Source organism: Ictidomys tridecemlineatus, chromosome 11, assembly GCF_052094955.1.
Source record: "Ictidomys tridecemlineatus isolate mIctTri1 chromosome 11, mIctTri1.hap1, whole genome shotgun sequence".
Taxonomy (NCBI): Eukaryota; Metazoa; Chordata; class Mammalia; order Rodentia; family Sciuridae; genus Ictidomys; species Ictidomys tridecemlineatus.
The window spans coordinates 95,389,106-95,450,053 of record NC_135487.1 but is presented as its reverse complement, the minus strand read 5'-3'; the positions used below and the strand labels follow the sequence as shown (position 1 = coordinate 95,450,053).

The 60,948-nt window shown below is 37.9% G+C and overlaps 1 pseudogene; it reads left to right on the top strand.

The window, feature by feature from the left end:
- Positions 1-688: 688 nt before the first annotated feature.
- Positions 689-53,995, top strand: LOC101954624 (protein FAM50A pseudogene; annotated as a pseudogene).
- The last annotated feature ends 6,953 nt before the right edge of the window (positions 53,996-60,948 follow it).

The following is a 60,948-nucleotide window of genomic DNA, read 5'->3' as shown; positions in this document are numbered from 1 at the left end:
TTTGAGATAAAGTGGGGGCAAAGTGTTTTTGGTAAAAGAATTAGGAAAAATAAAGACTCAGAAACAGAGTGTAAACTGTGAGAATGGATAAAACATGTTGCCTATCAGGACAAAGGGGGAAAAACATTGGAAACAGTTGGGGGACTTTGAAGTTTGTCACTTGGACAACTGGGTAGACTGAGTACTGGAAGCAGAAGTAGGACAGGTTGGGAATGGAGAAATAATGAGACTTTATCTGAACTGCTTGAAGGGAGAGAAGGCCACCCTTAGCTCATGTGAAAGGTTAAGATTGAAAATATGCTTTGGGGGATTGTGGTATTTACTGATGGCTGAAGTGCAAAAGGCAGATAAGAATGAGCTGCTCTGAAGAATAGTTAATGGGTAGACAGAGGAGGAGTTGATTGTGAAGGCTTCCAAGAACAAAGAAAGAGGAAAGCCAGAGAAAGAGAAAAATCAAGAATCAGAGATTACCTAGAAGCCAAGAGAGAGTTTTAACCATTCAACATTTGTAGTTACTAAGACCTACTGTGTGCCAGGCTATTATGCTGGGATCTAAATACAAATGAATGGAATAAAACAGAAAAGCCACAGATCAATGGGAGACAGAAAGAGAGACAGAGACGCACAGAGAGAGGGAAAGACTCATTCCCTGTCCTAGGAGTCTTTCCTTGTTCTAGATCTTACAGTCATGGAGGACACAGGTAAGTAGGCAGTCGCAGAACAATGTAACAGTGAATACTCTCTGTGTATAATGGTACTTAAAGACTGCAGAGGGAGAGTATTTGCCGCAGTCTGGCTGGGCACTAATAACCGAGCTGCTACAAAGCACTTGTATGTTCAAACAGGAAACTTTATTGCCCGAACTCCACCAGCACTCCAGGCACCCTCCCAGGAACTCTCTCCCACTCCACCAAACTGAGCACACTCACTCTTGATCAACAGGTTATTGAACTCAGGACATTCAGGGCACTCGACCACTAAGCCACATCCCCACCCCTATTTTGTAATTTATTTAGAGACAGGGTCTCAGTTAGTTGCTAAGCACCTCACAATTGCTGAGGCTAGCTTTGAAGTCACAATTCTCCTGTCTCAGCCTCCCAAACTGCTGGGATTAGAGGCATGCAGCACCATGCCCAGCTGGTGTTAAGTTTCTTGAGTTATTTATATATCCTGGAGATTACTGCTCTATCTGAGGTGCAGGTAGCAAAGATTTTCCCCCCATTCTGTAGGCTTTCTCTTCACATTCTTGCTTCCTTTTGTGTGACTCATTTACTTCCAAATATGGAAGCTTACGCTTCTAGGTCCACATGTAGATAGGACCATGTGAATAATTGTAGCCAATTATACCTGAGAGAAAGTAATGTGTCACTTCCAGGATGACACCATCACAAGCTGTGAGCACTCTCTAGACTATCTCTTCTGTGCCACAAAAGTCATGAAAGAGACCTGGGGTAACCTAGTAGCTACAAAGTTGAAGCATCTTAGATTGTAAGAACATGGAGAGCAACTGTCTACATCTGCATTAAACATTTTGGTGTGAGAAAGAAACTTTTACTGCATTAGGCATATCCTGCCTGAAGGAGCGTGTCCGCTCTACCCTGGCTAAGGCAGTATAGGAATTACCACCATTCCCTGGTGGCAGGTGTCTCTCGAGTGGAGGTGCTAGTTGCCTCTACCCTGGCTGCTGGTGTATATGAGCTCCACTTGAAACCCAGGTGGGAGGGGACTTTTGCCTGGAGGAAGGAGTCTTCTCTAACCTGGCTACAGATGTTAAGGAGCTCTACATAACACAGACTTTGGAGAGGTCTCCAGCCTAGAAGAGTGACTTCCCCCTACCCTGGCTGCAGGGGTTTACCAGCTTTCCCAGAGAACCAGACTAGAGGGGTATCCTGCTTGGAGGGACGAGTCTCCTCTATTCTAGCTGCTGTGGTATAGGAGCTGCCCCCCCCAACCAAGATGGGATGTGTCTCCCACTGAAAGGGGTGAGTTTCCTTCACTTTTGCTCTGTAGATACATAACCTCCCCCACACTCCCAAGGGAGAGTGATCTTTTGCCTTGAGGGGCAATTTTATTCTACAATGGCTGCAGCAGGATAAGAGATACCCCTGGCAACCTGATGAAAGTGTTCTCCTGCCTGGAGTGGTGAGTCCCAGCTACCCTGGCTTCAGATGTATACCTGCCCCCCCCAACACCCAGGTGGGAGGGGTCTCCTGCTTGGAGGGGCAAGTCCCCTCTACCCTGGCTAAGGCTGAAAAAAAGCTCGCCCTGGCACCTAGATGAGAGGGGTCTCTCACCTGGAGGAGTGTGTCCACTCTACCCTGGCTGCAGGGGTGTAAGAGCTCCCCCTGACACCCAGGTGGGAGGTGTCTCCTCCTGGAACAATGAGTAGCCCCTCTACCCTGGCTGTGGCCTTATACTAGCTTTCCCAGACACCCTTGTGGGAGGGGTCTTCCATCTGGAGGGACAAGTCTTCACTACCTTGGCTAAGGTGGTATACAAGCGCCCTCCTACAAACAAGTAAAAGTGGTCTTCAGCATGGACAGGTGAGTCCCCTCTACCCTAGCTTTTACATTATACAAACTCCCCTGACACCCAGATGAAAGCAGTCTCCTGTCTGGAGGGGGAGAGTTCTCTCTACCACGCCTGCAGTGGTATAGGAGCTTCCCAGCCCCCCAGCTGGAAGGGGTCTCCCTCCTGAAGGGGAAAGTGCTCTCTACCATGACTGCGGTGGTATAAGATCTCCCCCTGATACCAAGGTGGGAGTGGTCTCCCACCTTGAGGAGCAAGTCCCCACTACTCTGGCTGCAGGGGTATAAAAGCTTCACCCCCACACACATAGGTGGCAGGGATCTCCCACCCGAAGGGGAGAGTCCCCTCTATGCTGGTTGCTGCGTATAAAAGTTCCTCTGACAAGAGGTGTCAAGGGTCTCCATCCTAAAGGGTAGAGTCCCCTGTATCCTGCCTGTGGCTGTATAGGTGCTTCCTCGGACACCCAAGTGGAAGGAGTCTCACGCCTGGAAGGGCGAGTAACCTCTACCCTGGCTGAGGCAGTATAAGAGCTTCCCTGACACTCTTGTGGGAGGTGTCTCCTGCCTGAAGGGACGAGTCCACTCTACTCCTGCTGTGGCAGTGTACAAGCTACCCTGACATACAAGCTACCCTGACATACAGGTAGAAGGGGTCTCTGGCCTTGACAGGGGAGTCCCCTGTATCCTGGCTGCGTGGGTATACAAGCTCACCCCACACACACAGGTAGAAGGGGTCTCCCACCTGGAAGGGTGAGAGTCCACTCTATTTTGGCTGGTGCCATATAAGGGATTCCAGGACACCCAGGTGAAAGAAGTCTCCAGCCTGGTGGGGCCAGTGTACTCTACCCTGGCTGCAGTGGTATATGAGCTCCCCTCATATACCACTGGGGTTGGAGGGGTCTTTGCCTGGAGAGGCAAATCCCCTCTAAACTGGCTGCAGTGGTATACAAGATTCCTGCAACTCAGGTGGGAGAGGTCTCCCCCCTGGGGGCACGCATCCCCTCTACCTTGGTTGGGGCAGTTTATTAGCTCCTCTGACACCCATTTGGGAGGAGTCTCTCACCTGGAGAGGAAAGTCCTCTCTACCCTCATTGCGGAGGTATATGAGTTTCCCCAGACACCCAGGTGAAAGGGGTCTCCCGCTTAGAATGGTGAGTACCTGTTACCCTGGCTGCAGCTCTATAGGAGCCCCCATACAAACCCAGGTGTGAGGGGTCTCTTGCCTAGAGGGGCAAGCCCTGCTACTCTGGCTGCACCTAGATAAGAGCTCCCCATGACACCCAGGTGAAAGGGGTATCCTGCCTGGAGTGGTGAGTGCCTGCTACCCTGGCTGCAGCTGTACACAAGCCCCCTACCACCACCACTGGGCACCCAGGTGGAAGGATTCTCATGACTGTAGGGGTGAGTCCCCTCTACATGGGCTGAAGCAGAATACAAGCTAGCCTGGACACAAAGGTGGAAGGGCATCTCTTGCCTAAAGGAGCAAGTCTGCTCTACCCAAGCTGCAGAGTTATAAGAGCTCCCACAGACAACCCAGCTTTCTCTTTGCTTCATAATCACCTAGGGATCCAGGCTAGTAGAGGCACTGTCCTCCAATATGTGATATCCTATGTTTTCTTTGATGTCAAAATCTGACCAGAAGATGCCAGAAATGAAGAGGATCAAATAAGGGCAGTCTCTATGGACCAGGCCTCATCACGTCTGTTCACATTGCACATTAATTTAAATGATATTTAAATAAAAGAGGAGTGTGCATCTTCTAGGAAGTGTTGTTGAAAGGAGGCAGCATACTTTTCTTCCAACTATCTTGTCGCTGACTAAAATTGAGAAATGATGGCTGGAGCACAAGCAGCTATCTTCAACCATCTGGTCAAAAACACACATTAAAGAGGAAGGCATAACAATGCATGAGTTCCTGAGAGTCAAGGAGAACCCATGGCAGAGCTCCAGGCAATTTACCTACTGTCTTTAAGGAAACAATGAGCTCCTGTCATAATTAAGCCACTGTCTTTTTCGAGTTTTATTTGAAGTTGAATCAACTTAACTTACAAGGTATTCTCTAATTGTTTGGTATTGGTATTTTCTCTTCTGCCCACATCCACCCTCTTTGTACTGGTGCCTTCTGCTTTTTCATTCTCATAGTCCAGAGTACTTTCAGAACTCTCAAACCTTTAGCAGCCAATATTTTTAGCACATATTTTACATCTCTATTATTTCACCTGAGAAAGAAAAAAACTCAAAATTGGTTTATAAATTCAGATTATTTAAAGAAATATTTTTTGACACCCACTAATGTCAGGTTCCAGACTGGATAAAAAACAGATAAACACAATTAGCAGAACTACCCCTGCATTTAAAGAACTTGTATTATGGTACATTACTGGTACGCCTTCTAATTCAACTCCACCTTCCTGTTTGAAAAAATTGAAAAGCTAAAAATGACATTTTTCAGAATCCCTTCCCACTTGAGTTCTAGTTACAAATAAGGTCTGCAAAAGAGATATGGTTAGAAAATAATGTACAAGTAAATGAAGGTTACCTTCCTGCATTTATAGGTCACTTGTGAAGTGTGATGACATGTATGTGACATTCACATTCCCCTTGTGGTCTTCATGGTGTGAGAGTCAGTGCTGACAGCAGCAATAGCAGTGTCTAATCCTAGGTACATTCTAGTCAGAATACGTCAGGCTTATTAGTAACAAATGATGGGGGAGGGGGTTGTGGCTCAGTGGTAGAGCAATCCTCTAGCACTTGCAAAGCCCTGGGTTCAATCCTCAGCACCCCATAATGATAAATAAATAAATAAAATAAATATATTGTGTTTAACTACAATTAAAAATTTAAAATAAAATGTTTTAAAAAATAAGAAATTATTCACAAAATCGCAGGCCTAATGTATCTTTTGACTCTAGGTTAATTTGTGCTGTGACTGAGTACACAACTGTAGGATGTCATAACAAACAGGACCCGATTTGAAAGGGTGGCAGGGTCAGGAAGTGGGGACTGGCTTTCACTCCTTGGCTACTGAAAGATGCAGAGTCCTTTGTGCACCTGTATCCAAAGACTCGACAGCCCCTTCTGGAACACTGTCCAATTTTACCTCCACAATTTAGAAACCCAGAAACCATGCTATTTTAGAGAAATGAGTGAACTTTATCAAATCTAACTCAGAGAGCTGGGGACGTTTCTCAGTGGTGGAGCACTTGCTAGCATGTGGAAGGGCCTGGGTTGCATCCATGGCATCACAGAGATAAGTAAACAAATAAATAAATCCAAAAATGATGTGACAACATTGGGAAGGTTTAATTGGAATAGAGCTGTCTATGTGTTAGAAATATTCAAAAAGAAAGAACCACAACCCACATGAAAACAATGGAATGCATTCTTTAATTGGTCTGGACAGATGGGTCAAATTGATGTCCTGAAAGATTCTCTTCCAAAAACAACTGGAAAAACTGGCTTGGTGGTGCTCAGTTGTAGTTCCAGCAGCTCAGGAGGTGAGGCAGGAGGATGGTGAGTTCAAAGCAAGCCTCAGCAACTAAGTGAGGTTGTAAACAAGTTTGTGAGACCCTGTTTGAAAATTCTACCTGGGGATGGGGCTCACTGCTGTGGCACCCTTGGGGGCACTACCTGGTTTTCAAAACAATAACAAACAAGTATGAAAAGCCAGTTGCAGTGGTATATTCCTGGGATCCCAACTACTCAAAAAGCTTTATGATTTAATTCATTCTCCCAAATTTACTTTCTGGGGAAAGAACCATCCTCATTTTTTTCAGTCCCTTGAGATGCAATATTGTACCATTTATTCGAGATCTATTTTTTTAATGAAGCTATTTCTTGCTGAGGACTTCCCAGTTTGAATTGTTTCTGCTGTATCCCCAGGTTTGAAAATCTTGTGTGGCCCTTTTCATTGGTCTTCAGGCATTTAACACTTTCTTTTTTATTTATTTTTTATTTTTATTTTTTACATACATGACAATGTTTTGATTTCTTCAATGACCCATTGGTTGTTGGGGAACTCCCTGAAGAAGTCCCATGCTTTGTAACTGTCCAGATGTTCCCCCTGCTATGGATTCCATTCTTATTAAATTTATGGAAATTTAATTTGAGAATAAATGGACAATGTGTCGTGTGCTGTTGAGAAGGATGTTTGCTCTTCAGTGGTTGGGTGGGATGGTCGGTAAATGTCTACTGCATACAGAGATGATCTGTCCAGTGCTGAAAAGAGGAGCTGACTGTGCTGGGCATGATGCTCAAAAAGTAGCATGCTTTCCTGGCATGCATATGGACCCGATTCTATTCTTAGCACCACATACAAACAAAGATTGTGTCCGCCAGAAAAACTAAATAATAAATATTAAAATTTTCTCTCTCTCTCTTATCTCTCTTTCTCTTTCTCTCTCTCTCTCTCTCTCAAAAAAAAAGAGGGAGAGTAGAAGACCCCACTATTCTTACTGTGTTGTAGTCGACTTCTTTTACATTCCAGTAATATCTGTTCTCACATGTGGGTGCTCGGGTGTCAGGCACATGTATGTGTACAAGTGCTGTCTCATGTTGCTGAATTGACCCCTTAATCATGGTGTGATCACCTTGTCTCTTTTTATTGTGTTTTAATCCGTAGTCTATTTTATGTGACAGGAGTATAGCTATTCCTGCTCTAGGTTGGTTTTCTTCCTGTGGAATATCTCTTCCATCCCGTCACTGTCACTCTGTGTGTGTCCTGAGGTGAAGTGACTTTCTTGTAGACAGCAGGCGACTGAATCCATTAAAAACAAACAAAAAATAATCCATTAAGTCCCTTTACATTTTAAAATTAGGGAGTTTATTCCCTTTAAATTCAAGGTTTTTTTTATTGAAAAATACAGAATTATTTCTGACTTGTCTTATTTGCTTTTAGTTTCTTTTTCTGATTTTTCTTTAGATCTTTTTTTCTGTTTTCCTCCATTCCTCTCTAGTCTGTTTCTGTGGGTTGCTGATTTTTTCTGGGGTAAGTTTGGATTTCCTTCTTTGTCATTTGTGAACATGCTGTCATTTTTTTTTCCCTTTGGGCTTCTTCTGGGATTTAGCAAATTTTTACAGTTACCAAAGAGCATTTTCAGCTGAACAGAACCTTCCTCTGCTCTGATACCAGTACTGTGGATTCCATCTTTTTTCTTGTAACTTCTGCTTTGCTTGCCTTAGTTTTCTTCTCCTGGTTTCCTGCATTTCTTAAAATCTTTCTGTAGCCATGCTTAACACTCACCATTTTGTTGTTAACTTTCTTATTAGGTATTTGAAAGTTTAAATATCCCTGTTATGTAAGCCAGGCACATTGCTGTATGGATGTAATCCCTCAAGAAACTGAGAAAGGAGGATTGCAAATTGAAAGCTACTCTCAGCAACTTAGCAAGGGGTTAAACAACTTAGTGAGATCTTGTCTCAAAATAAAATATAAAAAGGGCTGACTTCCCATTAGATCCAACACCATCAAGAGCCTGTACTGTTACCTGTGGCCTGCACTGGAAGATATGCTGTGTTCCTTTCCTGCAGAAAGCTGCCTGTGAGATACACCAGGAAACCACATGGCACAGAAACAATTTTGAAATGCAAGGGCAGGCCAGTTCTGAGATCTTAAGAGTTTTGCTTCAACACTGGAAGGAGAGAGTGAGTGTGTGTTTTTATTTTTCTATGGGGGATACACAAAGGCTTTTCCATAGAATATAATTCACCAAATAAAGCAATGAGTAGGCTGTCCCACCCCAAGAGGTAACACCCAAACCCAGAGCTACAGAGCAGTCTCTACATCTCCATCATGTTCCCCTTCTCTGAATTCTCAAGAACTCCGGTGAGGGAGGCCAGCAGGACTTTTTAGGGGTAATAGAATATGTTAGGGATATTGCATACACACATATAAAGATAGGTAATATGTGTTAGTTTTTGCTTGTAGTTGAGGTGTAGTTTAGTTGGCCTCTGAATAAAAGCCCATCTTGTGTCAAGAAATTCCCCACCCAACATGGGAATCTCCAAGTAAGGCAGGGTCCAGCATCAGTAGATAGGAATGAAAAGTCAAATGTATTTTTCTGCCTCCTGATGTGGTTTGGGGTTAATGCCTAAGGTGTTACCTGTGCCTCCAATGTGCTATGTCACCTGGCAGCAAGTCCTAATGAGGATGTCTGTGGGTACTCCCTGATGTGGTCCAGGCTAGCTGTAAGCATGGCCTTAACCTAAAAATGGCTTAAAACTGAGTAATTCCAGTTGAAAATGAACCTGCAGGTCCACTAGGCACAGCCTCCAGAGCCCTCTAGTATAAATCAGGCACAGCCTGATAAAGACAAGTCTCTGTCCACAACCCAGAGGAAACTCAGAGTGTAGTCATGCTCATTTGCCTTCACCCTGATGAAAGTCAGAGGTGACAGGTCAGGGCAGAAATTGTCAAACCAGAGGTCATGACCTGAGAATGTAAGATGTCACTAGGAAACATGGTAATAGCTGATAGGGACTGAAAAGATGAGCAGAGCCTTAACATTTAGTAGAAATGATGGAGCAAGTGAACAGACATTCAGCTAGCTTCACTCATAGCCACATGCTGGAGAGCCTGATGAGGTCCTGCACTAATATCCCAACTCTTGTCATTATTTGCCTGATCATCTGCATTGTCCTCACTGCTCTCAAACTCTACAGCCACATTTTGACACTGGTTAGAATGGTGACTTCTTCTTAAGACTTTCTCTTCAACCAGCTGTCACATCCAGCCAAAAAGAAGCCTCCATTGGTTCTTGACCTGATCTTTTTGATCTGAATGAGTGAGCATCTGCTGGACTTCAACCCTAAGACTTGAGACTCTAAACATGGCACTTGAGCTGAGCATGCAGGGGGAAAGTCTGTAATGAGTCTGGCATGATTAAGTGTTTTCTGTGCTCAGAGTTAACTTGGGATTTTTAGTTTTAAATTGATTATGTGTATTACAGTGCCCAACATTAAGGATTATCATTTTCTTGATTAAGAACCTATACAATGAAGATGTATTGAGTGATTTGAGTGAACAAAGCATTGAAAAATGCATTAGTGTGTGAATATGATTTATTTCTTCTCTCCACTGCAGATGTAACACCTTTGCCCATCCCAATACTAGCCTGGTGCTTTTGGTCCCTGCCCACTTCCACAGCATTTTCTTAACTTTGCCAATAATCTTGTGGGATTTACAACATGCTTACTGTACATTCTCTCTGCTTAAATGTACCTGGTTTAGATTTTAATGCTAAGAACCATGGTTGTCAGTCACAGTGGCACATGCCTGTAATCCTAGTGGTTTAGGAGGCTGAGATAGGAAGATCATGGTTTCAAAAGAGCCTCAGCAATGGCAAGGCACTAAGCTCATCAGGGAGTTTCTGTCCCTAAAATATATTCACAATTGTGCTGGGCATGTGGCTCAGTGGTCGAGTGCCCCTGAGTTATAACCGTGGTGCCCGCCACAAAACCAATGATTATTGATGCTGAAAATAATAGGGTTCAAGTGACCTAGAGAGTAAACACATAATGAAAATTATACTTTCTAGCCCAAGGCCAAGTACAGCCTTCAGTCAGTATCCACAGTGAACTGATTCCAGAACCCCCGCCCCCTTTGTATACCAAATTCTGCATATGTTCAAGGCCCAGGTATAAATGATGCACTGTTTGAATATAACCTATGCACATCCTCTAGTGTGCTTGAAACCATCTTATGGTTCCTTATAACCTTTAATACAATGAGAATATTATATAGCTGTTTAAACTGTGCTGTTTATAGAATAATGACAAGATAAAAGACTCTACACTTTCAGCACAGAGAAACTTATTTTCAACCATGTTCAATCTAAGATTGATTGAGTCCAAAGATGCAGACCCTACAGCCTCAGAGCCCAGATGAGAGATGCAATATCACAGAAGTGTGAACAGAGGCAGAAGGAAACAGAGACATCAGATACAAAAAATTACCAAAAAACCAGGAAGAGCAGCCTTGAGAATTAGAAGCACCACAGCTCTGACATCTACTTGTTGTTGGCATAAAAAGACCTACACCACTAGGGACAACAAGGGCATTTCTGAGAGACAAGTAAGACTAGCAAAATGCACCTGGTAAATTTCATTCAGTGCCTAGGTTTCAATAATGAAAGAAATTTTTGTATCTATTAATTTTTTTTAATGAAACAGTTCAATGTTTCATCTTACCTCAAAGCAATAAGCTTAAGAAATCAAGAACTGAACAAATAGAAAAGGCCTAATTGCCCAATATGTTGTATAATTAAACTATTCATTTCCTATAACTTGTATTTACTGAATTTAAAAAAAATTCTAGAACTGTGGCTCACTGGTTTAGTATCCTTTGGTTCTACCCCTGGTAACAAAGGGGTGGGGGTAGAGGAGAAAATTAAAAAGTGATTTGGGCACCTTGTTCTTTTGCTGAATAAAATTTAGAGGTGGGTAGTTTTAAAAAAGGTGGATTTCAGTGGACACAGTGGCACAACCTCTCATTTCACCAACTCAGAAGCTGAGACAAGAGGATTGCAAGATCACAAACATCCTGAGCAAGTTAGGGATAACCACTCTCAGAATAAAAAAATAATAATAACAAAATGTACTATGGATGTGGCTCAGTGTTAAAGTAGCCCTGGGTTTAATCTCCAGTCCCTCCACAAAAGGGGAAGTTTGGATGCTGTTCACTGTGTAACAGAGGTTTGCTGATGCTTTCATTAAATCCCTTGTGGCTTTAAATCTTACATTTTTTTTTCTTTTCCCAATGGCTTCTCCCTAATTCCTTCTCATTATCTTCTTGTCCCTGATGTTTTTCTTCCTGGTTTCTTATCTCTAATTTTCTCAGAATCACCTCTAAAAAACAACCTGTTCAGCACCAACCTGTAAGGTATATAAAGAACTCTAAAAGCTATGCACCAAAAAAAAAAAAAAGTAATCCAATCAACAAATGGGCCACGGACCTTAACAGGCACTTCTCAGAAGAGGATATGCAATCAATCAACAAACATATGTAAAGATGTTCATTATCTCTAGCAATCAGAGAAAAGCAAGTCAAAACTACTCTAAAATAGCATCTCACTCCTATCAAAATGGCAGCTATTATGATGACAAACAATAGTAAGTGTTGGCAAGGATGTGGAGAAAAAGGCACACTCATATATTGCTGGTGGGACTGCAAATTGGTGCAGCCAATACAGAAAGCAGTATGGAGATTCCTTGGAAATTTGGGAATGGAATTACCATTTGACAAATCTTTTACCCTCCTCAGACTATACTCAAAGGATGTAAAAACAGAATTCTACAAGGACACAGCCACATCAATGTTGATAGCAGCACAATTCACAATAGCTGAACTGTGGAGCCAACTTAGATGTCCTTCATTGGATGAATGGATAAAAAATGTGGCATATATACACAATAAAATTTTACTCTGACTTAAAAGAGAATAAAATCATGGCATTTACAGGTAAATGGATGGCATTGGGGAAGATAATGCTAAGTGAAGTTAGAAAATCTCCCCAAAAAACAAATGCCAAATATTTTCTCAGCTTAAAGAAGGCTGACTCATAGTGGAGGATGGAGGGCGACCATAGGAAGAATAGATGAATTCTAGATAGAGCAGAACGGTGGGAGGTTAAAGAAGGGCACAGGGGATTAGCAAGTATGGTAGAATGGGATCGACATCATTATACAAATACATGTATGAAGACAAGAATTGATGTCAACATACTTTATATACAACCAGAGATATAAAAAAATGTGCTGTATATATGTAATAAAAATTATAATGCATTCTGCTGTCATTTATTTTAAAAAAATCAAGGAAAAGAAAACTAACAAACCTATTTCTCTTATAGGCAGAATTACAGTCTTTGGGAAAGAAGACACTGTTTTTTTTTCTACCAAAATAGTAAACATTTTCTTTCCTTTTTCTCAAAACTGTGTCCTCATTATTACTTTAGTATTAGGTATGAGAACAGAGCATTTTAAAACAAGTGCTTTAGTGGTATAGGGCAACTGAGCTCAAAACAGAACCTTTAGAGGGTCTACACTCAGACAATCTTCCATAGTGACCTACAGCCAAGGAGTTGTAGCACATGCCTGCAAACCCAACAATGCCAGAGGCTGAGGGAGGAGAGGCACAAGCGGGAGGCCAGCTTCATCAAATTAGCAAGATCTTGTTTCAAAATAAAAATAAAAGGAGGTGGAAATGTAGCTCGGTGGTAGAGCACCACTGGGTTCAGTCCCCAATACCAAATAAGAAACACAAAATTGTGGCACATAGTTTGTGATGAAAAGAGAGTATCACATTTCTTTCTCTTCAAATGACCAGAGGTCTGGACTTAGGGTCTCTACATGCAGTTTCCCTTCATCCCAATAGTTTTGATTTCTGCTTTGGATTAGATCATATGAAACTTCTTTCCTTCTGTTTTTCATTTCCTTTTTCTGTTGTATTTTTTGTTTTGGTTTGGTTTTGGTTTAGGTTCTTAAGATTGAACCAGACGCACTACACCACAGAGCTACATCTCCTTTTCATTTATATATTTTCAGTTTGAGACAGGGTCTAATTGAGTGGCTTATGGTCTCATTAAATTGCTGAAGCAATTTAATTCTTGCTTAAACAATTTGATTCTTCTGCCTCAGCCCCAAGTCTTTGGAATTACAGACACGTGCCACCACACTGTGCTAAATTTGTTTATTTCCCCTTTGCAAGTATGTGTGGGTGTGTTTTACCAGGTATTGAAGCCAAGTGATGATCTATTGCAGCTACATTCCAGGCATTTTTATTTTGTATTTTTAGACAGTGTCTTGTTAAATTGCCAAGGGCGTTGCTTGAACTCTGAATCCACCAGCTTCAGCCTCCCAGAAAGCTGGGATTACAGGTGCAGGTCACCAAACCTGAAATGACACAATATTTTTTTATATGCTGGACTCTATTGTGATCTATTTCTTTCTCAGGACTCCACTCCAAAGTGGCACACTGTCACATTTACAAGATACACATGACAATCAAGCCTCATCTCAGAGTTAGCATTTTTCATCTTTTACTTGCAAATGTTCTCAAATACTATATGTGGCTTTTAGCATTGCTTGCATTTAAACGGAGCATGTTGGTAGCTGTCTGTAATCCAGCTATTCAAGAGGCTGGAGCAGGATGATGATGAGTTTCAGATTAGTATGGAGAACAAAGTGAGATCCTGTCTCAGCATAAGACAGGGCTGGGAACCTGATTTGGTGGGTCATGATTGTAATCACAGTGGTTTAGGAGGCTGAGGCCAAAAGGATCAAAAGTTCAAAGCCTGGCTCAGAAACTTAACAAGGCCATTATCAGCTTAGTAAGATCTGGCCTCAATATAAATTGAAAAGAGCTGGGGATGTGTCTCAGTGGTTAAGTACCCTGAGTTCAAACACCAGTACCAAAAAAGAAGATGATGAAGAACGGGGAGGAGAAAGAAGGGTAGAAGGAGACTAAGGAGGAGGAGGAAAAGAGAAAGAAAATAACAACAGCTAAGGGCAAATGGACAACCCTGACCTAAGGCAGAGTCTACCCACAAGCTGCCCATTCCCTCTACTGGGCACAATGACATCTTGCTCTAAAACCCAGCAATAGAATGTCACTTGATTGGAAAGGGGATACACTGGGAAAAGCCTGCCCCCTACTGGCTTTTTTGACACTGATTTTTAGGTGGTTCTTGCTTCAGATTACACTTTTCTGTGATTGGCACTGACTGTGGAGAGTAGCCATGAAAATTAATGCAAAACCAATCTTTCCCACCCCTAAAAGTGATTTTATGTTTGTTTGTTTTTGTTATTGGAAGGTGTGTAGGGGCTGGTGGTGCACCTGGGTAGAGGCAACTTGGAGGGCAATGGGGAGACAAAACTAGAAAACTGGACCAAATTTGTTGCTGAATCTAGCTTTCCTGCTGGGTGTTTTTTCTTCCTGGACTAGAGCTCCTGTTACCCCTGGTGCAGGCAGTGCCTAGCTGCATGTGGCCTCTGGGAACAAAGGGCCTCAAATCCTCAACTCCCCCAAAGGCCAGTCTTATTACACTTGACACTGTAGATTTCTTCCCTGCCCAGAGAAGATTTATTCCTCTTTATTATGTAAAAGAGCAAGCTCTGGTCAAGTTGCGCAGGGTCACCTCCATGGTCTGCCAAGCTGCTCATGGTCACTCAAGTGCAAGCCAGTCTTTTTCACCTTGGTGGCAATGATTCCTCTGATGCTGTCTCTGTTTCTTTTTAATTCCCTCTAGGGAGCATGGTCCTCTCAATAGCCTTCTGGAAATGGAAACAGACCTCAGGCTAAGTTCCAACACTGCCCAAGCCTGCCAATTGCCACTTAGCAAGCCCTGAATGGGGCCACCTCTCCAGCCCCAGCTCTCTGCTCTCCCCTAGTTCCAGGTTATTAGTGGTCTTCTATGTGCCTTCTGTGAGCACCTCCCAGCCAAACATTCTGGTCATCCCCCCACACCTTTGTTCACTCCAGTGGCTTGGGTCATAAGATTATCTGGAGAGTCCTGACAAGGTATCAGACTGAAAGTCTGTAGGACAAAAAGGACAGAACTCTTTGGATTTGGAAAAAGCCTTGGACAAACAAAAGCTTTGGAGAAGATTAAGGAAAACCCCAGAGGAGGAAAGTTGAATTGTGTTCTGGTTTGGATGGCACATACCTGGGTTATGGAAACCCAGCTAAAACCAGTCATTGTCAGAGGAACATAGCAGCCAGAGAGGGCTTCTGAAACTGCCTTTTGTCAATAGATATCTAGGTTTTAAAACATGCTGATTAACAGAGTATATATATATATATATATATATATATATATATATATATACACACACACACACACACACACACACACACACACACTCACACACACAGAAATATATCCATTTGATGGATTAATCCATTGATTGGATTATATTGCTGCTGTCCTGCAATAAAGGCTTAATTGGAATGGCAATGTGTCGTCTGAGAGTTATTTAAGGGTCTTGGTATCCATATAACATTCACTCAGAGGAATTTTGCAGACTGAGGCTATAATTCTCCTATTACTTATGGCACATGCTCCCTGGTGCAATGTAATCTTTTGATTGTTTTAAATGCTCTATGACCAGGTACTGAGGTGCACACTTACAATCCCAGTAACTTGGAAGGCTGAGGCAGAAAGATCACAGATTCCAAGCCAGCCTGGTCAACATAGTCAGACCCTGTCTCTAATAAAAATATAAGTGTTGTGGGTATAGCTTAGTAATAGACTGCCCCAGGTACATAATCCCCGGTACTACATACATACACAAACACACACACACACACACACACAGAGAGAGAGAGAGAGAGAGAGAGAGAGAGAGAGAGAGAGAGAGAGAGTCCAGCAGCCTCATGCATGCCAAGTGATTGCCATAAGATTCGAACAACTCAAGGGAGCCAAGACTGACCATGTAATGGCTTAGAATATTCCGTGGTCACAGTGTCCCAGCTGATGATGCTACTTTGAAAGACTGCAGAATCAAAATGAAATTTATGTACTAAAACCTCACAAAAGTGGAGGGCAGGGGAACATGCAGGTGAAAGTCCTTGAGCTTGATAGTTTGATAATAGACTTTCAAGAGGACTCTGCCAAAACCACAACATTACACCAAAAAATGGCTTCTAAACTCCTAACTTTCCATAGAAGATCACAGGATTTTTATCATTGGCTCTCAAGAGATTAATAAAACACAGAATGGACCTGCAACTTCCAATAAGAAGAGCCTTTCTTCTGCACTGCATTGGAATCTATTATGGTTCATTCTCAGGCAAATTTTGAAACTGGTGGGCAATGATTCCAAAGACAATTGAAAACTGTAATGGCTTCCACGTGGAATGTTCCAATTTAACATCTCTCAAACAGCTGCTCTTTTAAGCCAGGTGAGGTGTAATTCCAGATTCTCAGTAGATTGAGGAAGGAGGATGGCACGATTTAGTGGAGACTTGAACATTTGGCAAGCATGTTTCAAAATAAATCAAAGAGAACTGGCAGTTAGCTCTTGATTCAATGCTCAGTACTGGAGGAGAGGAGAGTAAGTTTTTAGGCTTCAAGTTGGTTTTATCAAGTTCTCTGGTTACACTGGAAAAGCAAAACTAAATCATTTCTGTTAAAAGTTGAAGTATTATTTCATAGGACATAACTTCTGTATTCACTTTAAGTATCTTTAATCACTCTGGTTAAATGACTTATCTTTTATAATGATCTGGGACCCCAGGTTTCATTAAGTGGTTTAAACTTTTTGAGATTATTCACTAACTTCTGTATGATGAAAGTCTGTATTGTCATTTGACCTTGAGCTAACATTGGGATGTTCTAGAGAACTCCATATTTGCTCAAGGGATCTCAAGAAGAGAGACATTAAGGCAAATAGCCTAATTTGATATGATGGGAATTCCTGTAAAATATGACATAACTTTTTCAAGTTATATTTATTTAGATATTTTATTAATATTTGCTTTAAAATGGCAAAAATTCATAAAACATCTGATAAGTTTTTAGACATAATTCTGGACACAATATTAAAAGGTATGCCAATCAAATCACCTTGTTAATAACTGGTCATCATAAATTCAAAACAGATTTTTAACCATGACGATTCTAAATGTTTAGCATCAATAATTATCATTTAGGTGAGGATTTGGCTCAAGTGGTAGCATGCTCACCTGGCTTGCATGTGGCCCTGGGTTTGATCCTCAGCATCATGTATATATAAAGATGTTGTATCTGCCAAAAAATAAACAATAAATATTTAAAAATTCTCTCTCTCACTCTCACTCTATTCCTCTTTCTCTCTCTCTTAAAAAAAAAAGAGTTATCATTTGGATTATTTCCCTGAACATAACTAAAATCAGATTAATAGATTAAAAAGAAAAAACCCACTAACAAGTTTATTTGAACACAGATCTCTCATCTATCAATCTGTCTATCTATATATCTATTTATCTATGTATTTATTTATTCATTTCTTTATTGTTGCTAGGGTTCAAACTCAGGGCATCATGCATGCTAGGCAAATGCTCTATTTTTTAAAAATTGGAATTCAAAACAGGGTGTGGTTATGAACACTTTTAATTCCATCTGCTGTGGTGTGAAGTGATAAATACAATCAATAATTTTGTCAGTTATGGGTTCCAGATTAGTAAAAAATACAAATGATTCATATAAAATCTTGAAAATTGAGATAAGGCAATTATAAAGCAAGACCTCAAATAGGCAGGCCTGAGACTTCATTTTGTTGCCTCCTATGAATGACTGTTATAAGAGCTCTTTCTCAGAAACTGAAATGACAGATGTTTTCTTATTTTTTAAAAAATTGCATTTCTGTACTTTGTACACAACAAATTGTACCTTACTCAGGATGTACTGGTGGTTGTGGAGAGCTATATCCTGGGATTGATGCTATTGTGGGTCTACATGACTTTGAAGTAGATTCTCATCTCCACAACCCCACCCAAATTTAAAATGTGATTGTCTAGCACCTGCTTGAAACCAGGACCGTACTCAACTGAACTGCAAAGCTAATGTGCTGGCTTTCTGACTGGAAAATTTTAATCCTGCCGAGAGCCCAGAGGCCCCACTTATTAATGTTTTAATTTTTATAATTGGCTTGCTTAGATGAAAATAAGCAAGTCACTGAGTTGCAGATTTTGTGCTTATAATGTCTTTGGGTGTATCAGGAAGCTGCTGTCCTATCACAGAACTTCAGACTCTGTGGTGGGTGACAGTCCCTAGTCAAGAAAGTAAAGCTCTATTTTGATTTGAAATTCAAACTTAACATAACACCATCTATTTAGTAGGTTAAGGCAGAATGATCTCAAATTCAACGCCTGTCTCAGTAATTTAGTGAGAACCTGTCTCAAAAAAAAAAAAAATTTTTAAATGGGCTCCAAATGTAGCTCAGTGGTGTAGTTCCCCTGGGTTCAAACCTTGGCACCCAAACTGAATACATTAAAAATTTAATTAACTAAATAATTAATTAATACAATTGAAAAAAAGTTGAGGATGTAGCTCAGTGGTAAAGCTCTCCTGGGTTCAATCCCCAGTGTCAATAAATAAAAAATAAAAATACATAAATTCAGGGCCTAAATATTTTCAAAAAATGATCACCTCTACTCATAAAATTTCTGCAAAAGTCTAACTCTTTATAGAACAGTAAAGGCCAGAGCTTGGAGATGAGATACCCAAGGCTTACTGAAGAGGCAAAATTGAATTTGAAAGTGATTTCCCGGGGGAGGGACTCTGAGAACCACTCCTTCCAAACCCACCTTTTTTTCACATGTGGCTTAGTGAGTTTCAACATTTATTCCTAGTCATCTATTAATTCCCTCCAATGGGAGACTTGAGCAAACAGGAAAAATCTATCCTGACACTGAGATAGAATCAAACCCTAACCACTATGTGATACATCCAGAGAAAAAAAATCTTCATCCCAAGAAGGAAACATAAATGGTGCTTAAATCAACAGGCAGTAACTGTGTCAAATACTGATGAAGGGCAAGCAGGGTGCTGCGAAGGGAAGGTCCCTGGGCAGCCCTGCCTGATGGCAGCAACTATCACAAACCAGTCAGCCCCAACCTCAGCTGTGCATAAAATCCACCCAAACCCTCACCCCTCCATGTTTTCTAACAGGACACCTGGCCAGACACCACCTATTGTTTTTGAACTGAGGCCACTCTTGGTACTGAATCTGTGGAGCCTGTGAAAACTAATTCAAAGCTTCCTTTGACCCCCTGTCTCCCTTTGCCTCCTGGATGGGGCACTGATTCATCTTTCTTTGGGGGTGCTGCATTCCGGCCGTATTTTGTCTGACTACACTTGTTCTTTGGAGAGCCAATTTCTGTTGTGACTTAAGTTGACTGTAATTTTGTCCTGCCTTGTGCACCAAGTCAGGGGTAATAAGAGAAGTCAGGGATGTGGCATGAAGTCACCCTTTGAGCTGGTGACACACAGACAAATTCCAGAGAAACTTAAAATTAAATCAGAGAGTAGATTTCAAATACTGCAGAGCATAAAAACCAGAGACAGTGTTGGATGTAGCCTTAATCCCATATAGCTGCACACACACATGAAATTAAATGTGTTTCATTTGTGGCGAGTTATTACATGAAACAGAAACCAAATATAACCTTAGCCAATTGTAATTATCCAACTAACATATGATTATGTGATGTGAGCAGGGATATTCTCCAACAAGATACCCCAAAAGACCATCACGGTTTAGATGCTGTGTCTCCCAACAGCTCATATGTGACAATATTTTTGGAGGAGAAATGATTGGTTTATAGCCTTGACCTAGCCAGTGAATTAATCCCTGGTGGGATTAACTGGGGATAATGGGGGCAGGTGGGCTGTGGCTGAAGGAAGCTGATCTTTGGGGTGTGAATATGGGTATACAGTTTGTATCTGCAAGTGGCTATCTCTCTCTCTCTCTCTCTCTCTCTCTCTCTCTCTCTCTCTCTCTCTCTCTATCTATCTATCTACTTTCTGGTAATGTGAGCCTCTTCCCTCTGTCACACACTTCTGCCATGAGATTCAGTCTCAACTTGGAGGTGCTGTCTCTGGATTGAGTCCACTGAAACCAAGACAACCAAATAAACATTTCCTCCTCTGTAGTTGTGGTCGTTGGGTCTTTTAGTCACAGCACCATAAACCTGACTAAAACAAAGACAGACAAAAAAAACAGAAATGCAATTGTCTAACCACCACCCATCAAACCATTCCTTCCACATGTTCCCTGGAAGTGCTCACCTCACGTGGCTCATCCAAGCATTCATTCTCGTTCTGTCTCTTCTTCCTCAATTTTAGAATTTCATTTTACTCAGACTCTTGAAATTTCCCTTTGCTTCTGTTCTACTCCCAGGCTAAAGGCCTTGGAAAGTGCCTGTGGCCAAGATTTTTTGAGACATGTGCCCTGGGAAAGTCCCTGATTCTGAAAGAAGGCTCTCTAATTGGTGGCCTTCCTGAAGACAAGGACACCTTCTGTCCAACCCTGTGTCTTTCTCTCCAACATCCAAAGTTTCCCGCCGCTTCCACCCTCAGTGGCTTTCAGACTTTTCCAAGTCTGATGGGGCATGGTGCCTCTTGCCTGTAATCACAGCAACTCAGGAGACTTAGGGAAGGAGGATGGCAAGTTTGAGGCCAGCCTCAGCAACTTAGAGAGGACCTAAGCAACTTAGTGATACTCGGCCTCCAAATAAAAGCAAAAAATAAAAAGGGATGGGGATGGGGCTCGATAGAAGAGAGCCAATGTGTTTCATCCCCAGTACAGAGAGACAGAAGAAATCTTGCCCTAAGTCTAGAAGACTGATTCTATCCTCCTTTGTGCTCTACCACCCTTAGTGTACTCAGATTTACTACAAGTTAACTTGACATTTATGTCACTGTTGGAAACATGGTTTCCATTCTGTGATCTTTGTGGATGACACTTCTGTCTTCAAAAAGCTGTTTTGTCTCTGGAATTTTTAAAATATTTTTGAAAAATATTTTTTTCAAATAATTTTGATATGGCAAAGATCCCAGTAGAAAGGTATTTTCCAGTAGTGTTTTTCTTACATTAGGGATTAAGTACTTTTATGTCTCACAGTAGAAATAGGAGGGTCACATATAGACAATATTGAGTCCATGCTGGGGAGTGCATGGAGAAAGGCATCACTGATTCTCAAATCTCCTGATTCTTTGCTCTTGCATGACCATCAGATTCAATAGAGTAATGCCAGGAAGAAAACCCCTCGTGATTACGTGGGTGGAGACTGGGGAAGGTGATCACATACTGCTTTCTGATTGGATGCTGGTCAATCAGATAGAGGTGGGGGAGTGGCCAGAGAGGTCCATAAAAGCTTCTGCAGAGCCAGAAGAGAAACACAAGGGTCTTGCAGCCTGAGGAGACACATTCTGACCTGCGGAAGCTCAGAGCACCTGCATACCTGGCTAGTTCCCGTAAGTCCCTCACTGGCCTAAGGAACAGCACCTTCCCTCCTCACCTGTGTGTATTCAGGAACAATTTCTATCCTGTCTTTTCTCATGAACCAACTTAGGCCTTCGATTTTGCCTCTCAGTGTGGTTTTGCCTTTATACTGAATATTAGGATTTCCATTTTGGTTTATGTCATTTTCAAATTCCTTTTATTTTCAGTACCAGGTATTGAACTCAGAAGTACTCTACCACTGAGCCACATACCTAGCCCTGTTTTGTATTTTATTTTGAGACAGCGTCTCACTGACTTACTTAGCACCTGCTCTTGCTGAGGCTGGCTTTAATCCCTTGATATTCCTGAGTCAGTCTCCAGAGCCCCTGGGATTATACGTGTAGGCTCACATGCCCCACTTTTATTGATTTTTTTTATTTTTTTTTAAGATTTATATGGACAATATAATTTATTTATTTATCTATTTATTTATCTGGTGATTGAATCCATGCGAGGAGAGCACTCTAATAACAGAGGTATATCCCCAGGTCACAATTTATTAATTTTTATGTGCTGCTGAGGATCAAGCCCAGTTCGAGCCCCAGCCACTTTCTTCACCAAGGATATTGGATTCCTATTTCATTCTAATTGATTGCAATTCTATTTTCTGATGATGGAAATATTTATATTGTGTGCCTATAAATTATACTCTTTTGCTGGGTGTGGTGGCACACACCAATAATCTAGCCAACTCAAGTGGTTTAGGAGGCAGGAGGACAAATGATTTTCCATAGATATGATTCACTAAATAAAGCAATGGGTAGGCTGTCCCAGCCCGACAGGTAACACCCAAACCCAGAGCTACAGAGCAGTCTCTACATCTCCATCATGTTCCCTTTCTCTAAATTCTCAAGAACTCTGGTGAGGGAGGCCAACAGGACTCTTCAGGGGTAATAGAATATGTTAGGGATATTGCATACACACATATAAAGATAGGTAATATGTGTTAGGTTTTGCTTGTAGCTGAGGTGTAGTTTAGATGGCCTCGGAATAATAGCCTTTCCTGTGTCAAGGAATTCCCCACCCAACATGGGAGTCTCCAAGTAAGGCAGGGTCCAGCATCAGTAGATAAGAATGAAAAAGTCAAATGTATTTTTCTGTCTCCTAATGTGGTTTGGGGTTAATGCCTAAGGTTTTACCTGTGCCTCCAATGTACTATGTCACCTGGCAGCAAGTCCTAATGAGGATGTCTGTGGGTACTCCCTGATGTGGTCCAGGCTAGCTGTAAGCATGGCCTTAACCTAAAAATGGCTTAAACCTGAGTAATTCCAGTTGAAAATGAACCTGCAGGTCCACCAGTCAAAGCCTCCAGAGGCCTCTAGCATAAATCAGGCACAGCCTGATAAAGACAAGTCTCTGTCCACAACCCAGAGGAAACTCAGAGTGTAGTCATGCTCATTTGCCTTCACCCTAATGGGAGTCAGAGGTGAGAGGTCAGGGCAGAAATTGTCAAACCGCAGTTGACTCTGCACCATGTCAGAAGATGGATTATTTTGAGGACACTCTCTCTGGACAGTTTAACACCTCAGGTAAAAGTATGACATTGTTCATTACTGTATTCTCCTTCCTTCCTCTTTTTCCTTCCCCAAGTTCTCCTTTGAGAAAGATTTCTTCATAGTATTCCATACCAGTATCAAGAATGAGGGAATACAGTCTAAATAACCATCAGTTTCTGCATTTCCATGGTGATTTACCATTCTGTAGCCTTCATGGTTGTGAGACTGAAGAGATATTTTGGAGGATTTTACCTAATTAAAGTAATGGACTTCATGTAAAACTCGAAGTTGTGGTGTTGATTTTATTAAAAGGCTGTGAGTTCATGTGGTTAGATGTAAACTGCTGTTTTTGTTTTAAAAATTATAAAGGAAATACTCATTTTGATTATTTGTAATGGTAGGTGGTATTGTTTTCTGTGCACTGTTTCAATGCAGCTATTATTATTTTATCTTGTATTCTAAAAAGTTACACACAGGTGGATCAACAGAGAGGCTGCAGATCTAAGCCATAAATCTGCATGTTTTCCTTTGAATTTTTTCTATGACATAAAATGAGTCATCATGAGAGGCAAATCAACTTTTTCTTTGAAAAGAAAACCAGAGACAACAGGTGTAAGGTTTATGTGTTTTGGATTGGGGTCTCTGACAGCTTCATGAGTGTGGCATGCTTGGTGGCTAAGAAGTTTCTGTGCAGACACAGAATGCCTGGCAAATAGGAAATGCCTGGCTGCTATACAAATGCCCAGCATTAGGAGGCTCTGTATTAGAGTCTTATTAGCCTTGACCTTGATCTCAGGCATACAACTTCTGGGAATAAAGAAATTCTCTTGTTTCATAGATGCAATGTTTCACCAAGTTTTGCTGCACCTTAACCTGTCTACATAACAGCAACTTTAAACAACAGACTTTCTTGAGAGCTACACAAAGCTCCTAACATTTCACACAGCAAATGTAGTATATAACTGAGGATTAAGCTGCATAGTGTTGCTAACTATGTAACCTGCCTAATGACACAATGAACTAGTGAACTGATGCCAGTGACACAATGTAACCTATTAATATTAATAAAGCTGGCAGCTTAGACAAGGGGAATTCTGCCATTCTGCCTTAGCACCTTGAATCTGTCTTCTTTTTGTTTACTTTACAAACAGAATTCATTTTCTATGACCTTACTATAATAAACTCTTCCACACAAGAAGTTCATCAAATCAAGAAAGTAGTCTTGGACAAGGGAGTTCAGGAATGGGATAAAGTCTAGAAAGAGCTGAATATTTCTACTGTTGTTGTTGCTTTTTACATATCCAGTGATAATACTCTTGCTGGGAGGTAAAGTTTCTCCCATTTTGTAAAAAAGTATTCAAGTAAAATAAGATTGTTAAAAACCATTAGCTCCCAGGTTTATACTACAAAGACAAGGAAATAATACTTGGTATAGTTTGTACTATGGGCAGGAAGGAGAAAATAAGTAATCAAGTGAAATCAAAGTAGGAGGAGACCACTATTAATGAAAATAAGAGAAAACCTATGAATTTTACAAAACTTGCATAAGAATAATATACTTCATAAATACCCATTATATATAATAACCCCCATTTAGGTATCATGTAGGTACTGATATTTGTCCAAACAAAGATATTATATAGGAATACAGGAGAGACGTTATGTAATTATTATTACAGTCACTTGAAAATAGAAAATCTTTACAAATATGAGAAGAATGAGAGAGAGAGAGAGATGTCATGAAAAGCATATTCCCTACTAGATAACAACAAGGAAAGAGTGTGAAGGTATGTGGGACTAAACAGAGGTTTCAAACTATCCTTACAAAATCTTCACTGGAGCTGGGTTCATGCTCTGGTATCTGTAGGAGTTGTGCAGGTGAGCAAAAAATGAGCCATTTGATAAGTCTTTCAGAGATTGTGGTAACCCATGGAGAAGTAGAAGGCCAGTGGGAAGAAAAGGTGTTCACCAGTATATGTTATCATATGTGTGTCAAGAACAATGCACCCCTAATGCTTACTGAGCTCTTTCAAGACAGCTGTCCTTGTGCAAGGCAGGTGCTCCTTATCTGCCATGACACTTGCCTCCTCCTGCACTGAGGGTTTTATATCTCAGATGAGGGCACCACCTGAAGTGAACACCAGAGAGTTAGATGATCATTACTGAGAAGAATTTGGCATAAAGGGCTGAAAGCTCAATATTCAAATCTGAGTAAAGTGGACTTTGGATGAGAAGGAAACTAAGGACATGGCCATAGAGACAGATGGAGAGAATAAACTGAGTATGGAATCATCAGGGAGACCAATCTGTGCACTTTCTGTGTGAGGTTGTACTTTATTTCAAAGAGAGTGGAAAAGAAGAAAAATGAGCTGGATATGTCATGACTCAGAGTTGTGGACCTAGGATTTATACACTGTTACAGAAAAAAATGTTCTATATTAGATGAAAAAATTCCTAGACATCATTTTGTTTTATATTGTCAGAAAGACCTAACGACTTGATATTACATAGTGAATGCTTTTATTGGACAACATTTTTACAGAATTATCACTATAAAAATTATTTAATTATTGATACCACACATGTATAAATGTAGATATTATTTATCAGGTCTCTGAAATAAGGGAATTGAGATATAAATACTTACAAAATCCACCTGGCTAAGGACAGTTCAGGACCTGAGAGCAGTTCTGATACTAATTCCAATCCTGCTCACCTAATCATATTGAAGAATCTCAGATTTCAATCTGACCCTAAGAGAACATGGAGAGGCATCAACACCCTGACAACCAACACTTGTATTGGGGCTTCCTCTTCCCCTTTCCTTTTCTACCGTGAAAGAGTATTCATTATTTTGCAGAATTAGTATTGACCATAAAGCTCTAGTTGGTGTAGGAAAGGCTCAGGTAGACTTTGCTGTCACCATCAAAGTATGGATCTATTTGCATTCCAAGACAAGTTTTTCTTTGGGCTCTTGACTCCACGTGTGCATCTGATGCACCTCTGGCATGTTGGGGCTCACTTCTCCATTCAAGAGTTCCTGGGGAGAGGCCTCTTGGGTGGGGAACTAAAATAGAAAGAGGGTCTAGTATGGATCACAGTTCTCCCTTTCCTAAGCACTTTCAGAAAATCCATTTCTGATGTCCCCATCTGTCATTGAAACCATCTAGTGATCAGGCACAAAGACAGACATCAGCTATCAGAAAGAGATGTCAACTTTCTTGTGTATGTCTGGGGTGTTTAGATAGCAAGTGCTGAGACAAAAATGTTTCCCAGAGCCATTTTCTTGAGTACAGAGGTTGGTGGGGGGTCAAAGAGGCAAACTATTAATATTAGCTCTATATTGTTATAAGTGTAGTTGACATCCCTAGAGATAACATGCCCTAGAATCTCCAGACATGGAAAGAACACAAAAGTTATTGATGTCTATTCACAGGTTCAATAAACAGAACCTTCTTATTTGGAGATACCATGAGATGGTGAGTTAAGTAATTGCATAACACATTCTATCTTAGGGGAACTTTACATGATTTTGAAAGCCTGTTAATTCCCTGTTGTCCATGGGGCACCCATACCTACACATATAGAGTCTATTGCCATCTGAAAGGTGTTATCTTCTTCTACGCAAGGTAGCAAAAGGGGCTATCTCTCATTGTAACTACAGGGGTCAGATGAGCTACACATTCTCAATGTATAGGTTTTTAGAGGTTTAACAGGGGCATAATCCTTCTATTATCACCATCACTTTAGAAGGGTCTTTTCAGTTCTCCCTAATAAAATTATTTGGGCAGATCCAAGATGGTAGAATAGAGGTGGTCCTGTTTCTGGCTGCTCTGTGGCATGAAACCAAGAAAGTAGACAGGCAGCTTCTTCACAAGGTCTTACTTAGACAGAATACAACATCTCAGAGAGTGTGAGAGACCCCTATACAGAGAATTTTTTCAGTGTATTCATAAGCATCACATAAAACACTTCCTTATTTTAAAACATGTTTAAAGAAGATTTGATACATATTTTGAAGCATACATTCTTATGAATATTGATGTTTTTCAATATACAGATTCATTCCCTCACCCTCTATCTTAACTCAACCCAAACTTTAGTACAAAATCTTACCACTATACCTAAACCTAATTATATCTGTCAGCATATATAATCATATGAATATTCAGTATATTTGAGTTCCATGTTCAATTACCAATGTATATACCAATGGTATATACATCATTATATATTCCTAGATACAATTTATCCTAAACCTAAACTTAATTTTATATAAAAGCATACACTGTAATATAATATTACTTGAATTTTGTCATAACAATTATCAATGGTATATTTGCATATATATTATTATATATTCCTATATATTATTATATATTCCTATATATACATTCATCACCACATTTAATAAGTGTATTCATATGACTCACATTAAAACTTCCTTAGTTCAAAGCATATATTATATATATATATATATATACACACACACATATATATGTATTTATATGTGTATGTGTGTGTGTGCGTGTGTACACATGTTCTCATACGTACTTTCACATGGACCTTTTCAGCCTTATATTTGAATTTCTTATTTTGACTAATAGGCTATCAGTTGAACCAAAATAGCTTTGAGCAACAAAAACATAAAAATTAGGAAGAAATGCAGCAAGTAAATGAAAACAAACAAAAAACAGATTAAACAAACAAAAAAATCCCAAACATTCTATGTTATTACATAAAATTAAATATTGTAATTATGTTAGTTTTTATCAAATGTACACAACAGTGAAAAAGACTAATAGTTTTTGGATATGAAAAATACATAAGAATGCCAAGTTGGGAATATATAAGAAAATTCTGAAAAATGAAGAGTAGGGAATTGGTTAGAAAGTAAGGTGGTAAGAAAAAACTAATAAATATTAAAACAAAAACTACAGTAGTTAAGTGAATGTGTAGGAAGATAAATTTAACAATAATCCCTAGATGTAGGTCCTACTATTAAAAAACAATTTCAATGACTGAAAAAGGCATTACCATAAACATATTCAACTTGAATTTAGAGTGAAACAATTTTTTAAAAACCTAAGTGATTTCTACCTCGCATCAGATATAACTGTTAAAAAACGCATAAGCCAAAAGGAAAATAAAAGGAATGTTTATTAAATTGTGTGTGTATGATTAAAATTTGAAGGGAGATAAGAGATAAGTAAAAATGGATAGTTTTGATTAAAGATAACTTAAAAGCCTTTTGTGAGTTAAACTAAAAATTTTCCTAGACAAAATAACAAAACCAAATATATTAGGAAAACAAATATAAGGGAAAAAAGTTGCAGCCAAAATGACAAGAGTTCAGTACTGCTTTATAATTCAAGGCCCATACAAATAGAAAACAACAACAACAACAACAACAAAATAAACCACTAAGCACATTCCTTGAGTTCATTATTTCAACACGTTGAGGATTTAAATAAGTAAACTTAGCAAGTTTGATAAGTTAACCTAAAACCATTTGATACTTACAGGTTTAGATTTTAAGTTAAGACCTTTTATCTGAAAATAACGGTATATATCTAAATTTAAAAAATGAAGCAATAGTACTTAAGACAAAAGTTAAATATATCAATTTAGGTTATACATATACACACATATATATTATTCAGTAAAATAGTATAAAAGTGACAAAATCTTTATTGGTTGCTTCAGTAGAAACCTATGTATGTATTTCTATTTGGCATGAAGTATTTGCATTTAGTAAGTTGAAAGGAAAATAAAAAGTTCATGGTATTGAAGACATACCCGGGAGTGCATAGTTTCTAACAGATCTGTGTATACATCAAGAGTTTAATTTGCTCCAAATTTTGACATGACTAATTAAATTATCAAATGTCTTAAAATTCTTCCTTTCTCTTTCCCCACACATCCTAAAAAAAGGTAAGCACCCAAATAAGCAAGTACTTAATAAATGTCAAGTTAATTGGAAAATGATGTAATTAAATCAAAACACAGTCCTTTAGAAAACATTTTATTTTCTTGGCACACAGAGATATAAATGACATTTGCTCACTAAATAGAGCAGCATAAGACTGATATCAGAATGGATTACAATTCATATTACAATATTGATACATATGACAAGTCTCATGTTTCCTTAATTACCTTTAAAAAGTTACTAAAATATCACAGCACACTGGTAAATGTGGCAAGTTTCATTCTCATTTTGAAGAGTTAAGATTGATTTGTATTAATTAAAACCAAGGCACAGATCATTTTTAAAATTTAATATAATAACAGCTTATCCAGTGTTGCACAGGAATGAAGCATTCTACATAAATGTTCTTCAGTCAAATGGCATTTATCCTTCTAAAGTCTAAAAGTGTTACTTTAACTACTATGGATGGAATAATGCAGAACATGCCTTCTTCTTCTTCTTTGTCTTTTCCCCAATGTCTGTGTGTGTGTGTGTGTGTGTGTGTGTGTGTGTGTGTGAGAGAGAGAGAGAGAGAGAGAGAGAGAGAGAGAGAGAGAGAGAGAGAGAGAGAGAGAGATATGCTGGAGATCTAACCAAGGGCCTTGCAAATTCTAAGCAAGCACTCTACTAGTGAGCTACATCCCTAGCTCACAACATGCCTTTTTAAACTTTAAAGCAGACCATGCATAATATGAAAATATTGTTTCATTAATATTCCTAATTAAGAATGCAATATCTGAAAGATTTACCAAGATGGGTATTTCTACTACAGTAGATAAACTAGCATGTCTATTTAAAAAAAATCAACTTGTTATTTATTTAGTCACATTTAACTGTCAGCTATCAGTTGTTGCTTTAGTTACATATGCAGGTTTTCTGTTACCTTTCTTATTTCCTATATTGTTAGGGTAGGGCAGCATAGCTACATAAACTTTGGATGAACTAATAGTTCCCTCAAGGAAGGTCAGTCTCCCCCACCCCCAGTACTGGGTATTAAACCCAGTGCTGCTCTATCACTAAGCTACATCTCTTCATTTTTTATTTTTAGATAGGGTCTCACTAAGTTGTCTAGGCTGGACTTGAAATTGTGATCCTCCTGCCTCAGACTCCTGAGTTTCTGGGATTACAGGTATGGGTTTTTAGGCCTGGCTAAGATCATTCCATTTACCTCCATTAGAGGAGGTTATATACTGAGTAAGAGAGAAAATTAAGAAAAAAAAGTAAAATCTGGAAATTCTTGTTTATAAATAGTGGTTAGATTTCTATCACAAGCTTCCTTGAATTTGTAGGGCTTAATCTGCTCTAGGTTAGGTACCAGGAAACTAAGCTAGTAAAAACTATTTCTAAAGCAGGGTCAGCTTTGCAGAAGGGTGGATAGGTAATCCTGCAGTAAACTGCATGAGCCTTTCAGCATGGGCATTTGACATTAAATGCATTTATAAGTTTTGGTACTCAGAAGTTGTGCCTGGAATGCCTATCTTTATTTTCATTTCTCAATTTTATTTAAGGTTGTTAGGTATATGATCTCTTGAGAAAAGTAATACTATATCATTATTTTATATATAAACATACATATCCCTGATAATATCGAAGAGTTATGAAAGGATTATTACAAATACTTTCTCCCAAACAAAAGTATAATGATATAATTAATTTACTCTTGAGAAAAAATAGTAAAAAAAATTCCATCTAGGAAATAAGTACTATTCAAAACTCTTTAAATGTTAAAAACCTTTTAACTTTTATGTCATTTTCAAGTTTAAGGTATCTTAAAATATGTTTCAAATTATTTTATTGGATTCAAGATAACTACTGAATTTGTATCCATAGTTTTATTATATTAAGATTGTTGTCAGCTTGGGGATGTAGCTCAGTGGTAGAGTACTTGCCCAGATTGTATGAAGTCCTGAATTTGATTTCCCAGTACCAAAAAAAAAAAAAAAATTTCTCAATACTGAAGTTGTCAATACTGAAGTTTCATTAACAGAAACCAGTATTTATTATGCTCTGTCAATAGACTTTAGCACAGAAACTAGAGAAAGCTATCAAGTTTTAAAGATTAATATAACATTCTTTTCTTCTTTAAAGTTTTCATAAATATGTCCAACAATTTCTATTTTGAAAATGTAAGTCATCTCATATAACAGGAAACTGGAACTTGAGGCTAATTTTACAAAACTGTTTTAAATGAAATCAATTTCTTAATGATCTGATTTTTTCCCAGTCTATGCATCATTAGCACAAGTCAGTTTTCTTTAATAAACTACTGACATTCATAACATTTGAAAACATATTGATACATCACTGAAAAAATAAAATCACAGTTTGAACATCAGTGTTTATTTATGAACATATATGGTAGAAATGTTGATAATTCTACATTATGAAGTACTTCTGAAATATATATTGAATAAGGTTATAAGAAGGCAGTAAGTAGTAGGCCGGGTGCACGTCTGTAATCCTAGCAGCTCAGGAGGCTGAGGCAGGAGAATTTCAAGTTCAAAGGCAGCTTCAGCAAAAGAAAAATGCTAAGCAACTCCAGGAAATCCTGTCTCTAAATAAAATACAAAACATAGGTCTGGCTCAGTGGTTGAGTGTCCCTTGAGTTCAATCCCCAGTACCAAAAAAAAAAAAAGAAGGTCATAGTACACGGTGAGAATGTTAATTATCCACAGCCTATTTAGTATGTATTGTTCCTGAATATATACCACAATGTAAAATACTTTTCCATTTTCATTTTGTAGAAATTTAAGATTTTATATAAGTTTTATTTTTCTAACTCTGGAATTCTATTCTTGAAGAATACTTAATGAACTCAAAAGAAAATTCTGGTGGTAATCATAAATTTTCTCTTATTCAACGTGAAAGCTACCTATACATTAAAAAAAATCAATGCTTTTATAATCTTACCTAATTGGGCATTAATATTACATGAAAGGTTTTTTAAAAAATTTGAATTTAATACATAGGCATTTGCATTATGATCTTGCATTGCATAATGTAGTTGTATATTTATTAAACATATCTGAACCAACAATAAATCATAAAGTGTTTCAAGAATAACAGCAATTGACTAGGCTTGTGTCTTACAGCTGAAAGGACAATATTGGACATTCTCATTGGTCAGTTCTGGAAGTCGTTTCCAAGGGGATCTTAAAAATAGAAAGGATTTATTTATGAGACATAATCTAACACATTTTAACAATGTAGGTAATACTTCATGTTTTTTGCCTTTTAGTATAGAAACAATCACCTGTAACAAAATAAAGCAAAATATCCTAAAGATTTCATATAAAGAATTTAGATTAAAATTATTTTTTCCTATTCCATCTTTTAAAGGATCCTTTGTATTTGAAAGTTATACAGGAATGTCTGAGTTATATATGAGGCCATGGAGTCAATTCCCAGCACCACACACACACAAATCACACTTAATATCTACATAATTACAACTTGAGTCTTATAACTTATTCTAAAATAATGAAATTAAGCCTCAAAAAATATTCCTATATTGCATGGAATGATGAGGGTTTACTATATTTCTAATAGATAAAAGGATCCTTTGTATTTGAAAGTTATAAATTTTATCTATTAGAAATATAGTAATTATGTAGATAATATGTGTGATTTTCATGTGTGTGTGGTGCTGAAGATTTACTCCATGGCTTCATACATGCTAGGCAAGCAGGTGAGGGGTGGTTGAGAGTAATCTGAATTCAAGTGATGTAAGGAAGGCACTTGCATATACAGATTGCCTAGTATGAAGTGTAAGACAATATGAGAAGGGCATTTATGTCTCAAGACATCTGTTCAGGGAATGTCAGAGCCACCTTCTCTGACATTATATTTTTCCAAAATATAAATATGGAAAAAATACATGTAGGTAACAAATAAAATAAATCTGGAGTGCTATATTAATATTAAACAAAGTAGACCATGGAGCACAGAAGTATCAGTGATAAGGAAGGTGATTTCATAAATGTCTATACACTTAATAACAGTGTTTCAAAACACCTGGATCAAAAACATATACAACAGCACACAGAAACAAGTACAGCAGTAGATTGCAATAGTCCTTTGTCAGTAATTCATAGAACAAGGAGATGAAAATCACTTAAGGAATTTGAACATCAATCAACTTAATCCAATTGACATTTCTAGAACACTCCACCTAAAGATCACAGAATATATATTCTTTGCAACTGAAAACAGATGAATTTCCTAGACAGAAAACTCTGAATCATAACTATTAATAAGTTTATAAGGATTTGAGTCACACAGAGTATATACCTTCACTACAATGGACACAATTTTAAAAACAATAATAGAAATAGCTCTGGAAAATTTATGAACATTTGAAAACTAAATAATGAATTTTTAAATAACCTATGAGTGAAAAATGAAATCAAAGGAGAAAACAAAGTACGTCAACCAAACTTGGAATAGAACCACCATTGGACCTAGTTTTCCCACTCCTCAGTATATACCCAAAAGACCTGAAAAACAGCATACTACAGTGATATAGCTACCTCAATGTTTACAGCAGATCAATTCACAACAGTGAAGCTATGGAACTAACCCAGGTGCCCTTCAAGAAAAGGTGGTATATGTACACATAGAAAATTACTCACCATAAAGAAGAATGAAATGATGGCATTTGCCAGGTAAATGGATTGAGCTGGAGACTTATCATACTAAGTGAAATAAATGAATCCCAAAAAAACCAAAGGCCGAATGTTCTCTCTGATGAGCTAACACAAAATAAGGGGTGGAAGAATAGAAAGTCATTGGATTAGACAAAGGGGAATGAAGGGAAGGCAAGGAGGGTGGAAAGAGGAAAAACAGAAGACATTCTATTTCTATGTTCATATATGAATGCACAACTAGTGTTACTCCACATCATACACAACTACAAAAATGGGAAGTTATACTCCATGTATGTATAATATGTCAAAATACATTCTACTGTTATTTAAAACTAAAAAGAAGAAATAAATTTTTTTTAAGAAAAGAAAGTACTACAACTAAATGAAAATAAATATAAAAAATATCAGAACTTGTGAAATATGATAAACTAATACTTAACGGAAAATGTATAGCACTAAACACCTGTATTAGAAAGGACAAGAGGCAACCCGGGTACTCCTCTGTATCCCAAGCTACTTAGGATGTTATGGTAGGAAAATCACAAGTTCAAAGCCTGCCTGGGCAAGTTGCAAAACTTTGTCTCAAAGTAAATTTTTTTAAAAAGGGGTGGGGATGTAGTTCTCTGGTAGAGTGCTTGCCAGACATGGGTGTAGCCCTGAGTTCAGAAATTAGTATTTCATAGCAAAAACACTAACAAGAAACAAACAAACAAACAAAATCCCTTGGGTTTTAAGAGAATAAGCATATTTAGATTCTGGAAATAAAAGGTAGAGAAAGAGTAAACAGAGTTAATGATGTAGTTAAGAGCACTGCCTGGAGGACCTGACTGCCTCGATCTTAGGAAAAGCTAAAGTAGATTACTTGCTGTTTGACTTTGTCTAAGTTACTTCACCTTCTTAACTTTGTTTATAAAATGAAGATAATTAACGATAGCTCATATCTTGTCTATGTAACATATATTAATATATAAGTCTTTGAAACAATCCAACCTCCAAAGATCCCAACTCACTCTATACAGATTAGAAAACCAAGCTTTAGAGAAGTTAAACAACTTCCTCATGGTCACAAAGTGAGTAACTGGACAGTCGATAACAACAATAATATGTGGTGGTGGTGGAGATGATGATTGTAATAGTAGTAATTTTATATAGTTATTTAGATTAAATTGTTGATTTACATACATTTAGAATAATGCCTAGAACAGGGTTAAGTGATCAATGGATATCATTTTTTGTTATTACCATTAGTTCTACAATGTAAACAATGGAAACCTAATACTGTTGGTACCCTAAGGTTTTTCATGAAAAAAGAAAAGCAATAGCCAGCTCAAAGTAGAGAATGTAAAGGAACTCATGGGGTCTGGAAACTAGGAGAGATCTTGTTAAGTGGCTTTGCCAGAGTGGCGAGGGCAAAAGCCAGATGAAGGTGGTAATGATTAAGTGGGTGGTCAAAATAAAGAAAGAAAAAAGAGGTTATTCCTGAAGGAGACATAGGCTGGTAAGAGAGACAGGACCAGGTTTGAGTTAAAAACTATATTAAAGGTTTTTGTTTTAGAATGGTCTTACAGATATCTCTGTAGCTTCAGTAGGAAAAATAGAGTGGAATACCAAGAGAATTCACACTTTCTGCTTAGAATTTCTTTTGCTATTATGGGTTTTTATATTTACATATGAATTTCATGATTGCTCTATCTATTTCTACAAGAAATGTGAATCAGGCGGTATAGCGATACCAGATTTTAAACTATACTAGAGAGCAATAGTAACAAAAACAGCATGGTACTGGCACAAAAACAGGCGGGTGGACCAATGGTACAGAATAGAGGACACAAAGACCAATCCACAAAATTACAACTATTTTATATTTGATAAAGAGGCTTAAAACATGCAATGGAGGAAGGATAGAATCTGCAACAAATGGTACTGGGAAAACAGGAAATCCATATGCAACAAAATGAAACTGAATCCCTTTCTCTCGCCATGCACAAAAAGTTAACTCAAAATGGATCAAGGAGCTTGATAGCAAATCAGAGACATGGCCTTTGATAGAAGAAAAAGTTGGCTACGATCTACATACTGTGGAGTTGGGCTCCAAATTCCTTAATAGGACACCCATAGCACAAGAGTTAATAACTAGAATCAACAAATGGATCTTACTCAAACTAAAAAGATTTTTCTCAGCAAAAGAAACAATAAGAGAGGTAAATAGGGAGCGTACATCCTAGGAACAAATCTTTACTCCTCACACTTCACATAGAGTCCTGATATCCAGAGTATACAAAGAACTAAAAAAATTAGACAATAGCATAACAAATAACTCAATCAACAAATGGGCCAAGGGCCTCAACAGACACTTCTCAGAGGAGGACATACAATCAATCAACAAGTACATGAAAAAATGCTCACCATCTCTAGCAGTCAAAGAAATGCAAATCAAAACCACCCTAAGATACCATCTCACTCCAGTAAGATTGGCAGCCATTAGGAAGTCAAAACAAGTGCTGGCGAGGATGTGGGGAAAAGAGTACACTTGTACATTGCTGGTGGGACTGCATATTGGTGAGGCCAATTGGGAAAGCAGTATGGAGATTCCTTGGAAATCTGGAAATGGGACCACCATTTGACTCAGCTATTCTCCTTCTAGGTCTATTCCCTAAAGACCTAAAAAGAGCATACTACAGAGACACTGCTACATTGATGTTCATAGCAGCACAATTCACAATAGCAAGACTGTGGAACCAACATAGATGCCCTTCAATAGAGGAATGAATAAAAAATAATGTGGCATTTATACACAATGAAGTATTACTCTGCATTAAAAAATGACAAAATCATAGAATTTGCAGGGAAATGGGTGGCATTAGAGCAGATTATGCTAAGTGAAGCTAACCAATCCCTAAAAAACAAATCCCAAATATCTTCTTTGATATAAGGAGAGTAACTGAGAACAGAGTAGGGAAGTAGAGCATGAGAAGAAGTTCTAAATTAAACAGGGATGAGAGGTGGGAGGGAAAGGGAGAGAGAAGGGAAATTGCATGGAAATGGAAGGAGACCCTCAGGGTTATACAAAATTACATACAGGAGGAAGTGATGATACAGGGAAAAAATAGAAGGGGGAGAAATGAGTTACAATAGACGGGGTAGAGAGAGAAGAGGGGAGGGGAGGGGAGGGGAGGAGGATAGTAGAGGATATGAAAGGCAGCAGAATACAACAGACACTAGTATGGCAAAATGTAAATCAATAGATGTGTAACCGATGTAATTCGGCAATCTGTATACGGGGTAAAAATGGGAGTCCCTATCCCAATTGAATCAAAGTGTGAAATATGATATGATATGTGGAAATATTTAACTTTTTTATTTGTTCGTTTTTATATATACGTGAGAGTAGAGTATATTTGGACATATTATACATACATGGAATATAACTTCCCATATAACACACTGGTCATGTGTTCATAATGTACACAGGAAAGTTACTGCCCAATTCATTCTATGGGCTTCCTATTCCCATCCCTGCTTCTGTTCACTCCCCTTTGTCTAATCCAATGAACAAACTTCTATTCTTCCCTCCCCACATACCCATATTAACCTTTTCATCTCTGAAAGTATACAACTTATAGATTATACATCTTTGGAATAATTTCTGCTTTATCAATTATTATAAAAGTTTATAATTATAACATGTTTTGAAATACTATCACCAGAGAAATGAATTTTTAGCCATTTTAAAATAAACCTCCAAAAAATCTACCTGCAAATCTGAGTTTATTCTAACTTTGCCAGTAAGCACTAGGCAAAATATTTTGTGCTAGAAGAAAATACCAGAATTTCTATTTACTTACTGTACTATACTTGGTAGGTAAGTGTATCAGGTACCATTAACATATATTGGTATACAATTTATAAATAAATGCATGCATTAGGGGTATTTAACAGCAACAGCATATAATCAAAAGACTGAGATTACTATTTGATATAATAGGCTTTTATAAAATAGACTAAAACCTAAAATTCTTCATATCAGCATGTTTTTTACCCACAATGGCTCAGTTCAGTTTCATGAGTATTTGCATTGATTCATTGGGAAATGACAGGCAATAGAAGATCAAACAGTCAAGTGAAAATATGATATAATTATAAAACTAAAGAAGAGTTTTAATTTCATTTTTTATAAAATTGTTTTTTATTTTATTTTTTTGGTGATAGGGATTGATCCTAGGGCCTCACACATACTTGAACTACATCTCCACTCCAAAAAAAGAGTTTTATGATTTTTTTATGATCATTCTAAATGAAAAGGTAATTTTTATTATAGTTGTTAGGTACCATGAAGCCTTTTCATTTGATCTGAGCAAATACAAATTTAAAAAAATAAAAATTTAACAGAGAGAGCCAAGAAGATATATAATACTTTCTATCATTTCACATATTTCAGGTTAGTTTTGAGAATTCTCAACTTCAGTGACCTCAAGTATTAAATATTTTCTAGAAATTTGATGGAAATTTATTTAAAATGAAAGCCTGTTCTTTACCTATTTTGCTTACTCATACTTGTTATTTGATTGAATTTTTTAATCTACTTTCAGGAACAGATACCAATAAACATGGCTGAAAGTATTTTATGTCCAATTTACAGCATCTGGATGCATAATAATAATAATTTCTTAAAACATTTATTACTTATTGCTGGGGCTATGGCTCAGTGGGAGTGCACTTGCCTGGAATGTGTGAGGCACTGTGGTAGATTCTCAGCATCACGTACAAATAGATAAAATAAAGTTATATCAACAACTGAAAAGATATTTAAAAAAAACTTTTATTAGATGTTGATGAACGTTATTATATTCATTTATTTATATGTAATGCTGATCATTGAATTCAGTGTCTCACACATGCTAGGCAAGCATTCCACCATGGAATAACCCAAATAATAATTATTTAATATCAGTTTTGTGTTTTGTAACTTATAGTACATCTGTAAATGATCTTTAGATAAGTTTATTTTAAAAACTGGCAAGAGATATAAGAAAATGGGTAGTAAAATAATGATTTATAACATATATTTTAAATATTATTTAAAGTAATACCATGAGTTAGAAGAAAAGAATTTACCAACACAACAAAAACACACATAAATGTCTCATACACAATTATAACTAAATAATACCATGGTTAGTATTTTATGAGTATCTCAGAAATTTTACTAAGCAATAACAGTCTTGGATAACTTCATGAATTTTTTTAAAAAGTCTTATTTCTGTAAGTTTTCTTTTTGAATACTATTGACTTATATATTTTAACCTTCTACAAAATTCCTTACCTGCAGTTAAAGAAGAACAACACTGCTGCTTTTCCTTTCTGATCTCATTCAACCTATATGGTACATCTAGAAGGGAAGGTGAAAGAAGTGGCAGAGTAGGGAATTTTCCTACTCCACACACTTGGATTGAACACAGTGAAAGGTGTTTCACAAAGTTTGAACCATTCTGAACAAAGCTGTAATTAAAGTGATAGGGTTTAAAATATAATCTGTAAAAATATAAAACTTTTTAGCAGTTTTATTATGTTCCCCCCCTCAAATGATTTTTCCACACAAATGTATATAAATAGTAATATAGTAGGAAAAAAATGTTCAATTTGATTAGATTTCAAAACTGCTTTCATGGCATCCATTATTTTAGCCAGCTTTAGTCCAGGCCTTGTTGTAACACAAATGGCAGAATTGAAGTGCTTTTTCTTTCTGAAATATCTGAAAACATTCCCAAATCAACTTGCTGGCTCTCATAGTTTATTTCCATTTGTAGTTTCATTTTAGAAAATTTTATTGTAAAAGGTAGATTTCAGTCAAATAGTACCAGAATATTTTTCTTTTAGTGGATGAAAATTAGAGAAAGAACTATATGTACATATTCTAAACATTATATCAATTAAATTTAAAAAATCAATGAATAAATAAATAGAAACAAATAATATAAAACAAGTTATTTTCCCCAAACATATTTTATATAGAAAAGAATTTGTATGGGTTTGTTTTTGTGTGTTTCAGACTAAAGGATGTTAATAAATTTACTCTCCACTTAAAAACTTTTCCAGCTCTGAGTCTCCAAAATTCATGCTTTTGTCTTTTAAGTGCATGTGTAAAGTGACTCTGTGTATAGTTTCTATGCAAAAACACCTATTTATGTAAGCTTTGTTGGATATACCTTGACATCTGCTTCCATGCTCCATCCAGAAGAGTGGTGTATGCACCAATTAATATAGCATCAAAGTAACATGGGATAAGGTATTGTGGGATCTGCTTCAAAGAGAAGAACATAGCCTGCAACCATTTACCAACCTGCTGTATAAATAATTTAAAAAGTTAATTTAGTGTGTTCACAGGCTATGCATATTTTAAGAAATAAATCATAACATGGAACTGTGCTATCTAATAATTCATGAATCAAATTTTCATGTATTAGAACTAGAAACACAAAGAAGGGAGGAAAACAAGTAAATATTATATATATATATATATATATATATATAATTCTTATGGTGCCTTTGCTTTTTTTCTACTAGAACACAGCTTACTTATTTAATACTTACTTCAGAAATATTTCCTGATTGTGAAATAAGCTGGCCACTGACATAATCGATCATCCTATCTCCAGATCTCAAATTTTAACAAAAAAGATGCCCCAAGTCATTCTTTGGTCTTTTTTTCTGTCAATACGGACATTAGCCCTGAAAATTCAGATATGCCATGCTGCATTACTGGAAGAGTCAAAATATACCCATAGCTGCGTTATGGCTAGTCCTTGATGATTTGACGTGAACAGAGAAGCAGACAAAATGGCCACTTAGTCCTACTATGGCACTCAGCCTAGTAGGAGGAAAGTGTGGCCGTATTGACTGGAACCAGGATGCAAAGGTGCGTTGAATGAGACTAGTGCAACAATTCATACAAAGCTTCCCCAAAGTTATAACTTGTGGCACTGGTCTACTTTTTTTAATGTTATAATATTCAAAGTCAATTGGCATTTTTATTTTTGCCTTAAGGCATAAAGGAGAAAAAACAATTGATAATCCTATATCTTTCCATGTTAAAAAGTGGTAGATTTGTTATTATTTAGGTAAGATTTAAGAAAATCACAAAACTGGTCTTAGAGAAAGCAAGAATACATATGGTGATAAGAAGAATAAATCTTGCTTTAGAGGGACTCTGAGGAGGCACTTCAAATTAAGTAAATTATCAAAGTGAGATATTAGGCAAATTCTCAATTAGGCAAAATTATTGATTATTAGGCAAAATTCTCAAATAGATGCATTAGAATGTCTATGTGTACATAGATCAGTCTGTTATTTCAATGAAAGAACAATTGCATTTTTTTATCATTCAACAAGATAATAATAGCTTAGCTGCTGTGAATTATTCTGCTATAATGTGCCTGCATGACTGTATTATGTGATTTCAAATTTTTTGGATATATGCTAAGGAGTGAGACAGCTGGGTCACATGGTGGGTCCTTTCCTAGTTTTCTAAGAAATCTCCCTCCATACTGTATTCCAGAGTGGTTGCACCAATTTGTAGTCCCACCAACAATGTATAAGTGTACCTTTTTCCCTATATTCTTCCCAACATTTATTATTGTTACTTGGATTCTTGATAATTGCCATTCTCACTGAAGTGAAGTGTAATCTCAGTGCACTTCAAAAAATAAATGGATAAAAAAATATGGTATATATACACAGTGGAGTATTACTCAGCCTTTATGACATTTGCCAGTAAATGATGGATCTCAAGACTATCATGCTAAGGAAAATAAGCCAATCCTCAAAAACCAAAAGTTTTCACTGATATGTGGAAGCTAACCCACAATAAGGCAGGGTGGTGAGAAAACAGAGGTTTAGATTAGACAAAGGGGAATGGAGGGAAAAGAGGGGGAACAGGAAAAGAAAAGGTAGTGGAATTAGTCTTACATATTTTTGTATGTACATGTATGAATACCCCACTGTGAATTCCACCAAGGTGTACATTCATAAGAATGATTTACTAATTAGAATAAAATACATTCCCTGCTTATATAATTATATCAAATATACTCTGCTGTCATGTATAACTAAAAAGAACCAATAAAAATAAAAATTAATAATTAATAATTCCCACCTTATTAAAAATGTTATTTTGGTTTCAGTGATATCAACTAAATTTAGTTAGAATTTAATGAATCCATGAACTGTTTATATGGCATATTCTGAGAAATAAACAAACTTAAGATAAAGTTTTCCTTCAAGGAAAGAAAATTTGAGAAATAAACCTTAAATACAAAAAAATCTGGAAGGCAAGACAGTATAAAAAAGCATTCTGCATATGTCCTAAAACTTTTGTGAAAGGTGAATGTTGCTCAGTAAATATTGGTACCATTGTTAAATAATTAAATATGATGGGAACAGTATTTCAGGAAACAGATCTGACAGTGTCCAAAGGGATAGAATTAAGTGTGGAGGAAGGAACAACAGCTCAGAGTTAAAATGGAGTAGGGTAAGTGCTTAAAACAACTAACAGATACATGTACTTACTACTCATAGAACAAAATACTTTGTTTTGCCAATAAATACAGAAGGTCTTGGAAAATTTTACTAGAAATTATGTGATTGCTTTAGCAGGAAGAACATTTGAATTCAGTTCAAGACCAGTCTGCGCAACAAAGCAAAATTTCCTCTAAATTAAAAAAAAGAAGAAGAAAAGAATGATAGTATAACTATAAAAGCCAGGTGTGGTGGCACACACTGGTAATCCCAGAAGGTCATGAGGCTAAAGCAGGAAGAATGCAAGTTCAAAAATTCAACCCCCTCAGCAACTTAGTGAGATCCTAAGAAACTTAGTGAGACCTGCCTCACTTTTTGAGACCCTGTCTCAAAAATTTAAAAATTGAATAAAAAAAGCATAGGGATGTGGTTCAGTGGTTAAGAACACTTGAGTTCAATGGCAAGTACCAAAAAAAAAAAACCCAAAAAACAAAAAAAAATAGGAATCATCAGAGTATTGATTGCTAAAATAATAAGTTTGACAGAAGAGTTAAAAAATATGATTGAGGAAATTTCCAAAAAAATGTTTAGTAAAATGACATTGTAATACAAAATATTTTTAAAAAGTAAAATACATAGAAAGTGTGATGTTTAATTTTATGTGCCTACTTGACTGGGCTAAGTGATGCCCTATAGTTGGTTTTACATGTGTCTCTATGAGGGTATTTCTAGAAGAGATTAGCTTTAAATGCATAGATCTACTCTCGCCACCATAGGTGGGCATCATCCAATCATTTGACTGTCATCATAGAACATTAAGGTAGAGGAAAGCAAATTCATTCTATTTTCTTGAGCTGGGACATAACTTTTTGTTCATGCTCTCAGACTTTCAGGACTCAAAGACTTATACCAGTAAACTCACCCTTCACCCCAGTTCTCAAGTTTTTGATCTTGTATTGAGAGTTGAACCATGGTCCCCAGGCCTGTGTATTTAAACACTAGAAGGTATCATGGGTCTCCAGCTTGCAGAAAGTACATCACAGAACTTCTTACCCTCTATAATCACATAAGCCAATTTCCATTATAAATAAATCACCCCCTTCTTTCATTCAATGAGGCACAGGAATGAAAAAATATGCAAACTGAAAAAATAAGACTTGTGTCCCTTTCCCCTTCTTTGAATTCAGAAAATCTGCAACCAAGCACACTTGCTTCATCTTTATTTCTGTAAAAATTAGAAAGAAATGTGTTCTTCTGTGACTCAAAAATGTAAAAGTAGATAGTGATTGTTCCTAGAAGCCCATAATTCCTGCCTTAAGTACAACATGGAAAGAGTTGAAACCCTTCCTCTCCCCTTGTCACAGTTATATTACCAGACATATAGAAACTTGGCCCCAAGGCACAGGCAAACAATTTATGGTATGGCCTAATTCAAAGGGACCACAACAAATTACAGGTTCTTTCTTATGGTAGGGAATAAAGAGGGAGTGTAACTCCTAGACCAGTCTCTGTCTCTTCATAACACAATTTTGATTCTCTCCATGAATCAATGTATACTGTATGCTTATCACACATCTCCAAAAGAAAGGAGAGATGTCTCTAATTTTGCCCCACCCTAGAACACTAGTGGTAGATTATTAGACTGTGTTTAATAATTTGTCAATATATCAATTTCCATCCATAAAAATTGTGTATGGATTTAAAAAAACAGTATATCATTAGGTTTTTGTAACCTCAACATGAGTTCAACACCTGGAAGCTACTGAATAAAAGAATCCAGATCACTAGCAATAAAGTAGTTTGCACATGAGAGTATTAAAAAATAGTATTGACCTGTCTAAAATCTTCTCTTTGAAAAGCATCACATATTATTCATGTTACTCATAAACATACACATGAGCCATGCAACACACTTGCATCAGAATTTTTAGATGTTCCAATGGTGCTCTACATGTTCAAGCACAGGTACCAGCTATGCCCCAGGCGAACAGGTATTTCCACAACTGGCCAGGTCTTCTTTCTTCATCAATGATATCCTGAAAAGTTTATCTTTTGGCTAAATCAATTCCCTGTTAAAAGAAAATAAATAGCAACTAGATGATCTCAAATGAAAGTTCTATCTCCTCATAAGATCTAAGGAATGTTGTACATATCTCAGCTCCATAGTAAATCAGCATTTAGTAAATCAGCATCAGACTTTCCTCATATATTGTGCTCTACCAAACAATACAATTTTAAATATCTTATTATATTGTCAATTATAAATTAAAAATAACTAGATTATCATGTTTATGACAATCTTTACATTACCAATTTTTAAATACACTATATTTTCAATTGAAAATTATTTATCTAATATTGAATGCAAAAAGAATATTTTTTCAAATTCTAATAAATATTTTTAGCTATGGCAAACTCAAATCAAACAAACTACTAGTGAGCTAGAAGCTATTTAATTGGCAATAATTTCAGAGTCTCATTAGAGTTCAAGATCTAGTGGATGGCTACGTTATCTTCAGTCAAACTATACATTAACAAAAAAATATAAAATATATAAAACATATTTAAAAGAGTTTTGTTTTACATCTTGACTTATAGTGGAAATGGTGAAAGTCTGATCATTTCCACGTAATACCTGAAGCAGAAAATAAGTACTGTTATACATGTATCATAACTTGGAATTTTGGAGGGGACAGAACTTGGGCCCAGGAATCAGATGAAATCAAATCCTGACCTCCCTAATCCTAATTAAATAACTCATCAGGGCCTTGGTTTTCTCAAATTTAAAAAAGAAACGATACTAATACCTCTCCTCAAGCTTAATGTTAATCTTCTTCTCATGCTCTTCTTCTCTACTCTGTTGTTAGTTAGTCTCCTTATATCAAAGAAGACATTTGGCATTTGTTTTCTAGGGATTGGCTAGCTTCAGTTAGCATAATCTGCTCTAATGCCATCCATTTCCCTGCAAATTCTATGATTTTGTCATTTTTTAATGCAGAGTAATACTCCATTGTGTATAAATGCCACATTGTTTTTATCCATTCGTGTATTAAAGGGCATCAAGGTTGGTTCCACAGTCTTACTATTGTGAATTGTGCTGCTATGGACATCGATGTAGCAGTGTCCCTGTAGCATGCTCTTTTTAGGTCTTTAGGTAATAGAGCGGGAAGGGGAATAGCTGGGTCAAATGGTGGTTCCATTCCCAGCTTGCCAAGGAATCTCCATACTGCTTTCCCAATTGGCCGCACCAATATGCAGTCCCACCAGCAATGTACAAGTGTACTCTTTTCCCCACATCCTGGCCAGCACTTGTTGTTGTTTGACTTCCTAATGGCTGCCAATCTTACTGGAGTGAGATGGTATCTTAGGGTGGTTTTGATTTGCATTTCTTTGACTGCTAGAGATGGTGAGCATTTTTTCATGTACTTGTTGATTGATTGTATGTCCTCCTCTGCGAAGTGTCTGTTTATGTCGTTGGCCCATTTGTTGATTGGGTTATTTGTTATGTTATTGTCTAATTTTTTTAGTTCTTTGTATACTCTGGATATTAGGGCTCTATCTGAAGTGTGAGGAGTAAAGATTAGTTCTTAGGATGTAGGCTCCCTATTTACCTCTCTTATTGTTTCTTTTCTTTAGAAAAATCTTTTTAGTTTGAGTAAATCCCATTTGTTGATTCTAGTTATTTTCTCAAGTGCTATGGGTGTCCTATTGAGGAATTTGGAGCCCGACCCCACAGTATGTAGATGGTAGCCAACTTTCTTTTCTATCAGAATCCATTTCTCTGATTTGTTATCAAGCTCCTTGATCCATTTTGAGTTAACTTTTGTGCATGGTGAGAGAAAGGGATTCAGTTTCATTTTGTTGCATATGGATTTCCAGTTTTCCCAGCATTATTTGTTTAAGATGCTATCCTTCCTCCATTGTATGCTTCTAGCCCCTTTATCAAATATAAGATAGTTGTAGTTTTGTGGATTGGTTTCTGTGTCCTCTATTCTGTATCATTGGTCCACCCGCCTGTTTTGGTACCAGTACCATGCTGTTTTTGTTACTATTGCTCTCAAGTATAGTTTGAAATCAGGTATCGCTATACCACCTGATTCACACTTCCTGCTTAGCATTGTTTTTGCTATTCTGGGTCTTTTATTTTTCCATATGAATTTCATGATTACTTTCTCTATTCTACAAGAAATGCCATTGGGATTTTGATTGGCATTGCATTAAACCTATAGAGAACTTTTAGTAATATTGCCATTTTGATGATGTTAGTTCTGCCTATCCATGAACAGAGTATATTTTCCATCTTCTAAGATCTTCTTCTATTTTTCTCTTTAGGGTTCTGTAGTTTTCATTGTGTAAGTTTTTCACCCCTTTTGTTAGGTAGATTCCCAAGTATTTTATTTTATTTTTTAAGAATATTGTGAATGGAGTGGTTGTCCTCATTTCAATTTCAAAGGAGTTGTCACTGATATACAGGAATGCCTTTGATTTATGCATGTTGATTTTATATCCTGCCACTTTGCTGAATTCATTCATTAGCTCCAATAGTTTCTTTGGAGACCCTTTTGGGTCTGCTAGGTATAGAATAATGTCATCTGCAAATAGAGATAATTTAAGTTCTTCTTTTCCTAATTTTATGCCTTTAATTTCATTCATCTAATTGCTCTGGCCAGTGTTTTGAGGACTATGTTGAAGAGAAGTGGTGAGAGAGGGCATCACTCTCTTGTTCCAGATTTTAGAGGAAATGCCTTCATTTTTTCTCCATTTAGAATGATGCTAGCCTGAAGCTTAGCATAGATTGCTTTTACAATATTGAGGTATGTTCCTGTTATCCCTAGTTTTTCTAGAGTTTTGAACATAAAGGGATGCTGTACTTTGTCAAATGCTTTTTCTGCATCTATCAGGATGATCATATGGTTTTTGGCTTTTCTTAGTTGGTAGTCTTTTGATGGTTCCTTCTATTTTCTCAATTGTTATTGGTCTGTTTAGGTTGTCTATATCCTCCTGACTCAATCTTGGCAGATCATATGACTTAAGAAATTTATCGATGCCTTCACTATCTTCTATTTTCTTGGAGTATAAGGATTCAAAATAATTCCTGGTTATCTTCTGTATTTCTGAAGTGTCTGTTATGATATTGCCTTTTTCATCCCATATGCTAGTAATTTGAGTTCTCTCTCTTCTTCTCTTCATTAGCATGGCTAAGGGTCTGTCAATTTTATTTATTTTTTCAAAGAACCAACTTTTAGTTTTGTCAATTTTTTCAATTGTTTCTTTAGTTTCGATTTTATGAATTTCAGCTCTGATTTTAATTATTTCTTGCCTTCTACTTTTTTTGTTGTGGTTTGGTCTCCTTATTCTAGGATTTTGAGATGAAGTATGAGATCATTTATTTGTTGGTTTTTTTCTTTTTTCAAGGAATAAACTCCAAGAAATGAATTTTCCTCTTAGAACTACTTTTAATGTGTCCTATAGATTCTGATATGTTGTGTCTGTGTTTTCATTTATCTCTAAGAATTTTTTAATTTCCTCCTTGATGTCTTTTATAACCCACTGATCATTCAGTAATCTATAGTTCATTCTCCAAGTGATGCATGATTTTTTCTTCCTTCTTTTATCCTTGATTTTCAGTTTCATTCCATTATGATCAGATAAGATGTACGGTATTATCTCTACTCCTATATATTGTCCAAGTGTGGCCCTGTGACATAATATGTGATCTATTTTTGAGAAGGATCCATGTGCTGCTGAGAAAAAAAGTGTAACTGCTTGATGTTGGGTGGTATATTCTATATATGTCAATTAAGTCTAGCTTATTATTGTGTTATTGAGTTCTATAATTTCCTTATTCAACTTTTGTTTGGAAGATCTGTCTAGTGGTGAGAGAGGTGTTTTGAAGTCTCCCATAATTATTGTATTGTGGTCTATTAGACTCTTGAACTTGAGAAGAGTTTGCTTGATAAACATAGCTGCACCATTGTTTGGGGCATATATATTTATGATTGTTATATGTTGTTGGTGTATGGTTCCCTTGTGGAGTATGTAGTGTCCCTTTTTATCCCTTTTGATTAACTTTGGCTTGAAATCTATTTTATTTGATATGAGTATGGACACTCCTGCTTGTTTCTGAAGTCCATATGAGAGATATGATTTTTCCCAACCTTTCACCTTCAGTCTATGTATGTTTCTTCCTATCAAATGCATCTTCTGTAGGCAGCATATTGTTGGGTCTTGTTTTATGATTCATTCTACTAGCCTGTGTCTCTTAATTGGTGAGTTTAAGCCATTCACATTTAGGGTTATTATTGAGATATAGTTTTTTTCTCCAGCCATATTTGTTTATTTATGTTACTAAACATGGTTTGTTTTTCTCTTTGATTATTTCCCCCCTTTACTGTCCTACCTCCACTGTTGGTTTTCATTGTTATTTTTCATTTCCTCTTCCTGTAATGTTATGCCAAGGATGTTTTGAAGAGATGGTTTTCTAGCTGCAAATTCTTTTTTCTTTTGTTTATCATGGAAGGTTTTAATTTCATCATCCATCCTGAAGCTTAATTTTGCTGGATACACGATTCTTGGTTGGAACCCATTTTTTTTTTCAGTGTTTGAAATATATTATTCCAGGATCTTCTAACCTTCAGAGTCTGTGTTGAAAGATCAGCTGTTATCCTGATTGGTTTACCCCTAAATGTAATCTGCTTCCTTTCTCTTGTAGCTTTTAAAATTCTCTCCTTATTCTCTATGTTGGGCATCTTCATTATAATGTGTCTAGGTGTGGATCTCTTTTGATTTTGCACATTCAGCGTCCTGTAGGCTTCTAGGATATGGGATTCTGTCTCATTATTCAATTCTTGGAAGTTTTCTCGTATTATTTCATTAGATAGATTGCTCAATCCTTTTGTTTGGAGCTCTACCTTCCTGTATCCCAATGACTCTTAAGTTTGGTCTCTTTATGTTATCCCATATTTCTTGGGTGTTCTGCTCATGGTTTCTTAACAGTCTTGCTGAGCGGTCTATGTTCTTTTCAGGTTGAAATACTTTGTCTTTGTTGTCTGATGTTCTATCTTCTAAGTGTTCTACTTTTCTGGTAGTATTCTCAATTAAGTTTTTAAGTTGGTTTATTGCTTTCTGCATTTATAGGATTTCTGTTTTTTGTTTGTTATTACCTCTATCTCCTTGTATAGTTGATCTTTTGCTTCTTGGATTTGTTTATGTGATTCATTGTCAAAGTGATCTTTCATTTTCTGATTCTGCTGTCTATTGTCTTCCTTGAGACTCCAGATCATCTGAAGAATATATATCCTGAATTCTTTATCTGACATTTCATCTGCTGCATCTATTACCTCTTCTAAATTTGAGTTGACCTGCATTGCTTGTGGTCATTTCTTTTCTTGTCTTTTCATACTTCTCGTGTTTTTTTCTGCTTGGTGAAACTCTTGTGTTTTTGAAATTTTCTCCCTATATATTTATTTATATTGCTCTTGGATAGTTTATAAGTCTTCCTTGCAGGGGCGGGGAATGGCTGTGCTCCTCCTCCAATTGGGGTGATCTGTATACCACACTGGCGGGCCGCTGTGTCTGTTCTGCTGGTGGATCACAGGTCATCCTACCTTGAAGGTGCGGGCAGCAGCTCTGCTCTGCCCCTCCTCCAATTGGTGGGACATGTCTACGACGTTCGTGGACCCCTGGGCTTGTTCTGCAGATCGGTTGCAGTTGTGCTTACCTTGCAGGCGCGGGCGGAGGCTCTGGTCTGCCCTTACTCCAATTGGGGTGATGTGTCTACCATGCCGGCAGGCCGGTGGGCCTGATCCGCTGGTTGGTCGCAGGTCTGCCTACCTTGCAGGCACGGGCAGTGGCTCTGCTCTGCCCCTCCTCCAATTGGTGTGACATGTCTCCTACGCCCGAGGACCGCTGGGCCTTTTCTGCTGGTCAGTTGCAGGTCTGCCTACCTTGTGGGCACGGGTGGCCGCTCTGCTCTGCCCCTACTCCAATTGGGGTGATGTGACTATAATGCCTGCAGGTCACTGGGCCTGTTCTGGAGGCGAGCAGTGGCTCTGCTCTGCCTCTCTGGCCTGATGACAAAGTGAGAGAGACTTGGGTATATGTGACTCACTTTTTTTACCAGGAGACCAACTGTCTCTGTTGCTGCTGGTGTCGTTGAAGTTATCTCCTCCGCCGCTTTCTGATGACCTCAGATCTCTGCCATGTTGGTATCCCATGTAAATGGCAACCTTTTGTTCCCTTTGCTGAGTGACCAAAGCAACCGGTGAGTCCTGACCAGCTCTAATAAGTCTCATCTCAATCCTGTTGCAACTGCCTATGAAGGCTTGGTTGGTATTTACCTCCACAGAATTCAGCAGGACCCGGACTGAGAAGCAGTTTCCACGGGTTCTTTGGCCCTGGGCCAGAGCAGTTCCAGGAGCCAGAATTCTGCCGCTCCGTGCTTGGTGTATGTTCTGATAGGAGCAGGCTCCAAGAAGCAGTTTCCACAAGTTATTTAGCTTGGGCCAGAGCAGTTCCGGGAGCTGGAATTTTATAACTTCTTTTCATTGATAATCTCTCTAGAAATAGAGTCATGCTGACAAATACCCTTTGTGGTTGCAGATCTTAAAAGACAATTTCCATTTTTATGAATCTGAAATATCTAATATCCAAAATGTCAAAAAAATCTGAATAGCCATGTAATTATAATTCCCATTGAGATTATACTGTTCAAGCCCATTTTATGAATTTTAATAATTGCCATCAGAGCCAGAATAATGGCACAAGCCCATAATCCCAGTGGATTGGAAGGCTGAGGCAGAGGGATCACCAGTTCAAAGCCAGCCTCAGAGAGACCTTGTCTCTAAATAAAACAAAAAAAAATGGCTGAAAATATAGTTCAATGGTTAAGCACACCTAGGTTCAATCATCTGTACCTCAGAAGAAAAAAAAATTTCATCAAATAATTTCTCAAATTACTAAATGAAATTAAGAATTTGAAAAAAGACCGTGAGATACATTGCTTTACTAATTTTGGTTTCAAATTTTTGTCTCAGCAATCTTCTGTTCTCATTTTTTTTCAGGGATTATTGCTAATGCTACAGCATCTCCTCAAGCCACCAGTTCAATCCCTAACACTTATTCTCAGGCCCAAAGTCATCCCAATTTTTCCCAAAACATGAGTGCTAAAGCAGTTTAATCATAAATAAATAAAAACAAAAAGACTCTTGTCCCCACCTTCCCCACTATCACTCTGTTACTGTCTCTGCCCTTGCAGCAACACTTCATCAATAGTTATCTACCTTGTCTCAAATCTCTCCTTGCCATTTATGAACCCACTAAAATCTTACCACCATTATTCCACCAATGGCTTCCACAGGGCTAAATCCAGTGGTCTATTCCCTGTCCTTGTCGTAGCTTCTCAGAGTCATTTGACAGAAAGAACTATCTCTTCCCAAACTATCATATGTATTTGGCTTCCAGAACAGAGTGTTCTACTGGTTTTCCCTTTTCTCTCTAGTTGCTCTTTCTGGGTAACTTTGTCTGATTCTGCCAATCTCCCCTGTCTCTTAACATTGGAAAATATTAGGACTGAGTATACTGTATTCTCTCCCTGATCATCTCTCCCAGGCTCATGGCTTTAAAGACTTTCTGAAAGTAACAACTCACAAATCTATAGCTAGGGTGTTTCTTTGAACTCCAGATTACTAGTTCAAGTTTTCTACTTGACATTTTTATTTCAATGTCAGATTAGCATCTGAAACTTAACAAAAACAAAACTAGATTCTGATATTCACTCTGTCCTAACCCAGTTTCTCTCACAATCTTGTCCATCCCACTACATGGCAGCCCCAGTCTTCTAAGGGCTCATATCAAAACTCCTGATTACCCTCTTTTGTATCATACACATCACCCAGAAGTAAATCCTGTCACCATTTCAAAATATATCAATAATCCAAACAGTTCTTACTTCTTCTATCCTAGTACAAGCTACCCTCAAATTTTGTCTGTGCTGTAAAACTATCCTAATTGCTTTGATTTCATCCTTATACTAGCTATTCTCAGTACACCTGCTGAGTGAGGGTGTTACAACTTAAGTTAGATCATGTCACACACTTGTTTAAAACCATTCAATAATATATCAGTAAAAGTCCTAGTCCTAACAATTTCCTGCAAGTCTTCATGAGATATGGCCTGTTACCTCTTCAATCACCCACCTCCTAGCATCCTCTTTCTCATTAACTCTATTACAAACCCCCTTCAGCACCAATATCTTCCTATTTTTTTTTGTCTGGAAAGCTCTACCCCAGGATTCATCAAGTTTTCCATGTCATTCCTTCAGATCTACTCAAATGTCATCTTCAAAGTCTTCTCTATTTACCATGTGTAAACTGTAGTTTCCACCTCAACACACACACACACACACACACACACACACACACACACACACACACACACACCTTGAGATGTTCGTTTCAGGTCCTCCCAGTTGGCTATAAGCCACCCCCTCTCTCTGCATCATGTGCAAAATGTCCTTCTCTGACAGATATTCTTCCTCAAAGCTCACCTATCTTTAAAAAAATAAATAATATTTAGACTTCCTCATTTGTTCTTTTTCTTTATCTCAATATTTCTAAATCAATAAAACACAATAACAGACCTCATTTCCTCACCTCCCTTTCATACAATAGCCCTCTGCAGTCTGATGTAACCTTTTGTCACACTGCTGAAACTGCTTTCACTGAGAAATCTCCCAATGGACATTTTTCAGTATTGATTCCCTTCTGTTAAAAAAAATCTAGGAATTATCAGGGCTGCTGTCACAGTTGCTGCCACTGCTCACACCTCTGCCACCATCAAGGCTAAGTACAAGGGCGTCCCAAGCAAGGCAGCACACACCAAAAATCTGATGAAGAAACGGGAAGAGCAGCAGGAGCAGATGGAGCAAAGGAAACAGCAGGTCACAGAAAACAACATAATGAAATCCAACATTTACAAGAAGTTCTCTGCACACTATGATGCTGTGAATGCAGAGCTCTAGTCCAGCACCTTCAGCCTTGTGACCCTAAATGACATGAAAGCCTAACAGGAAGCACGGGTGAAGGAGCAGGAAAAGCAGCTGGCCAAGAAGGAGCAGTCAAAAGAGCTACAGCTAAAGCTGGAGAAGCTGCGAGAAAAAAGAACAAGAAGGAGACCAAGAAGAAGATCTCTAGCCTGCCCTTCACCTTGGGGGAAGAAGAGGAGGGAGATGAAAAGGAGGAGGAAGTGACCATGCATGAGGAGAAGCTGGAAAGAGAAGAGATCACCACAAAGAGAAAGAAATTGGGGAACAACTTAGATGTGGACACTGGCTTCTTGCCTGACCAAGACAGGAAGGAGGCGGAAAATTGTCTCCGGGAAGAGCTGTAGCAGGAGTGGGAAGCCAAGCAGGAGAAGATTAAGGGTGAAGAGATTGAAATCACCTTCAGTTACTGGGCTGGCTGCGGATACCAGCAGACCGTCAAAATGAAAAAGGGCAATAAAATGCAGCAGTTCCTCCAGAAGGCACTTGAGATCCTGCGTGAAGACTCCAATGAGCTCAGGTCAGCAGGGGTGGAGCAGTTCATGTACATCAGGAAGGACTAATCATTCCCCATCATCACAGTTTCTGTGACTTCATCGTTACCAAGGTAAGTGGGAAGAATTGGCCTGCTCTTTAACTTTGATCTTCATGATGATGGGTGGATACTCAGCGATGCCACTGTGGAAAAGTATTAGTCTCATGCAGGAAAGGTGGTTCTGAGGAGCTGTTATGAGAAGAACAAGAACATCTTCCTTGCCATCTGCTTGGAGCCCTATGACCCTGAAAAGAAGTGGTACAAGTATAAGATCTGGTGAACATCTAGAAAGTGGTTTGCCTCGGCTGTCCCTGGTGCACCCCCATGTCTCCAGAACTCAAGAGTCTGATTCCCCTGTGACTGTGCTGCTGTGTGCTAGGACGATGGTAGCCACTCATCCCTTGGAACTGTCATTGCTTTTTTCTTTTACAATAAATAAGTGCTCATATTAAAAAAAAAAAAGATCTAAATAAATGAAGATGTAATGTTTATGAGAGAAAATTTAATATTATAAATTTGCCAATTCACCAGTAAATCATTCTACACATTTAATAAATTATAATCAAAATCCAAAAAGGGAGTATATGTGTGTGTATGCTTATGTGTATGTAACTAAATAGGCTGGTTCTAAAATTTGTGTAGAATTTATGAAAATATATAAGATAATAAGAGCAAAGGACCAAGAATAGGATTGATGCTAATGAAGATTAAGAAAGTAAAATAGAACCTTAATTCTAAAGTGATTATAAAGGTACTGTGTTAATTATCTTCCATTCAAAGTGACAAAATACCAGAAATATTTAACTTAAAGAAGAAAAGACAGTCCCTCGCCTGCGGGTCTGGGAAGCGGAGGATGGTGTTTGGTAGTGGCTAGAGGCTTTGCTATAGGAAGTTGTCCCTTTGCTCTCTCTGGGACAGCCCTCCTCCCTGGTTCTCCTCAGCCGCTGTCTAAGGAGTGAACCTGGAGGCCCAGGCTGCAGCCGAGGCTGTTACTTCCAGCCCGGGCAGCCACAACACTTGGCAGGTGCTGAGTGCCTCCCTTGCCACCTTCCTCCTCTGCTTGGCTGCCTGGCTGCCACAGTGCATCAGGGGTGTTGGAGGTAGATGGGCTCCCGTCTCAGGAGGCGGCGGTGGATATGGTGCTGGGCAATAGCAGCCACGGATTCCAGCTACCATGGAGCCACAAGCCCCGCCCCAGGCATCCCTGAGAACGACCCCCCCCAGCCTTAGGTACCTCTGCGAGCAGCAGAACCACCCTCGCCTAATGCAGCCGAATCGCATTGCATTGCATGTGGAATTGGAGCCACTATGATCACTGGCTCTTTTCTCCTACTTAGATTCATTAGCACCACCACCATGGCTCAGCCAGAACCCAAGGCTCCAAGTCTCACTGGCACATACCACAATGTTGACTGTGCCACTGGCCAGGTACTTACCTGTGACAAGTGTCCAGTAGGAACCTATGTCTCTGAGCATTGTACCAACACAAGCCTGTGAGTTTGGAGCAGCTGTCCTCCAGGGAACTTTACCAGGCATGAAAATGGCGTGGAGAGATGCTATGACTGTAGTCAGCGATGCCCAAGGCCAATAGTTGAGAAATTACGTTGTGCTTCCTTGACTGACCAAGAATGAACTTGCCCACTTGGCACGTTCTAGTCTAATGGTACCTCTGCACCCCCTATACAAGGTGTCCTGTGGGCTGGGGTGTGCACAAGAAAGGCACAGAGAATTAGGATGTCTGGTGTAAGCAGTGCGCTCAGGGTACTTACTCTGATGTGCTTCTAGTGTGATGAAATGCAAAGCGTGCACAGTTTGAGTCATAACCTGGTAGTGATCAAGCCTGGGACCAAGGAAACAGACAAATGGAGTAAGGGAAATGAGACAGAAAGTGTAGACCTTGCTCTGTCAAAGACCTTGACTGAAAGTGGATCAGAGAGGGGAAAAGAGAAAGATGGGAGAGCCAGAGTCAAGAGAGAATCATTGTTATGAGACAGGAAGAATTTGAAAATATAGGATAAAGAAAAAAAAGTTGGCTAGAGACCATGGAACATTCCTATAATCTGAGCAACTCAGGAGACTGATGCAGGAAAATCAGAAGTTTGAGGTCAGCCTTGACAACCTAGCAAGAACCTCTCTCAAAAAAAGAAAAAAAGAAAGAAAGAAATGAAAGGAACTGGGAATGTATTTCAAAGGTAGAGAGCCCCTGGGTATAATACTCAGCACTGTTGAAAAAAAAAATACATCAAAAGCATTGAAAAACAAAAGAAAGTTTTACCTTTCCTCTTTTAAAGGAGATAAGAGGACACGAGACCAAGAAGTACCAAAGTTGAAAAGGAGAAGAAACACTTCACTCCCTGAGACTAAAGAAAAGAAAGCAAGCACAGGCATAAATAAAGATAAACTAATACTTGACATATTTAATATATAGGCTAATTAACTGCTTCAATCTCAGCAAGCAATTTTAAGAATTTTCCATATGTTTGCTTATTAACCATCAAAATAATCCTAAGAGTTAAGCACCATTATTATCCCCATTTTACAACTGAGTAAACTATGAGAGTACCGAACGTCTGAAGAGGTTTGTTCAGGCAACCTCCATGTAGTCAGTGAAGTAATTGGTATGTTCATCTATTAGAAGAGAGGAGCAAGGTGTACTAGGACTTTGCATTTGAAATAAGTCAGGGTACCTCAATGTCAATACTATTGACATTTGGGTTCAGGTAATTCTTTGTTGTCTTGTGCACTATGACATGTTTAGCAATATTCCTGGCCCTTTGCACAAACATGTGCATGCACACACACACAGTCAGGATCTTAAAAATATTCAAAAACAATGCCAATGTCCCTGGGGAACAAAGTCATCCCTGAGGTGGAGGTACAGAAGACAGCACTAACTTTAGACAGCCTGATAAAAAAGAGGAGAGTATCCAGCTCTTGCTGAAAAGATAAATGTTATTGTTAGTTTCTAGGTCTAAATTCAGTCAGGAAGAATGATATAACCACTGGGGAGGGTTTTGCTGTTGTTATTTGTTTGTTTTGATTTGTATAATGAAAGGTGAATGCAGAAAAACTAGAAAAAAAAACGTGGCCTTCCAGAATCCAGTGTAACCAATGCATACTATTATTAACACTGCCATCTCTGTGGTTTGATAGGCCTTAGGGAACAAACCATCAATTTACATAAGTAAAATTTGATATACCATTATTCATACTACATAGTTATCTCATATTCTCTAGCATGCACTTTGTAAATCCTAAGAATTATACAGTTAATGTCGACTGTTACTATGCTAACATGTTTTTTTTTCTGGATTCAGAGACCATGCCTTCACATCCATTGCCGCAGTCTGGCTAGGCACAATTCAGGAGCCACTTGTCAAAAGAAACTAACTTTATTTTTAGAACTACAAACACCAAACAAAACAGCTCCTCAGGGAAGAATCCCTCAGAGCCCAACTGCCACCACCGGCTTCCACAAGACTCTCACCCCCACACCAGCCTCTCAATCTTCCACAATCCTCCTGCTCTTGAGGCCGACTGGCTGGGTTGCGTGGGCAGAGCCAAAGAAGTCCCCCAATGAGCAGCTCCGTGGAGGAGCCAATCAGCTAGATGTTGCTGGGGCCGCTGTGAGCCAATCATCAGCTGGCAGTCTGAAGGGAAGGGAAACAGCCCAATGAACATCACCGCAGAGGAGCCAATCAGCTAGATGTTGCTGGGGCCACTGTGAGCCAATCATCAGCTGGCAGCTGGAAGTTTGCTGGCAGCTGGATCATCAGCCGGCAGCTGGAAGTTTGCTTGCAGCTAGAAGTTTGCTGGGGCCCCTTTGGCTGTGGCTCTCAACATCTCCCCCTCTCTGTTTAAACAATAAGCATGTGGCTTAGGGACCGTGTCTTCCTTAGGTTGTCCAAAACTACATATGGTCCTTATCCGTCTTCGAATGAGCTGACCTCAGGGCGTCAGCCTCCTGTCTTAGGTTGGTACCATTGTAATTGGATCTTACCCGTCATTGACTACTGGTCCAGTATACAGCCACACCTGTAGAGAGGTCTTTGTATGGGGGCGGGGGGGGGTGAGGTTCTTTGCCTCACCTCTGTTGGCCCCCAAATTTTAGCTGAATAATCATGACAAGCAGAAAGGAGGAAGATACACTAAGCCAATTGATGGCTCTTGTTGGAAAAATTGTACCACAGATGAAATCATTAGCAAAAATACCCCAACACTACCACAAGTTGATGCACTAACAGATAGTTCACAATGCATACAAGTGAGTTCACAATGCATACAAGTGACACATAGTCTAGGCAAGTTCTGAAAGCAGTTCAGTGATGGCTATTGCAGAAGCTGTAGATTAGTTTTATCTTTGTCTTCACTGGCACTAGGATGAAGATAGGAATTCTGGCAATAATGGCTAAAGAAAAAATTATGTAACATTCCAGAAGGCACTAAAAGAAAACAATTTTCTTAACAATTTACATTGTCTTCACCAGCACTGTGATGAAGATAGGAATTCTGGCAATAATGGCTAAAGAAAAAATTGTGTAACATTCCAGAAGGCACTAAAAGAAAACAATTTTCTTAACAATTTACATTATATTGAAGAGAATTATTAAATATAATGAAAAGGATAGGTGAAAGTAAACAAACAGATCTGTTAACCTCCTTTTTTGTTTACATATTAAAACAATTCTTAACAGTTATTTACCCAATTTAAATTAAACCATTTAAATCACGTGAATAAAAAAAAAATATTTGGATCCATTTTTTTCATGAGCGCTCATCATATATGATATATGGACATACGTACGTTCAAACGTATAACACAAAACACAAGTGTGCACACATAATATAATACATACAACACATAACATAATAGTAAAAGCCTTATAACTTTTTACAGGTAAAATTTCTATTACAATGTTTAAAAACTCTATAGTCAAAAAAAAAAAGAACTGATCAGCAAAACATTAACCTAGGTCTGTATGAGCTCAAAAAAACAAAATAGAACTTCATGATTTGGGAAAGGGCAATAATAAAATAGATATTGAAAAAAGCATCCTGGTTCTGTCGCAGATGTAAGGATAGCCAAATTGGAGTTTTGGATATCAGCTGTTATGGATTTGAGCTAAATCATCTTCTTTTTGGTCTGTAGAAATTGCTTTAGTTAATCTCTCTGGAATCCAAATCAGCTGCTGTTCTCCCTGTGGAAACACACAAACAGACCCCGGACTCAAGACAATTACTGGGTCAGGATTTTAGTTAATCTCTCCGGAATCCAAATCGGCTGCTGTTCTTCCTGTAAAAACACACAAACAGACCCCCGACTCCAGACAATTACTGGGTCAGGACCTTTCCATTGTCCTGTTAGAATATCTTTCCAAAGTACCTTGGGCTTATGTACATTTTTTGGACACATATGCCTTTCTGCAGCACTAAGTCCTGATGAATCCAAATTTAAAAAGTTTAGAGTAAAAAGGGTTATTTTAAGTTTATCTTTGGGGAATATATACCCCTTCCCAATTCCGTCTTTTTGCTTTAATAAGTACATTTTAATAGTTTGATGAGCTCTTTCAACTATTCCTTGTCCCTGTGGATTGTATGGGATTCCTGTTATATGAGTAATGCCAAATGATGAGAAAAATTGTTTAAAAATAGTAGACGTATAACCAGGGGCATTATCTGTTTTTAACTGTTTTGGAATGCCCACAGTGGCAAAATTTTGTAAGCAATGAGCTATAACATCTTTAGTTTTTTTCCGGCATGAAGTGAGCCCATCAAAAATCCAGAAGAAGCATCAACTGTAACATGCAAATATTTTAATTTTCCAAATTCTGGCAAGTGTGTGACGTGTGACGTCCATCTGCCAAATATGGTTAGGTATCAATCCTCTAGGATTTACTCCAAGATTAACTTGTGGTAAAAAGGTCACACAATTTTGACATTATTTTATTATTTGTCTAGCTTGTTCCTTAGTTATTTTAAAACAATTTTGTAAAGTATTAGCATTGACATGGAATCTTTTATGAAAATTTATAGCTTCTCCTAGTGTAGAGAAAATATGTATGTCATGTGTAGTTTTATCTGCTAAATCATTGCCCAAACTAAGGGCTCCAGGCAATCCTGTATGTGCCCTGATATGTCCTATAAAGAATGGATCTTTTCTGTCTTAGATTAAACTTTGTATAGTGGAAAATAAAGAGAAAACAGTAGAAGAAGGGGAAATCCTACCAGCATCTTCAAGGGATATTATAGCATTAACTATATACTGACTATCAGAAAATAAATTAAATACCGAATCTTTAAACATCATAAAAGTTTGTAATACGGCATTAAGCTCTACCTTTTGAGCTGATTGTTTGGGTACTAAAAATGTAAAAGTTTGATCAGGTGTAACTATTGCTGCTGTACCATTATTTGACCCATCAGTGAATATATTTGGAGCATTCATGATAGGTGTTTTTCTTGTCATTTTTGAAAAAATTACAAAATGCAATGACCAAAAAGACAATAAAGGATTAGATGGTAAGTGGTTATCAAATAAAACATTAGATTTGCACATTATTATTGCCCAAGTATTTAACTAATTAGCTAATTCATCAATTTGATTCATAGTATATGGAGTAATAAGTTTATTGGGAGAAATTCCAAACACTCCCTTTGCTGCTTTTATTCCTTTGAGTATTAATTGTCCTACAGCCTCAGGATACCTAGTAAGAATAGTGTTAGGAAAATAAGATAAATGTATCCATAATAATGAACCTTCTTGCCAAAATACTCCTGTAGGAATATTTTTTGTTGGTAGTACAATAAATAATAAAGGCAAACTTATATCAATTCTATCCAAATGCATATTTTCCATATATGTTTCAATGATTTTTAATGCCTTTCTTGCTTCAGGCGTTAACATTCAGGGTGAATTTGGATCTGATGGACCTTTTAGGATATCAAATAAAGGTCCCAATTCTCCTGTTGGAATACCTAGATAAGGCCTTATCTAATTTATGTCTCCTAATAACTTTTGAAAGTCATTAAGTGATTTGAGTTGATCTACTCGTATTTGAATTTTTGGTGGACGGACCATGGTTGAGGATAATAGAACTCCTAAATAATTAATTGGAAAATTTAATTGTACTTTATCTATTGCTATCTCTAGATTATAATTTTTTAATAAGTTTGTAAGTGTGGCATAACATTCTAGCAATGTGTTTTTAGCTTTGTGTGCTAATAATACATCAT